Below are 72,089 nucleotides of genomic sequence, written 5' to 3'. Positions count from 1 at the left end.
CTAAATGGTTTCCCTGAATCAGATTTTTCCCATATTTTACTGTGCTTAGTTAGATATAGCATCACAAAATGAACATGGGTGATAAATGGAATCCAGAACAGATAGAGAAATGGTTGTCCTGGGGCTGGAGAGATGGCTCAGAGTTTAAGAGCACTGACTGTTCTTCTACACGTCCTGAGTTCAATTCCCAGAAACCACATGTTGGCTCATAACCATCTATGAGACCTGGTGCCCTCTTCTGGCAGGCAGGCATACATGCAGACAGAACATTGTATACATAATACATAATTGAAAAAAAGAGAAATGGTTGTCCAAAACCACAGAAACTCAATGTGTTTTTCTTCATGTTTAAAAGAAACTCCTGGTATATGCAGTACTTAACAATGAAACATATTATCATGCTAATATATGCTTGAACATGGTTTCCTTCTTTTGTGTCTCATTAAAATACAACAAATATCCTAACCTTACAGCAAATCATAGAGTATTCCAAACAATTATTCTGATAAAATGATAATATTGTTGACATATTATTTAATTATCTGCTGTAATTCAAAGTCTCCATACGTTTCTAAACTGCTGATTTATCATAACACTCCATCTTTCTGGACACAATATTATGTTCTTCAAAATTTGGGAATGCAATTAAATTCAGTTATTTTGGTGACAGGCTATTAAAATGCATAATACCAAGAGTCTTATGAATTATTTAAATGTACAGATCACACTTTTCCAACATTAAGTAAAATATGCTCTAACCAAACATTTGAAATTCTTTTTATTGCATTAGGTACTACAATATTCTATGATGTCACATTTACCTCTTTTTCCTCTACTATATAAAATCATATTCTTTCCCTTATTTTTCATCATCCTTGACATAGATTCTCATAACACTGCTCTATTTGGCATTTGTGACAGGCACATTAATCATTATCAATTGTAATTAATATAATGTGATTCTATACTGAAATATGTGATAGGGCACTACTTAAGCTACTTCAAATACCCTTGAGTAACACACATTACTTCATGTAAAACTGAGAAAGAAACACTATTATGAAGGTAACATCAAGAAATTCAATAATGCATAAAAAAAGATAAAAGAAATTCAATAACACTATTTATTCATATGTTTCAATATAAGGAAGTCATTAAATGTGAGTAAACAGAGAAAGATAGAATGCAAATAAAAGGAGTACAGACCTAAACAGAGAACTCTCAACAGAGGAATCTAAAATGTCTGAAAGACACTTAAGGAAATGTTCAACATCCTTAGTCATCAGAGAAATGCAAATCAAAACAACTCTGAGATTCCATCTTACACCTGTAAGAATGGCCAAGATCAAAAACACTCATGATAACTTATGCTGGAGAGGTTGTGGGGTAAAGGGAACACTTCTGCATTGGTGGTAGGAACGCAAGCTGGACAGCCCCTTTGGATGTCAGTGTGGTGATTTCTCAGAAAATTAGGAAACAACCTTTCTCAAGACCCAGTAATACCATTTTGGGGTATATATCCAAAGGATGCTCAATCGTTCCACAAGGACAAGTGCTCAACTATGTTCATAGCAGCTTTGTTTGTCATAGCCAGAACTTGGAAACAACCTAAATGCCCCTCAACTGAAGAATGGAGTACGACACAGCAGAAAAAAATAACAACAGCTTGAATTTTGCAGGAAAATGGATGGAGCTAGAAAACATTATTTTGAGTGAGGTAACCCAGACACAGAAAGACAATTATCACATGCACTCACTCATAGGTGGTTTTTAAACTTAAAGCAAAGAAAACCAACCTACAAACCAAAATCCCGCAGAACTTAGACAACAATGTAGACACTAAGAGAAACTTCTATAGATATAATATACATGGAAAGTAGACAGTAGAAGAAGACAAGATGTCCTGAGTAAATTGGAAACATGTGGACCTTGGGGGAGAAATGAAGAAGAGAGGGGAGAGGTAGGGAGGGGAGCAGAGAAAAATATAGAGCTCAATAAATATCAATAAAATAAAATAAAAAAGAATGCGAAGAAATAGAAAATTACAAGCAGAGTAGGCCCAAGGATTTCCTGCTCCATTATGAACAAAGAGTTTTTCCAAATTTTCTACTTTAATCCTGAATGACTCTGGAGCTACTTTAATTTTTTTTATTTTATATTAAGATGGTATCTTAATGATTATGAATACTTTAGCATTTATATACCCATCCTATGTCCCAAGTACTTAGGTAATTAATCTTTAAAACACCCTTGTGAGAAGAGGAAGTGTTATTATGCCTACTTGAAACATTAAAATGCAGATTCACACAGAGAGGTTTGGAATTACGGAAACCATCTTGCACACAATGAAATGACATTTTGAGGATGAGAAATTACAAATACAAATTAAAAAGCCAAAATTATACTTATATGACTTCGATAGCAGCAATTTATTTTCTGTCATGCCAATCAACACTACCCATCCTGTATTAATTAGTAAACAAAATAGGCACTGATAGCAGAAAGCCACAGCTAATGCTAGCTTGAGAGAGTAAATGAGTGAAGATGGCTTAACAATAGCACTGACTTATCTTCTGCCTAGCAAATTCAGCTGGATTTTTTTTATAAGCTTAAACTTTCTATTTCTCTGTGATCTAATACTTTTATTCCTATATTTTGATTAATTGGCTATTTCGTCTATTACAGAACTTATTTTTTAAATTAACCATGTTTACATGCATAGGTTACAGAGACTCTGCTAATCAATGCATTTACAGTACACTTATAAACTGATCAGTATGAACTCATTGTCATTTTATTTCTATCTTCAAACCTTGAAACTGTTTTAGTTTAAAATGTAGAGCTCTTTTTCTAAGAAAATAAAAATAAGGATTCCCTAAAATAAGGAGTATAAAAATTTCCCATTGCCATTTATGTTTTCATTGTCTTAATACATTTTCTTATTTTGCTTCCTGAAAATTCCTTGCAAACAAATGCTATTATGAGAGAAATGCTTCAAAGAGTTAAGGGAAAATAAAGTTACCATATATGATTCTAAGAACCATGCTTCCTTGGGGATACAGTTTTCCTGTAACCTATTAAATCTACATAGTCAATACATTCTCTATTATCACAACTACCTGTACTATCACACTAACTGTAACACACACACACACACACACACACACACACACACACACACACAAATGCATCTGTTTAGTTTGTTATTTGATAAATAAAGATTGCCTGATGATCAAAGTGCTGAGTTATCCACAGAGGCCAGGCAGTGGTAGCACACACCTTTAATTATAGCACTCCTGTGGCAGAAGCAGATGGATCTCTGTGCATTTAAGGTTACCTTGAACTATACAAGATTGATCCAGTTTACAAGAGAAACAGCCAGGACGTCATGGTTCATACCTTTAATCTCAGTATTTTGGAGTCACATGCCTTTAATCCCAACACTAGGAAGGTGGAAGAAGGAAGGGATATGGCTGGGCAGAGAGAGGAATATATAAGGCAGAGGAGACAGGAGCTCAAGGCATTCAGTCTGAGGATTCACAGAGATAGGATCTTACCCTGCTTCAGTCTGAGGATTCCATAGAGGTAAGAAGTCTCTCTAGCGATGGTCTTCTTTACTTCTCTGATCCTTCAGGTTTCACCCCTAATATCTGACTCCAGATTTTTAATATTAAGTCCAATTAGAATTTTCACTGCACATACACACTTATACTTTATTATCACATAACTGTACAAACTACTTTTAATCAACTAGCTAGCTATGAAAGAAATGCTGTTGCTCCCTTTTTTGGAATATTTTGAGATTTTTGCAACCTACCTGTGTGTTACTTAAAACAAATCTCAGACTATAAGATGGCAACTTTAACCCCAAATCAACAATTCCCTTATTCACTTATTCATTTGCTAATCAAATTCCCCACAGCTTTTGGTGTTGCCTGTTTCTCACTAGAACTCGATTTTCTTTTTCTTATAAACAACAGCAGCAAAACTGTATAAATATTTTCTTGATGATTTCAAGTTTTCTACCTAGCTTCTAATACCTATTTCTCCTGACTTATCTCTTTAATTATTTTTTTTCTCACTGATCTAAACACAGTCAAATTTGCCACTATTGTAACTTTTTGGCACACCAATGGAGAATTACTTAATGGCTAAAAAAGAAATCTGTGGTCTTTTTTTCTGATTTGGATACTGACTGCCTTACTAGTTTGGGGTTAAAATGTTCAAATTACTTAAAGTGTCCTTCCTTTAATTTTCTAAAGTGAAAAATTTATGCAGACATATGTCGTTATGATTGTCATGGTTGCCATATTTAGAAGTTAATAGATTACTATTTTATAATGTTACTCAGAGGTAATATTTCTTTGTTATTTATTTTTTTCTTATGTGTTACATCTTGAGTGCAGTTTTCCCTTCCTCTCCTCTATCCACCTCTTTATTTTTGCCTCATATCTACCCCTTCCACCTTGCCTCATATAAGAGCTGATCTCCCAGGAATGTCAACAAAGTACAACATAAAAAATACAATAAGACCTAGAACATAGTCTCACATCAAGGCTGGCTAAGGTAACCCATTAAGAGGACAAATGTCCCAAAGGCAGGCAAAAGCGTCAGAGACAAAACCACTCCTACTGTTATAAATCCTATAAGAATTCCAAGCTACACAATCATAACATATATTTAGAGGACTTAGATCAGACCCAAACAGGTTCTTTGTTCTCTATGAGCCCACTTGAGTTCCAGTCAGTCGAGTCTGAGAGGGTTCTTGTAGTGCTCTTGACAGAGATACAGAGCATGCATCAATGGCTAAAACAGGACTGTCATATCCTGCCAAAACAGGGTAAGATAGTTTTGAAAAGTTCCTTACCTTTAATAATGGTATGTCAGTTATGTTAGGCCTTAGCCAAAGTTGGTTGACTCAACATTGCAAACGAGACTTTGGGTGATTGCCCAGGTAGTCTGTTGTCTCTGTCAATTGTTGCACATTTGGGATATATCTCATTTGTTAAGTAATATTTATTCCCTTCTCAGATCTTTGACGGAGTTGAAGATTATATAATTGTAGTTACTCTCTACATTATTTAGACTCCTTGAGATAGAATGTTTAGCAAAACTTTTGATTCTCAATATTGTTTGTTATATTTATCATTTGCTATTATTGTATATAGTTGTATTTGATTTAGTTCTGTCTTATTTAGACACAAAGGGGAGATGTAGGGATAAGTCTCGCCCCTTAGGGGGCGTGTTCGCCTTGGGCTAATGTTTGCCTATAAATTTGGCACGAATGCTCCCAGCTGCTTCTGCTTTCGTGGAATGGTGGTTCTGTAAGTCTATTTCTCCATTAAAGCTGTATATAATTTTACAATCTGTCTGCATTCGTTTACGCCGTTACAGAGAAAGAAATGTAACATTTGCTTCTACCATGCATACTTATAAGTAAGAGGAGCTAAGGTTGTGGAAGTTTATTTGCAGGAATCCTGAAACAATTTAATTTAGCATTCATTAATATTATTTTATTTTTGTTTTCAATTCCCCATGTAGTTATTTCTCAGTTGGTTGTGGGAAAAAAATGAATAGTCACAATCATACCTGATTGAATTTAAGAAAAACAAATGAAGATGACATTAGACATTTAATTTTTTCAAATTACAGTTAAATAAAATATGAAGTAATTATAAATATAAAAACAAGCAATTTTGCATTACTCCAGAAAATACATTATTTATGCATATATAACTTTCCAAAAATTACTATTAGGAAGCTTTAATTCTAAGAAGTTATATGTATAATCCTGCTGGACTTTCTCTGTATTTTCTGTGCATTGGCATTCAGGGGTTTTCTAAATAAAAATGATTTTTATGTTGTTTGCCTTCACTGGATCTATAGGTAAGCAAAAATCATCTTCATCTTCGTCATGAAGTTCAATTTTAGCAGTTCTAACTTTAGATGTAAAAAAAATCACAAGGGTAATTCATCTAACTTAAAATCAGCTGGAAAAGACAAGCTTTATAATGCCCATTTCAAATGGCTGTTACAGAGATCATGAGGCCTTGGGAAAGCTATAAGTTGGCTACATTAAAAAGAGTCAGGAAGATATTTCCTGTATAAAGAGGAATTATATTTCTATTTATACTGGCACAGAACTTTGCTGGCTGTTCTTGCCTGGTTATAGTGCTTGATGCTGATGGTACAAACTAAATACACATCATTTTGTGAGAGTAATAAAAACAACTATTTGGAAAAATAATGTTCTGAAGTAAAGAAATCTAATTGTGTTTAGTGTTGTGAATTTCAACTTAACCTAAAGTTCCATGATAAAACCTGTGTCTCAACGAATTTTAACATTTATACTTTTAAAACCTTCTAATGCCAATAAGAACAATCATAATGATTAAAATCATAGTTTTAAGCTGTATATGAAAAATAAAGACAAATTATATTTTACTATTTTTCCACTTAAGTTGCAATAAAACATTTTATTTTGAATGCAACATTCTAAGATGTTTCCACTGTTGATTATAGGGTTTTCCAATAGATGTGGATAGATGTCCATGGGTTAAAGGTAATAAGTAGTATGTATGTGTATGATTCATATCTACATGTACATTTACAATGAAATTTAGCTACAACATGTTTTATGTACAAGAAGTTCATCTACAAAAAGATATGCATCATCAAATAGCATGAATCTCTTTGTATTTTAAAAGAATAAATGGTAAAATTTTCTAATTTACTCAATAGCTAATTACTTTAAATATTTTATATTTTAATAACACAAATGTTTCATTTATATTATATTTTCTAACACTCTAGAGTTGGTAAAATACAGTATCTCACAATATAGTGAATAAGATATTACATTCTTCCAGTTTGGTAGGATTTTAGCTGTCTTGCTTTTTCATGTATTGATTAATGTAATGATTTGTGTGTGTGTACGTGTGTGTGGGTGTGCATGTGTTTGTGTGTCTATGGTTGAATGTGCTTGGTTGTGGGAAGGTCAAATAACAGCATACCAACATAGGTTCTTAAATATTCCCCTTCTCTTCTATCTGTGAGACTAGGAGTTAACTCAGGAGCTCAATCATCTTGTTCCTATTTTGACTTTCAAGGTTGCTACAACAAGCATTTAGAAACTCGAAATGATAAACAAAGTATCTAAGAAAATCAACTAAAACACTTTCATATTTTAAAATTTAATATTATGAAAATGTGTTCTACCTTAAAATGTATGCTACAGAACGCATGTGGTATATTTTTATTTTTTATATATTTTATTTTTTGAATGTTTGTCCTTTAGCTTAGGCTTTCCCTATCTCTTATAACTCAAATTGACTACTTCTATTAATGTATCTCCTGACATTTGGCTTTTGCCTCTCTTCCATTCTGTATGTCTGAATTTTCTGCCTCTTCCCAGTGACTCTGTTTCTCCTCTTTCCAGAGTCCTCTTTCTGTCAGGAAGTCCCACTTGTACTCTCTTTCCTAGCTATTGGTCATTCAGCTCTATATTAAACCAATCACAGCAATACATCTTTACATAGTATACAAAAATCCCACAGCAGTACCCCTTTTGTCTAATTAAAAAGGAAAGATTTTAATTCTAACATAATAAAACTGTATGCAATAAGAAAAATTATCAGATAATTATTGCATTCAGAAAGTCCAGTCCATCAGTATTTGGCAAATTCAGAGAAAATACTCTATTATAATTTATTCTATCTTGATGGATCTAATGTTTTATACCTAAACCATTTTCTGTCATAATTTGTATTAACATCCAAAAATATTGTTTAACCCTTAAATATTTTATTATATAAACAAATTGTACTTTGTTGTCTCTCAACCTTATAAACTTTACATTTCTTCTGTAAGATTTTTTTTAGTTTATTTGAGAAAGTAGTGTTACCTAGCCTTCACCTTCAATCACAGACTCAAAAAAGATCAAATTTTCACTGTGTAAACAGTAAGTTCAGAGCAAGCAACTTCCAAAACTATAGAAATGACAGAAATCACTGACGCTGGACAGTCACACAAGTTTCCTCTGCATGTTGTATTATCAATCATGAGTCTATAGGTCTAGAATATCTGACACGCATTTTAATAAAGCAGAAATTTTAAAAGACTGTTCTACCTTGTCTTGGTAAATATGGTGTGTGTTCTACTTGTTCACTTTGGGCAACATACATTCAGCAGTCAAGGTAAGAAAAGCACCTTTGCCCAGTGTCTAACATTGTCATAAATGAAAGCAAATCCCTGCTAGAGGTTAATTAATGCCCATCATCCTTTGTTGACATTTATTGGTACTGTCAGGGGCAGGCATGTCTCACTGTCATGAAAACCTGATGCTATTAAAACATCTTGAATGCCATATTCTGTAGGTCTCTGAAGTGTTTAAAAACCAACTATCTATCCAAAATAGATCTCTGTTTTACCCTGAACATATACCTATATGACTGCAAGTTTGATTGTTACAGATGAGCAAGTGCTAACCTACATTTCTTAATTATCCTAACCAGTTTGTAATAATAGCCATTAAGGACTGAAACTTTATATTGTATTTTAAAATGAATAATGTCTTAAACAAGAGTAGAAAATATATACAGTATGTTAAAACACAAATAATTTTAAATTTGTATCAGTATAGAGAACTTCATATCAAAATAAAATATTTTAGTCAGTAGTTGCTTCTTTGTAGTTTAAAAGTTGATTTAATTATGTACTCTTTTATTCTATAATTACTAAATTTCCTTTTTTTCTTTTCAAAGGAGATTTCCTTTTTTCTTTTTTTTTAAATATTTATTTATTATGTATACAATATTCTGTCTGTGTGTATGCCTGCAGGCCAGAAGAGGGCACCAGACCTCATTATAGATGGTTGTGAGCCACCATGTGGTTGCTGGGAATTGAACTCAGGACCTTTGGAAGAGCAGCCAGTGCTCTTAACCTCTGAGCCATCTCTCAGGACCCTCCTTTTTTCGTTTTATTAAGAATTTCCACCACCTCCTGTTTCCCTCCCCCTCCCCCACTCCCCCTTACCCTCCTTCTCCAGTCCAAAGAGCAGTCAGTGTTCCCTGCCCTGTGGGAAGTCCAAGGTCCTCCCCCGTCTATCCAGGTCTAGGAAGGTGAGCATCCAAACAGACTAGGCTCCCAAAAAGCCAGTACATGCAGTAGAATCAAAGCCAGTGCCATTGTGCTTGGCTTCTCAGCAGCCCTCATTGTCAGCCACATTCAGAGGGTCCGGATTGATCACATGCTCCATCAGTCCCAGTCCAGCTGGCCTTGGTGGGCTCCCATTAGATCAGCCCCACCGTCTCAGTGGGTGGGCTCACCCCTTGCGGTCCTGACTTCCTTGCTCATATTCTCCCTCCTCCTGCTCCTCATTTGGAACTTGGGAGCTCAGTCCAGTGCTCCAATGTGGGCCTTTGTCTCTATTTCCATCCACCGCCAGATGAGAAGCTTCTGTAAAGCAAAAGATACTGTTATTAAGACAAAAAGGCAACCTACTGATTGGGAGAACTTCACCAACCCCGCATCAGACTAAGGTCTGATCTCCAAGATATAAGAACTCAAGAAACTAGAATTTAAAATGCTAATTAACCCAATTAAAAAAAATGGGGCACTGAACTGAACAGAGAATACTCTATAGAAGAAGTTCAAATGGCCAAAAGACACTTAAGGTCATGCTCAACCTCCTTAGTGATCAGGGAAAGGCAAATCAAAACAACTTTGAGATACCATCTTACATCTGTCAGAATGGCTAAAATCAAAAACACCAATGATAGCCTTTGCTGAGGAGGATGTGGAGTAAGGGGAACACTCATCCATTGCTGGTGGGAATGCAAATTTGTGGAACCACTTTTGGAAATCACTGTGTCAGTTTCTCAGAAAGTTTGGGATCAACCTACCCCAGGATCAAGAAATACCACTCTTAGGAATATACCCAAGAGATGCCCTATCATATTACAAAAGCATTTTTTCAACTATGCTCATAGCAGCATTATTTGTAATAGCCAGAACCTGGAAATAACCTACATGCCCCTCAATGGAAGAATGGATAAAGAAAGTGTGGAATATATACATATTAGAGTACTACTCAGCGGTAAAAACAGTGACGTCTTGAATTTTGCATGCAAATGGATGGAAATAGAAAACGCTATCCTGACTGAGGTAACACAGACCCAAAAAGATGAATATGGTATGTACTCACTCATAAGTGGATTCTATCCACAAATAAAGGACATGGAGCCTATAATTCGGGATCCTAGAGATACTAAATATGAAGGTGAACCCAAAGAAAAACATAGTTATCTTCCTGGATATTGGAAGCAGACAAGATTGCCAGGCAAAAGTTGGGAACTTGGGGTGGGTGGGGTTAAGAGGAGAGGGGGAGACAGAAGTGAGAAAGGGAAGATGGGGAGATCTTGGGCGAATGGGATGGTTGGGATGGAGGAAGGGTGGATATGGGAGCAGGGAAGTAGATATCTTAATTAAGGGAGCAATTTTAGGGTTGGCAAGAGACAGGTGTCCAAGGAGATATCCCCAGCTTGTTCCTTGGGCAGCTGGGGAGAGGATGCCTGAACTGGCCCTATCCTATAGCCACACTGAAGAATATCTTGCATATCACCATTGAACCTCCAAAGGAGATTTCTGAATCTAACCTGCTTTGTTTAGTTTTTCTCCATGACATAACTAGTAACAACTTTAACCAACCCCCTTACAAGATGACAGAGATTTATGACAACAAAATGATCAAAAGCCACCTACCAGTCTTAGGAATATAGGCATTATGTTCTCTACATTGATCCCTGATTTCTAGGGCTGATATCATCTTTAGAAGTCTCTAAGAAAATTTGAATAATAATAATTATGAAGTCTGTGAAGAACTAGCTGTATCATTTGTTGTTCAGTCTCTATGTGATATGAAAGTGCAAAGCTAATCTGACCTCCATACTGAAATAATATGTGAGAATGAACTAACTTAGATACCAGTTTTGAAGTTGTTCTAGATGGAAAGATTTATAGAAAATGCAATTAAGACATTCTGAGTGGGTAGATCACTTGGTATACTTGTATGCTTTTATTCATTTCTGTCTCTTTGGTTCTGAATATATACAAACTTATAAAGGAAACATAAATATCTGCATTAACATGAGTAAGGAATGCACAGTATATACAAGCCATCTAAGGATGATTTTCTATTCTTGGTTTGAGAAAGTTAAAATCATCTGTCAACTTTATAAATTCATTTGGACTGTATAATTAAACTGTAATATAAATCTCTTTTCATGTCATATAAAACAATAAGTCATGAGAACTCTGTATCCAAGTTGATTTATTATGTCTCCTTCTATATAATAACTGTTCTTATAGCCAGGATTCAGCTTATATATTATCGCTTTGTAGTTTTTTTTATGATTCTTCCTTCATTCTCATAGTAGAGATTTTCAGGCGGTCTACCTCAATCAATCCTGATCTTTATGGAATTTGATGAAACCCATAGCTTTTTGTTTTCTATGAAAACGATGGCACAACCTCTCCCCCAACGCAATGTATTTCCTGACTTCTATTATGAAGTTAAGACATTATTAAAATATATAGATTGGTTTAATTTAGCCGTTATTTTCAACAATTCAATGTCTCTTATCAGTGTTTGTCTTTAACTCAGGAGCATTTAAAAAATTTAACATCAACAAAACAACATACAGGATCCAGGTGCACTGTGTTTTTCCCATCCATAGGTGGCTTTTTTTTTTAAAAAAATACTCTTTCTTTAAAGACTTTATTATTAATTTTTAAACTATCTGCTTTATATGACTGTCCATATTCATTTTTTTTTCTTTCTTTGGCTTCTAAACACATTTTTAGGCTTTTTGTACCTGTTTAGATTTTTGTTGTTGTTGTTGTTGTGTTGTTTTGGTTTGGTCTGGGCCTGACTTTACTAAGTGTCATTAGGTAAACTTAACTGCTAGAAATGTGCTAAGCCCTTGGCTGCAGGACTAGCTTAGCAGATTGTGCTGGGCCTGGTTCTGCCCGTGCCCGCTCTGATAGATGTGAACCAGGCCTCATGCTTGTAGTCCCTGTAGTCTGGAGCCAAATCTATCTGACCCAGCTCTGAAAAGTTTCTAGGTGTACATTGACATAGGCATTTCTATCTAATCTCCTATCAGTAGAATAGCACCTAGATTGCTCATAGCAGGGCCTCTTAAACAAGTCACACCTCTGCAAGCATGGGGCCTTCCTGAAAGACTGTGGTGCCGTGAAGCCATATCTCACTCCTTGTTAAGATTTTTTTTTTCAGCTTTCTCAGACCCTATGTGGATTTATGTGAAAGACATTGGGTGCCAAATGTAGTCAGATTTTCTTTGGCTTACCAGCTCACAAATAACATAGAGACTTCTTATAAATTATAAAAGCTTGGTTCTTAGCTTAGGCCTTTTCCCAAATATCCCTTTATAAATCAAATTTACCTGTTACTAACCTTCATTCTGCCACATGGCTTTTACTTATCTTCCATTATGTATTTCTGACTTGCTCTGTGTCTCACTGGCATCTTTGCCTCTCTTCCCAGATTTCCCAGCATTCTTTCTCTCCCTATAAGCCCCACCCCTTTTCTTCTACCTAGATTTTGGACAGGTCAGCTCTTTATTAAATTGATCACAGTCATACATCTTCATACAGCATTCAAATATCACACAAAACTAAACCATAGAAACGGAAACAGTAATCTAAAATGATGTATACATATATGTATTTAGTATTTTATTATGTGTGAACTGTTTGTTGTACAATTTTATAAATTATGTGCATATACATGAAGGGGGAGGAAGAGAGAAGAGAGTCTAGTGAAGGAGAGTGAGCTAGTTGTCATCTCTAATTTCAGAGAGCAGCAGTGAAATCAGAAGCAGTGCAAGCAAACATTGATGAGAGAAAAATGTTTTGCATTTTATGGAGGATTATTTTCTAAATAGTGTATATAATATGAAAACATATCAAAATCATGTCTCAACATTTGTTTTAAAAAATATGTTATTGTTTAATCTCTATGCTCAAAGCTGAAGTTATAAGTTGTCACGTGATACAGTAAATGAGTAAACATATATTATCAGGTACTCAGCAAAAAGCTAGTCCTAAAGTAGCAAGAGATGTTCTAAAATAACCATATGAGTAGAAAAAATATTTGTATGATTTTTTGTCAAATTGCTGCATATTGTATGTGCTATTAGAAAATCACAGTTGAAAATTAAAATATGGGATTGTAACCAAATGCCCAGAAATTATTTCTCCAGAAAGTTATAGATTAAGTAGATACTTTATACAGACTGCTAGTAGAACAATAATAAAAGATGAATTTTCTAAAGACTACAGAGGCCAGTATTTATTGCTATTAGTGAAAAACAGCATAGCAGAGACCAACTTTCAGGAGCTACATTTATATAAGAAAACATAAAAACATACTGTACACTGCTGTCACAATATACAAGATTAATCTTTAAAGGATATATATAGAGAGAGATTATGTAATTTCTTCTCCCTGAAATGTGGATACATGTTCTTAATGCATAGATGTAACTTGTAAAATATAAATAAATACACCACAAGCAATGTAATCAATCAAAATGATTCAATACTGCATGTTCCTTTAGAACATTCATTAAGCCATACAGCACACAAGTTTGCAACAAAATGAACAAGAGGTAAGAACAAGTATTGGTTTGATAAAATGGTAGTTTGTGAGGAGGCCTCTAAATTTGACTAGTCAATGAAAGAAATATGAAAAAAATATTCAAAAAGTAAATTGACAATGATCATATGAAAAAAGGCTTATGTGTTAATAATCTAGATTAAGTAATGATACAGGGAGAATGGGAAAAAAGATATAAAATGAAAAACATGTGCAGGAGTTTGTGAGAAAACTTACAAAGAAGTCCACCCTGGCAACTACAGAATTTTTTCTTTAAATAATAAAATACAAATGATAAGATTGAATGACATGTTCTTTTTAAATATTCTTTGATTTTAAGACACAGATTTACAACATCGTATTTTCTTTTCTTTTTTTTTTTTGGCTTTTTGAGGCAGGGTTTCTCTGTGGCTTTGAAGCCTGTCCTGGAACTAGCTCTGTAGACCAGGCTGGTCTCGAACTCACAGAGATCCGCCTGCCTCTGCCTCCCGAGTGCTGGGATTAAAGGCATGCACCACCATCGCCCGGCTTCATATTTTCAATTTTTAATTCCTATGTGAACTTAAAAATTATAATAAAATTGATAGATATATGAAACCAAGCAGCAACTAACTAGAAAAGAAATTTTGAATATTTAATTGTTGCTTAATATCATTAAAACAGTATACTCAAAGCTATAAGGAATTCTACAGTAGATGATGTTATTGACTAAATGAGGAAGAAACACAGTAACAATCTTGAGAGACCTGAATCAGAGGATGTGAGAAAAGCTTAGAGTGAGATGCTGTTGGAATTTTACACACACAAAAAAAAAGAAGGAAGAGAAGACAAAACTGCTCTTGGTGAAGATATAATTCATTCATGTCAGCAAATGCAGGGCTATTTCTGTTTTTAAAGATCATCTATGCTCAAAGATGTAGACAAAATGATTTTTGTCGCACCACATTGTTAATGCACGCCTGTGATCTTGGTATTTTGTGAAACATTTTATTAACGAGAGAGCAACAATGCCTGAATGTTATTGCTAAGCTATCTTTTAGCTGAATCTGGTGATTAGTGAGGAAACAAGAAATTAATATTAATAAACAATAAAATTGCTACAAAAATTATGATAATTGTATCTATGAATCACCTCACTTAAAATACAGATGTGGATGATCAAATACCACAGAAGAAGAAAGGTAGCAGAATTTTAATTAGTTTATGAACCAAAACTTGGAATTAAGATGCTCTTAGTGAAAATTCACATTCCTTTCTTTACTTGCTGAATAAATTTTGGCTAGTTTTTTAACACTAGTATGCTCAGAAATGAGATGCACACAACATGGTTTCATAAAAAAACTTGAATAGGTCCTTTCGGGTACATGGTTCCCAATAAGCCAGGTGTAAAAGTTTTCTATTCTGACCAGTGAAGAAGTAAGAAGCCATAGTGAATTTTTTACCAAAGAACAAAAGTGTATGGTAAAGTACCAACAGTTCTTTAACTATTTAGTTACAATACATTTTCTGTGGCAGAGTTTTCAAACAAGTGAATTTGACTGAAGAATTTTGCAGTGAGAGTTCAACACCTTCTTCAGGGATCAACTCATCAGAGATGCAGGTCACGTGGAGGTCACACCTCCATTAGCAAGGTGATGAGGAATGTTGTCACCAGAGATGCACATCTCATCAACCTTATGACAGTAAGGAATGATGCCCTCTGAACCTGTGAAGCTGTCCCCATTGCAGACTTCCGTGAAGAGCTCTTTCTCTCACATTACAGCTATTGGTTGACTACCCCCAGTAGTGTGTGATTCTGGCCAGAAAGTAATTACAGTCAATGCCATTATTCCCTCAATAAGGTCTTTGTATAAACTTAGAGGTCTGCCCCCTTGTGATTATGTTCCTTAGCAGACAAATGATCAGTATTTAGTGTCCAGGCAAAGAGACCTCATTTGAAACACTCACAGATGCCCAAAAACACCAATTGCTGCATTTCTTAAGTTGTTAAGTCATAGATCTTAGAGAGATAGAGAAATGAATGTTCTGGATTCACTCTGCCAGCAGATAGGAAACTGCTGTAACCTCAAATTAACCTTTAAACACGCCCATTCTTTGCCTTCCATTCTACTACAATGGATCTGTGTCTCGAAGTTGTCATTGGGCACTGTGCCCCTCTGTTTGGTTGAGTTTTTTTTTTCTCCTATGGCCTAGAGCCTTTATGTTGTTTGTCATGGTGAGCAGCTCAGCTTTTTATCGCTTCAAGGCTCCTGTAGGAGAAGAGTTTGTAGGAGAGAAGAAGCAGCATGGAAAGGCTAGAAATAGAACGGGATTATTAGAGTAGAAATGGAACAATAAAGAGAATATGAAATCAATAACACGACCCTCAGATTGTGTGTGAAGCTACTATAGAAATCTTATACCCCCTCCTTCACTCTTGAGAAGCGTTTCACCTTTGGGCCCCTGGGTAGGGGCTGGAGTCAGTCTCTTAGCTACTACAAACAAGTATCCATTGACAGCATCCAGATAAGTGAAAACTACTCCAGACATAGGCTGCTAGTGGCTGCTGGGATCTCAGCAGTGTAGTGTGATGTCTGTTTGATATGGCTGTAATAAGAGCTGACTATTGGAAAATATGAATGTTAATACTATATTTTGTGAGAATAACTAGGAAAATATGCATAGCTACCCTGTTTAGAAACCATTTAAATTCCTATCAAAGGAGAGTTGACACTTTACATATTAAGTCATCATCAGGGCTATCAACCTGTGGGTTGATGTGGGTCATCAACCCTACCAGAGAAACTACTACCATTATTCTACTAAATGAAAAAAAAACTTCTAATGATTTATTTTTATACCCGTAGATTAGTGTATCACTCAAACTTGACCTGAGAAGTTTCTTCTTGCAGCATATGTAAATTAACACAAAGTACCACAACTTGTAAAGTAAGGGAATGAGATACTTCAGAATTTTCAATAGTAAGTAGGATTTCATTCTCCTACTCTCAAGTCTCAAGGCTTAACAGTCATTGCCAAAGAGTGGGCAGAGATATAAGATCCAAAGTTGATGGATGATTGGAAAGAAACAGTGTTTCTTGTACACAATGGGGAAGTTGGACCTATGAACGCAAAGGTGTCAAAGATATACACCAGCTTAAGAAAGACAAAATCTCAGCGAAAAGAATGTAAGTAGTCATGAAAACCCATTTCTAGCAAAGAAACTATTGGTAATTGAAAACTACTAGATGAGGGGTAGTCAATTTTTATTTTTTTTCTGTTTTCTTTAAGGGAGTGATAGTTAGATAGAATATTTATGTAGTCTTCATTTCAATACTGTTTCCTTCCCATTTTACAAACTCCGTGGTGTTTAGAGAAAAATATGTGTGTATGTGTGTATATACATATTTGTGCAAGTATGTGTATTTCATGTGTGTGTTTGTTGTGTGTATACTATGTATTTGTGTGTGTGTGTGTAACACTGTGCTTTACTAAGAACTTGTGGGGTTGAATGGTATAGTATTATTGTGACCCATTTTTTGTAAAGTATACTAAGTATACCAAGTACACTTCTGCTGAAAAGTTTTATTTTCTTATAGATATCCACTGCTACTTTGACCTCTTTTGACTTTCAGCCTGAATTAGAATTGACAAATTGAACTGTGGCTGCTATATTGAAACTGAAGAAAGAGGCAGGATAATTGCATGGACTATAACCCTACCATAATTGAACTGCTAAAATAATTCCAGCAACCACTTCCATTCAGACAAGTTCTTATTAACAAAATACTTCTAAATCAAAGCTACTTTGATTGTCTCTTTGAAGCTAAAATAACTCCTAACATGCATTATTTTAACTTCATTAAGACTTACTTGTTCATTAATACAATGGTAGTAACCTTGACTCTTGCCAGTGTTTCTAAAGATTGATAAATTAAGATTGTTACCTGTATTAGCTTAGTATGTATTTTCATAAGATGTCAAATGCTATGTTTTAAGACAAGGAGAATGACTTATAAATGGACTTTGGGAAGGGAAGAGTAAGCAAGTGAAATATATGTGCACATATGGTATCTACTAAATGTGCATTTTGCTCAGAAGCCAAAATAAAAAGTCTAGAAAACACAGGATGTACTAAGACAGTACTATTTGTGTCTCCTAATTTAGACTATATATTCTCTGTTTACAAAGTATACAGTTTGTTTGGCTTTCATAAATAATGCCTACAGTAGAGGAAATTTATAAAACATTTAGAAAATAAGTGCAGTTTCGTGATATCCGGTAAAGGAATATTATATATAATATGTGTGTGTATGCTATGTGTGTGCATAAGTTAGTTTGCAACAACAGTCATTCATTCATTCTCAATGAAGCTTAATGATTTAAAAAATAGTTTATTAATTACTTCAGATTTGTCCAACAGGCAATTATTTTTTCTATGAATAGGATAAAAAGCAAGAACTAACATTGTCATTCTTTTTGTTCATGCTAAGAAATGATTGGACAGAGTTTCAATATATATCAGAATATCTAGATTTTATCCAATTATTAGAAATTGGAGTGTAGTGCTAATGTCACTCTCTACTAATCCCCCCTGCTTTCAGAAATGCCCTTGGTCAAATTTATATAGAAATTACTATTTGAGTTTTCCTCCTTGTCAGTATAATCACTCATTGGAAAGATTCCTCCTATTGTCTAGTAAAGAATGCTTGCCGCTCCACAGAAGTCAAAGAGGGATGAAATTAGGTCACTGCCTATTCAGATACCAACATTCCTTTTCAGAAAGTAGAATTCAGAAGCCTTTGTAATATACCATTTCAAAGAGTTCATTTATCACTTGAGGACTGTACAAAACTTACAGAAGTATTTCTCTTTCATTCTACAAGCTTATTCACAAAGAAATACAAAATTCATACATACTATTCAAGTATATTGGTTCTTGGTTCAGCGTATCTACCAACTCTGAAAATTTAGAACCAAGTTAATGTCTTTTAAAAACAGTTTTTTAAAAATGTTTTACAACAAAGATTTAGAACTTAGATCTGGTTGTATGCATAAAATACTCCATAATAATTACAGGTGATTAGACCAAAATCTCAGTGGTAACTATAATTTTAGAATTTTGTCTAAATAATAGTTTTTAAAAGAAGCATATTTAAATTCAGTTCATTTCTATCATATGAGAAAATCATTTTAGTTAGTGAAAAACCTCAATAATTAACTGCAGGCAGTTAAGGAATGCTAAGATCAGAAAAACAGTTCTCCCTAGGAAAGAAAACACCAATGGCTTTTATAATACCACATGGTCATAACTAAAATCCTCTAAGTTACATTGCACAGAAGGTTTATTTGTGTTTTAATGTATACATACATAAAATACATATCTATTCATGTACATGAATATTCACAATTAATAAAATTGGTCACAGATTTGAATATGGAAAAGAAATGGTATATGGGTGGGTATAAAGTGAAGAAAGGGAAGGGGAACATAATGTAATAATTTATAATCTCAAGAAGTAAAGGAAATAATTTTAAATTATATAGAATAGATACATAAGTAGAAATTGCACAATATGTCTAATATGATCAACCATAAAAACATATAAGAAGTGATATATTTTTCAAGTTTTATTAACTCTGAAAATTAATCAAAAAGTTAAATCAACAGGATTTATGCCATTATAAAAAGGACTGAAGCTTGGTTACAGTTTCCCATATATGCTGCAATCTTGAAAATTAACTACTGCTATATGTGCTACTGGAGGAAAAATGGGGCTAGGGTTCTTTCATAGTCAGTTCTCTCAACTTTCATCATTTAAACTGTCATTCCACCCAAAATTTAATCTATATGGTTTGTATTTATTATCCACTGTTAGAAGTGTTTGTGAGAAAGAATGGCTGCTGTCAAATGTTCTAACATCACAGTCTGCGGAGGCAATGGAAAATTCAGAAAAAATGCTAGTATTATGAAGAACATAGGACATGTGGTGAAGAAACCCTTATGCTTATGGGTCTATGAAAGGTTCGGATATGTACTGTCAAATAAAGAATGTGAACATTTACTTTAACATGGTAAGAAAAGCACACTTACAATAGTACTTATAGTTAGATATATGAATAAAATTTATAATTGATAGTGGTGAAAATTATCAAATTGAAATTTTGTTTCTTAGGAAAAAATCAAAATATTGTAAACATTTGATTAGATTTTCAACACAAATGGAAAATTTAAATGAACAAAATCATGAATGACAGCAGATATTTTTCCTTTATTACAGAAAAAAATGGACTATTATAGAATATGAACAGTGGCATGACAATGAAGTAGATTTTGCTACATGATGTAAACAAAAGCCGAGAAGACAACAACTTTAAATAGTGACTGTAGAGCATATGGAAATATACAAGTGTACTTGGCTAACACAAAAAGACTTAGTGCCAGAAAACCTTATAAGAGAGAAAAGCTAAGAATCAAATGTCTTCAAATAGGATTTAACAATAATCTCTCACAAACTCTAGATACAATAGAAGATCAAATATCTCTTCATGTTTTTGATGAGGTTAGTGTTTCCAAAACCAAAAATGCCAGAGTAAAAAATAAAGTTCAGATATTTTTCCAGTATGAATATTGAATGAAATCAAATACATTTGATGAGAATACAAAAGTATTTTCTGATAATGAAAGGAAATACTCATCCTAGGAAGAAATTTGACTTAAAAACAAAATATTTTAGTATTAGGTCATTAATTAATAGACTATCGTATACATTATCATCTCGATAAATAAAAACAAGTTTGTAAACTATAGTTCATATTCTCAATTAAAATATTAAACTCCATAGAATGAAAACAAAGGATTAGCATTATTTGATCAGGGGGAACTGGAAAACAAACAAATGAAACATACTCAGAGATGAAAAAAGGAAACTTTTCCTCTAAGGGAAAAATTAAGAAAAATAAGTTTATTCCTGCTAGTTGTATAGCAATCTTTCACTATCATCCCTAGCTAGGACTTTTAGGAGGTGAGGGAAAGAACTGACACTCAAATCATAAAGAATTAAAATCACTTCACAAGCCGTGGTTTCACATATAAAGAACCATGAAAACTATGAGGAGGAGGAAAAGATACAGTAGAGATGTATAAAAGCTTGTATAGTTTGAGTTGAAGGCCCTAGGTAAAATTTACGAGTACAATAAAGAAATTATTTCCCTTCTTCTGCTCTTCATGTGGGCCTTGAGAGCTCAGTCCAGTGCTCCAATGTGGGTCTCTGTCTCTATCTCCATCCATCGCCAGATGAAGGTTCTATGGGTGATATGCAAGATATTCATCAGTGTGGCTATGGGAGAAGGCCAGTTCAGGCACCCTCTCTTCTGCTGCCCACGGACCTAGCTGGGGAAATCTCCTTGGTTACCTGGGAACCCCTCTAGAGACAAGTCTCTTGGCAACCCTAAAATGGCTCCCTTAGTTAAGGTATCTTCTTCCCTGCTCCCAAATTGACCCTTACTTTATTTATCTCAACCATCCCATTCCCCCAAGCTCTCCCCAATCCTCCCCTTCTCCCTTCTCTCTCCTCATCTTCCCTTCCCCCCAACCCACCCCTACCCCCTTGTTCCCAACTTTTGCCCTGCAATCTTGTCTACTTCCAATATCCAGGAGGATAAATATATATTTTTCTTTGCGTCCACCTTCCTATTTAGCTTCTCTAGGATCAGAACTATAGGCTCAATGTCCTTTCTTTTTTCTTTTTTTTGTGGTTCTTTCTTTATTTCATTTTTTATTATTAAAATTTTTTTAATTAAAAATTTCCACCTCCTCCCTGCCTCCCTTTTCCCTCCCCCTCCCCACACTCCCCACGCCCCCTCCCTTTCTAGTCCAAAGAGCAGTCAAGGTTCCCTGCTCTGTGGACAGTCTAAGGTTTTCCCCACTCCATCCAGGTCTAGAAAGGTGAGCATCCAAACAGGCTAGGCTCCTACAAAGCCAGTACATGCAGTAGGATCAAAACTCAGTGTCGTTGTCCTTGGCTTCCGGACTCTCAATGTCCTTTCTTTATGGCTAGAAACCACTTATGAGTGAGTAGATACCATAGTCATCGTTTTAGTCTGGGTTACCTCACTCAGTAAAGTATTTTGAGGGGTGCATCAAAGGGCACTGATCTAATGGGAGCTCACCAAGGCCAGCTGGACTGGAACTGAAGGAGCATATGATCATACTGTATTCTCTGAATGTAGCTGCCAGTGAGGGCAGACTGAGAAGCCAATGATAATGACACTGGGAGCCTAGTCTGTTTGGATGCACACCTTCCTAGACCTGGAAAGAGGGGGAAGGGCTTGGAATTCCCACAGGGCAGGGCCTGCTGATTTCTCTTAGGACTGGAGAGCAAGGGGGAGGGAGAGTGGAGGAGGGGAACAGGGATTGGTGTGAGGGGGAGGGAAATGGGAGGATGGGAGGAGGGGGAAATTTTTAATAAATAAATAAAATAAATAATTATTTCACTTAAAATATTATAAAGTAAAGAAAGTACTTTAAAATGCAATCTGCTGTAATAACCCCAATCTGTAATTAAATATATATATATATATATATATATATATATATATATATATATATATATATATATATATATATACAGCTGAAAGTGCTTTTAAAAGGCTCTGAATAGTGATTATGCTATATTCACGTATTAGATATTTGCTATTGGCAAGAAAACAACTTGTATTCCAATCAAATAAAATTCTGTATTTTCTTCACATCCTTCCTTCTTTCTTCATTTAAAAAATATACAGACAAGCTTACCTCAGATATATATGAGTTTTAAGAAATTAAAACCAGTCTAACAGCTGGATAAAATGACATATTTGATTTTTTCCCTAAAATCCAAACCTATTACAAAGCTTCAATAATCAAAGTATATGTTTCACTCATAGGCTGTTTATGCATCTATGTGGCAGAATTGAAAATCTAAGAAATTTCATGTATCTGCAGGCAACGTTGATATTCAGCAATGCTACCTAGACTATTCAGGGAAGCTATGAAAACACTGCTAATATAGAATATTTACTCTGGAATTAAGGTATGCTGTTATTCTCAACCCTGTTCAAAACTCAGACCAAAATCAAGCTGAAAATTAAGCATATTTTCTAATAATCTAAATGTTTTAACCAGAAGTCTTTGTCTCTAAATATGGTACAAGTGTTCTTGGGTACCAAATCAAAAGTACCAGCAACCAGAGAAAATTAGATACAATTATAAATTGTGTCTTATTGAAATTATAAACTTTTGTATTTCAAATGGCATCATTAAAAATAGAAAATGTACATAATAGTAATATGTTATAGATTATAAGTATGCTGAGCACCTGATAAGAAGAACATCTATTAAAATTCAAAATAAATGATAAAAAATTTAATTTAAATATAGGTAAATTATTGGACTTGTCATTTATCTAAAATGCATAAAAATACCCAACTACCATAGAAAAAAAAATCCTCATCATAGTTAAGCTAAGGAGAACCCAAATCTGTACTGCAATGAATCATTAGTTCCTGGAAGTAATTTTGTAATGAGGGTAATTTTACAAAAAGAAAATATTATGAAATTACATTATGGTAATAATTACACCTCACCCTCATGAGCTTAAAATACTACACTGAACATTTTAATAGTACAAATGGTAACGTGTTTGGCTGTATCTGAAATAATATAAAAATCTAAAATAAAGATGAAGAAAGTAAGTCATATATTCCAACCTTTATAAATCAGCATGTTTCCAAACTTTTACTTTGGTGGACTGCTTAAAGACCACAATAGTTAGAAAGATGTTTAAGTACAAGACTTTACTAAAAAGCAGGTGACACCACACATATATTTATCTCAAATGAACATTGATGTGTAATGAAAAAAAGAATTTTGCCCACAAGTTAGACAGGCAAATGAGACAGCTACAGGGTACATAAGAGTGTGGGCTCATCATTCTACAGTTATGAGGCCTATGAGTTGAGAAAAAGTAATTCAGAGTATCCATAAAATCTTCAGATACCTTAGCTTACTCATGTAAGGCTTATAGGACAAGTCCTTATCTTCTTAGATAACATGAATTATTTCATGTTATGCCTCAACAGCATTCCCCCTACTCCCTGTCTGCTTATGACCTGACCTGCAGTACCTGATGTTTATTACACTTATCTATAAGGCATCCAGTAACACTTCCCAATTCTTCCAGTTAGTGTTTTGGGGAAAATGAATATTTTACACCTATCTTATCTCTTTGTTGATTCTCTAGGTTTCTGTTCCCTAAATACCAAGTGTTTCTGACTTCCTAAAAGGGCAAACCTAAATAAAAATGCTCTTTTGAACATAATCTGATCAGAACTACATTTTTTTTCATGGTTTCTTTTTATTTATTTATTTATTTATTTATTTATTTATTTATTAAAGATTTCTGCCTCCCATTTCCCTCCCCCTCCCCCTCCCTCATCAGCTTGGAGAGCAATCAGAACTACATTTTCAAATCAATATTCAGTAAGAACCCATTCTTCAGTGAGTAATTGATAAGGTCTTCACATTTTATGGAACTTTGTATAGTAAATAATGCCATTTTCAGCACATTAAAAGAGCTAACCAAGGAGTCATCCAATTAACCATAACATTTATCATCCTGTAAAAATATAACGACAGCATGTGGCACATTTGATTCTTGCCATGAAATAATTAAGCAAACGCTCTTCAAAATATAAAATAAATGTCTTCCAGAGGTTTGTTTCACAATGGTATCTAGAAAGTGTCATGAATTTCTTCCATGGGTTGGAAGGACTTGGGTATTAGTACTATATCAAAAGCATTTCAATACTCAGAATTCTTTAATATCATCCTTACTTCTCTAGAGTACATAAAAGATAGAAATATATTTTCTGTGCAGGAGAAAATACAGAAAAAATTAAAATCCAAATGCAATAACATATCCATATATGCTTATATTAGACAAGGAATGATGTAACTTAACAGTATAGAAGCTAATGCTCAAAAAAAAAAATTTAATCAGATGTCTAAGAAAACGCTTCACTGGTTTTAAGCTAAAGTAATATCTGAGTGAGCATTTGACACTTTCTAATATTCTTAAATCATACAACATTCATGGAATAAAGAGACAGCAAAAAATATTTTTCTCTTACTGATTAACAAGTTCTTTTGTAAGAAACCAGAGTCTTGTGATAGAAGCCAGTGTGCACACGTTAAGAAGGTGTATATACATAGAGGCCTGCATAGCGTGGGGAAGTGTAGTTTGTGAAGATATCCAACTAAATTCTAAGTGAAATAATTGTATATTTATACGATTTAAGTACATCTCTTTTCTTGATTTTATTTATTTGTTTTATGTAAAAGTGAGTTGCAATATGACATTATCATACATGAATATAAAAAAAAATATTGTTTTTTTCCTTTTCCTCTGCCTTTTCTCTTTCCTTTGTTACTTTTATAAATAGGGTTTTTTTGTTCCATTTATCCCTCTATCCCACATGTAGTAAGAGAGCTATAGGTAATAATTGTTTGTCTGAACTTGTTTATTTTTTTCTTCCAAAAATGAATTTTTTTCTCATACAGACAGTGTTTATGGCAGAGTTACAAACTGCTTTGTAACAATTAAATAATGTTGGTTGGAGGGGTTCAGAAGTAACTGATAGAAGCAGATGAAGAGATCCACAATCAAGCACTGGCCTGAGTTCCTGGAGGCCAGTGGAAGAGAAGGAGGAGGGATTATATCTGCAAAAAGGGGTCAAGTTGGGGAAGGGGAAACACTCAGAGACAGCTGATGCAAGCTAGTGGGAGATCATTGTCTCTGACTGACATCTGGGGAGCCTGCATGAGACTGAATTAGGTCCTCTGAAAGTGGATGACAATTGTGTGACTTGGTCTTTTTGTGGGTCTCGGGGCAAGATTTTTCTCTGATGCATGAACTGGCTTTTTGGAGCTCATTCCCTATGATGGGATACCATGCCTAGCCTTGATACAGGGGAGAGGGACTTGATTCTGCCTCAACCTGTTATGCCAGGTTTTGTTGACTTCCTATGGGAGGCCTTACTCTTTCTGAGGAAAATCAATTAAGGCTTATTATCAAGTACTTCTCAGTATAAAACCCTCATGCACAAAATCTATTAATTTTAAATTATTTAAACAATACATTTCTTCACAGAGTGTTGTTGGAAATTTTGGTGAACAAATTCCTTCATGGTAAGCAATTCTACATTAGAAGTAAAGTTCTAGGATGAAATGAAGGCTACGGTGTTTTATTAGCTAATAGAACAATAAGAATGGTCACTGTGATTATACATTATTGTAAACTTTTAAAAACGTAACTACATACTAAATTTTGTCTGAATTTATTTTTCTTTTATATGGACTTTGCAATATGAGCAATTCAATGTTTACAACATTGAAAAATATATTGTATTTTCTCTTTTCACTAGTAGTCTGTTTATAAATTTTTGAGTTTAATCTTAAATGTAGTACATATAGGATTAATCCAGATACTGCTGTGCATCATATGCAATATAAAAAATTATATTTCTAAAGACCTTTAAAATAGTTTACAGTTATCACAGACTTTTGAGTTCTAAAGACTGAAGTCCACAGGATATTGAATTTAAAACATATTCAAACCAGTTTTTAATACCATTAAATATCTAAATTTTATTAATTATAAAGGATTACACTCACTTCTGACTCAAGATATGTATTGTCAGTATGGTTTATTATAAACACTATTAACCTCTGAACCATTTCTCTGGGCTCAAGTATCTGGACATTTTAACTGACGTTTAAATGCTCAAGGTTGACTTCAGGGACAAGAGACAGAATGTGGAGAGAAAAGAATGGCAGGTGCAGACAGCAGTAGCAGTGAGGATGAAGGTAGAGTGAGACCGGAAGAGTCAAATCTACATATTTGAGGATGAAGAAAGAGCTGCGCTGCATTTCACAGCAAATTTTATGAGTCAATGGTGCCCCAAAGTCTTAAAAGTTTCAGTAAAGCATTAAAGGCATCTACTACTTAAGGTAAATTCTCTAGTCTTTGAAGAGAGTGCTTAACTCAGTACTACAGTGACTCATTTAGAAATTAGAGACTGCAATCCTGAGAGAGAACAATTGGATTAAGTTAACTATTATGGAACAAATTGAAATACTAGGAACTTAAAATAACACACCTTTATTTTTTTCCTAGGTTCAATATCTTGACTAGTACAGAATTCAATTGCCAGATGATATTTACAAAATTAATGAAATAAAAGGTAAGAAATAGATGCTAAACAAAAATCAATAGATTTTGATTTTCTACTTTTAAAAAATGTTACTTGATGCTACAGTTATTTAAATTTAATATAAGTTTTCATACAATATTTTATATTAATTAGATTATTTCACTTTTATGCATGGCATCATAAACAAGTGTTACATTAATAATCAGATGAATTAAAAAAAATTTTCAAAATACTTTAAGGTACCATGTATTGACATAGAAAGTCTTTCATGGTCTAATTAGACACACAGAAAAATCAGCTACTAAATCTCATCATAGTTTTTAGAGGTTTTGACAAAGCAATGGAGCACTTTTACACTAATCATCTTTTGTAACAACTACATTTCATTCAGTGGAAGGCAAAAATATGTTATTCATTTTTAAAAAGCAGTGTGGAGATGTGAATGTTAAAGCTGAAATGGGCTCTTATTGCACCCATGCTGAAGCTATTAAGGTAAAGCTAAATTTATTTTTATGTATTCTTATATTATGCATGCTTAGGAGTCAATGGACAAGTTATGGTTGTTATTTCCCTCCTATCCCATGGTATATAAATTATATTTGTAATTTCTATATGATTTAAATTTATGTTTACTAAAATAAAATAATATAGGCCAATACATCAATGTTCAAATCATATTTTCATTTTCTATAAATTAATGCTTACACTTATATGTGTGTGTGTATGTGTGTGTGCATGTGCCTTGACAGCCATATCTTTCCTTTACCCACGTTCTAATCCTTCTCTGTAATTCCTTTAGCCATGCCATGATCTCCATGCTGTGGTAAACTAAATACTTTAAATCGTTATTCAATATAAATCCTTAAACCCTTAAGCTTTTCTCCAAGGTTGCTTTGTTGATGGAATGTAAAAGTATCTAGTACATGTCTTAATAGTTTTTCCTAGTCCTCCACATAAATCTGAAAATTTAATTCATCCAACTTAAAAATTTTAGCCAAAAATGTTTTTATTATATTCTTTCTGCTCCCCAAACTCCTTCCAGGTCTTCCCCACCTGTATACATAATAAACTCCATGACTGTTAACTCCTTCTTAAAAAGTTAAATCAAACAAACAAAACAAAATAAGAAAGAGCTCCCTACACACACACACACACACACACACACACACACACACAAAATGAATTTTGCTTTAGTTTGATCAACTGCTAGTGGGCAATGGATCACACTTGAATATAGTTGATATACCCAATAATATTCAATTAAAGAAAAGTAACTTTCACTTTGTCAGAAGGTACCAATTATAGATAACTTCTTGGTTAAAGGTGGAGCATTATATCTAATGGCTTTTCTCAATGCTTAGATTAGATTTTATTTGGTTTTAACGTGAACAGATTCATGTGTATTGTCACAATCTCTGTGCATTCATATGGATATCAGTCCTATTGTGTATGAATAATGTTATTGACTCAGAAAACTGCTCCATCTCAGACTCTTATACTCTATGGTCTTCTTCCACGTAGATCCATGAGCCTTGAGCTAAAGGTCTTTTAAAGACATCACTGTTAAATTTGAGTATCCAGTGTTCCTCATTCTCTGTACATTTTCCAAGAGTGTATCTCTATTCTAATTATCGTCTACTGCAAAAAGAAGCTTCTTTGATATATGCTGAGTTATGTACTGATATTTGACTATATCAATATGTCATCATGATTCATTTTATTTCTTTGTTCCTTAAGCAGCATAACTAGATATGGGTATTTGTTTTCAGTACAAAAAAGCTAGAGACTAGGAATATAATAAGGGACCAGGGAGTAAGCAGACATCTTTTATGGCAGAGGTAATCAAATAAATTGTTATAAAGTGGTATGTGGGAAATTAGAAAAGTGTAATTAAATGGGAAGTGTATTGAATAGCAGTGCAGGTAAAAGGAATAAGAGACAGAGAGAAAAATATTTAAAGGACTTTTTAAAAGTCACATAGAAACCTACTCCTGTAAAAGATTCTTATAACACATGAAAAGAGTTTAAAAGAAGTTGCCACATAAAGAGCAGATTATGACTCAACCACATATTTTACACCATCAAATAAAACATCCATGGCCAAAAGTGGATTTCAGTTGTTGAATCTTTGGCCAGTGAGTCCCATATAGCTCCCTCAAACTTTACAGACCATTAGTTGCTCTACAGATCCTGACTGAAAAGCATTATTGCTTAACTTAAATTTTGGTATCCTTTTAATGAAACTACATTATGTTGGCTCTTTCTCTTGCACTATCTCTGACCACCCTGCTCCTCACCCAAAGTAGCATGGTTAAAATAATCTTACTTTTCCAAATTGTGTGGATTTATCCATATCCATAATAGTAATTGAATATTCTGGACCAATAAAATTTTTGTAAGAAAAAAATGAATCATTTATTCTAGAAATTCTGTGAAAAAAAATCTATGTAAGTGCTAGTTCTGTAACTTTATAGTGTTGAAACTGTGTTGATAACTTCAGTTTTATACACACGTTCCTCCTTCTGTATCTTTATTCTGTCATTTAGCTCTCTACATGATGTGCTTTAAAAATTCTGTTCTTTGACTGCAATATATGAGGTCTATTTTCTGTCTCTATAGTCTGATAGTTACTCTTTCTGGAAGTATATGGTATATCACTGGTGAAGGGCAGCTTAAGTCACAAAAAAGTGGGAATTTAGAATATAAAGTTTGGTTAATTTAATTCCTTTTACAGTGAGCATGTATCTGTTCCATCTGCTATACAATATTATGCAAATAGTCTTAAATCTATCTCCCATTTTTACATTTTCATATGTTTTTTTCTAAGAATGGTATATTTTCTTTGATAATACAAGCCAGCTAACCTTTTAAGACTATTAGATAAAGGGACTCCTACTCAAAGATAGCCAGAGTCATATAAACATTTCCAAAAAATAATCACAAGCAAAACCAATAAGTCAGACTTTCACAGAATATCTAAACTCAAAAGAAAAAATGTTACCACATTTTAGACTTACACAATCTGATAAAATGCCCTTAAATAGAACATAAACTATTGTTAGCTGGAAGGAAGAAATAAGAAATACAGTTGAAATACTTTTCTAGTGAAGAAAATGTGAAATTTTTATATTGCTCTGACCTTATAGTTCACAGTGAAATACCTACATGGGACTGAATCAGGAACATTAGGTAAGATGTTTCAAAATTTGCAATGTGCAATGTACTTTATTTTTCTCCAAAGTCCCATTTCATAGACCATTATTGAAAGGAAAATAGTCTGCTTGATGGAGCAATGGACTGATTCAATATGTCAGATTTCATGTTCCTTTCTACTAGACTGACAAAAAGTCATAGGGATTTAATTTAAAATGAGGTAAATTGAGCATTGCCTTTATAAAGACCATTTATATGCCATGCAGAAGATCTTAAGCAAAAGTACTTTTGTGGTTATCCAAGCACATAAATACCTGGGCAACTTTGAATTGCTATACATTATTCTTCTCCCTTCAAAACTGTACTATGCAGAACCATCAAATGGGTTCTTCCACTCTTGTAAAACAGGCCTCAATAAGTGTACAACTAAGATAAAAGAACGCATCTTCTTATGATTATTGGCATCCTAGTTTACTTTCTGTTGTCATGATAAACAGCATGACTAAGAACAACATGGGGAAGAAAAGCTTTAATAAAACAAACTATAACTGAGATTAGTCAGTGTGGAAAATCAAGGCAGGAACCTGGAGGCAGGAAATAAAGCAGAGTCCACTGAGACTTTCTCTTCACAGTTATTTATTTTTTTTTAATGTTAGCTTGGATGCTTAACCTAACAAAGACAGTAGGCTTGCAATGCAAACTATATTTCTTTCTTTCTTTTTTTAATAAGTTGATGAAAGAGAGTCATAGGGTTCAATGATCACATAACACATAGCAGACAGAGAAAAGAGACCTGCAATGAAGGCAGGAGAGTCAAAAAGCTGAAAAGTGAGAGACTTCTCTATGGCTGGGGGAGGGGGGTTTCAAAGCAAATCAAAAGCCTTCATTCTCCTGCTGTTTATGGTCGGTCAGTGTGAAGAAAGATAGGAAGGTTAACTTGCCCGGACTGTTGTATAAGAACAATAGCCTGATCATGCCTTGATCTTGATGTTGGTGAGCTAGTCCACTTGTTAAGGACCTGCTGGTAAGAGACAGAAGTTTACAAGGCATTTGCAGTTACAAGTATTTAATCTCAAATCAGTAGGGAGACAAAGCAGGTAGCCAATTTGAAAATTTGCCATTTTTATTAATTAGTCTTTGCCCATCTCCCTGGTGTTCACTCACAGGGAGTCTAATTAATTCTTAGTGAATTTTTGCAAGTGTTGAGCAAGTAAATTCTTTTTAAAATTCAAACCAGAAAAAGTCTATTATTGCATTTACCCAATCTTTGACTTCTTGTCTGTAAAACTATGTGCATAAGTAAAGCATACATTTACAAAAAATTATAAGAAAAAAGAAGAGAAAATACAGAAAAAAGACAAACGAGAACAGAAACAAATAATTTAGAAAGGGCAGTGCATAGCAATGAGTAGAGTAGAAAACGGGGCAAGGTTATACATTCATGACATCTAAGTTACAGCGGGAGTTGAGAGTCAACTTGGGGTATATGAGAACCTGTGTCAAAAATAAAATGAAATTAATTAAAATGAAATGAAATAAAAAATTTAATCCTTGTATAAGATTTAATTACTTTAGATAGCATGAATTTTAATAGAATTATTGTGAAATAATTTTTAATCATTAGAAATCTTTAATGATATGAAAATATTATTTTATTAGAATAGATTTGAATTTTTTTATTATCCTACTGTTTCCCTACCACAATGCATCAATGGTTTTGTATATATGTAAAGGAACATTCATTGGTTAATAAAGAATTGCTTTGAGCCTATGGCAGGGAAGAAGAACAGAACTAGGTGGGGAAAGCTAGGCTGTATGCTAGGAAGAAAGGTGGAATCAGAGAGAAACGATGGATCAAAGGTCAGAGGTAGACTTGCAGAATCTTTGCTGGTAAAATATACAGATGACTAAAAATGGGTTAACTTAAAATATAGGAGTTAGCCAATAATAAGCTAGAATTAATGGGCCCAGCAGTGATTTATTTAATATAGTCTCTGAGTGATTATTTCAGTTGTGGGCAGCCAGGACGAACAAGTGTCTCCTTGCAACACACTAAGTATGGGTATTCAATATCATTAACTGAATCATAATTTACTATAAAAGTTGCATTTCAGCTGTATTTTAATGAAGGAAATGCATATAAATTCTAACATATTTTGTGGGTTTTTTTTAAAATATATACAAGGTAGGATACACAATTTGCTTTCTTGTTATCAATAACTCAATGCAAATTTTGGAAAATAAACATCAACACTAACAGATGGAGAAACTTCCTCCTGCTATTTTTGTATTAGTGCTATGAATTTTCATCGGTATTTGAAAAAGACATTTGGAAAATTATAGAATATAAATCAATTAAAAATTTTACAGTTTACAGAAATGGTTCTGATGATTGGCTATAAAATAACTCTCATAAAAGACTTCTAATATGATCAATATGCTGATCTTACTGCTAAGCCCACACCACAGTTTTTATCTGTCAACCAGGACCTTGTTTCAATTAATTCTCCTTCCATTTATTTATACTGGAAATTTAGATTGTATTACTTTGCTATGTCTCATTCCCTTCAGATCCCAGTAAATGCAATGGTCAAAATGGTCAAAGAAAGTTTAAAAAGCCAATTGGAATATGAAAACTTCAAGCATGCTACTGTTTCCTTGTTTAAAAGAGGTAAAATCTGATATGAGGAGTAAAAAGTGATACAATAGAAAAAAATGAAGGTAAGTAATTTAGAAATTAAAGAGGAGGCAAGGTTCTTTACCCAGGAACAGTTCCTGCTTCTGCACTGAGGAGATCTAGCCAGAGGGCACTCCTTTCCATCTGCAGGGTCCATAGATACACCAGCATGGCTGGCTCCAGTGCTGAGGGGTCCTAAGAGAGGGCAGACCACGAAAATTCTCCAAGTACACAGTCAGTCACAGCAAAGATTGGACCAAGATGCTAATAATCTCCTGGATGTATTTGAAGGAAGAGATGGGCAGGTGCCAATGTAAGAATTCCTCCAACAACCTGAAAATCTACATGACAACACCAGAATCTAGTGAACATGCAACAAGAAAACTTGGACACCCTATTCCAGAAGAAGTACAAGAAATCAACTTTAAGCGGAACATTATGAAAATAATAGAGGCCCTTAAACAGGATGTGAAAAACTCCTTTAAAGAAATGGAGAAGACAATCAAAAAGAAGAAAGGAATAAATCTCTTAAAGATACCCAAGAAAACCAAGAAAAAGCAATCAAACAGGTAAGGGAAACAATTCAAGACTTGGACAATGAAATGGAGGTAATGAACAAAACACAAACTGAGGGATTGCTGGATATGGAAAATCTGGGTAAATGAACAGGAACTACAGAGAAAAGTATAACCAACAGAATACAAGAGATAGGAAAAAGAATCTCAGACACTGAAGATACTATAGAAGAAATAAACTCATTGATTAAAGAAAACAGTAAATCCAACAAATTCTTAACACAAGACATTCAGAAAATCTGGAACACCATGAAAAGGCCAAACCTAAGAATAATAGGGGTATAAGAAGGAGAAGAATTATAGCTCAAATGCCCAGAAAATATATTCAACAAAATTATAGAAGAAAACTTTACCAACCTGAAGAAGGATATTCCTATGAAGGTACAAGAAGCATACAGAACACCGAATAGACAGGATCAAAAAAAAAAAAAAAAAAGCAGATCATCCCATTGCCATATAATAATCAAAGCACAAAACATACAGAATAAAGAAAGAATATTAAGAGCTGCAAAGGAAAAAGGTCAAGTAACATACAAAGGGAAACCTATCAGTATTGCTCCTGACCTCTCGATGGAAACAATGAAAGCCATAAGGTCTTGGATAGATGTTCTGCAGACACTAAGAGACCATGGATGCAAGCCCAGACTACTATACCCAGCAAAGCTTGCATTCACCATCAATGGAGAAAACACAATATTTCAGGACAAAAACAGATTTAAACAATGTGTAGCCACAAACCCAGCCTTACAGAAAGTACTAGAAGGAAAACCACCACCCAAGAAAGCCAACAACATCTATAATAACACAGACATCTGACAATTCTCCACCAGCACAGCTCAAAGAAGGGAAACACCCAAACACTACCACCAAAAAAATAACCAGAGTTAACAACCACTGGTCATTAATATCAATTAATATCAATGGACTCAATCACCTATAAAACGGCACACATTAAGAGAATGGATATGGAAAAAGGATCCAATTTTCTGCTGTTTACAAGAAACACACCTCAACCACAAAGACAGATATATACTCAGAGTAAAGGGTTGGGAAAAGGTTTTCCAATCAAATGGGCCTAAGAAACAAGTGGATGTAACTATACTAATATCTAATAAAATCGATTTCAAACTAAAATCAATCAGATGAGATGGAGAAGGACACTTTATACTCGACAGGAACAATTCATCAGGTTGAAGGCTCAATCCTGAATATCTATGCCCCTAATATAAAAGCACATATGTAAAAGAAACATTACTAGAACTCAAAGCACACATCAAACCCCACACACTAATTGTAGGAGGTTTCAATACTCCACTCTCACCAATGGACAGGTCAACTAGACAGAAACTTAACAGAGAAATAAGGGAACTAACAGATGTAATGAATCAAATGAACTTAACAGACATCTACAAAACATTCCACCCAAACAGAAAAGAATATGCCTTCTTCTCAGCATTTCATGGAACCTTCTCAGAAAATCGAACACATAATCAGTAACAAAGCAAACATCCACAGATACAAAAAATGTAGTAACTTCTTCTGAACTAATGGATCACCATGGAATAAAGTTAGAATTCAACAATTCTACCCCCAGAAAGCCTACAAACTCATGGAAACTTAACAGTCAACTACTGAACCACACCTGGGTCAAGGAAGAAATAAAGAAAGAAACTAGCTTGTTTCTTGTGCCCATTTGTTTGGAAAATCTTTTTGCAACCTTTTACCCTGAGGTAATATCTGCTATTGATGTTGAAATGTGTTTCTTGTATGCCACAGAAATATGGGTCCCGTTTTCTTATTTATTCTGTTAGCCTTTGCCTAATAGGTGTGTTGAATTCAATGTTGTTATGGTATATTAATGACCATTGATTGTTAATTCCTGTCATTTTCTGGTTTTGCTGTTATTGGTGGTAGTCTGTTGTGTTTCCCTTGATTTTGTTAATTAATTTATTTATTTTTATTATTTAATTAAAGATTTCCACCTCCTCCCCCTCCTCCCATTTTCCTCTCGCTCCCCTCATCCCCCTTCCCCTCCCTCTCCAGTCCAAAGAGTAGTCAGGGTTCCCTGCCCTGTGGGAAGCCCAAGGTCCCCCCCTCCATCCAGGACTAGGAAGGTGAGCATCCAAACAGACTAGGCTCCCACAAAGTCATTACATGCAGTAGGATCAAAATCCAGTGCCAATTCTTGGCTTCTCAGTCAGCCCTTCTTGTAAGCCATGTTCAGGGAGTCCCGTTTGATCACATGATCCATCCATCCAGCTGGCCTTGGTGAGCTCCCATTAGATCAGTCCAACCGTCTCAGTGAGTGGGTGCACCCCTTGCAGTCCTAACTTCCTTGCTCATGTTCTCCCTCCTCCTGCTCCTCATTTGGACCTTAGGATCTCAGTCCAGTGCTCCAATGTGGGTCTCTGACTCTAGCTTCATCCATCGCCAGATGAACTTTCTATGGTGATATACAAGATATTCATCAGTATGGCTATAGGATAGAGCCATTTCAGGCTCCCTCTCCTCAGCTGCCCAAGGATCTAGCGGGGGACATCTCCATGGACACCTGGGAACACCTCTAGAGTCAAGTCTCTGGCCGACCCTAAAATGGCTCCCTTAATTAAGATATATACTTCCCTACTCCCATACCCACCCCGCCTCCATCCCAACCATCCCATTCCTCCAAGCTCTCCCCATCCTCCCCTTCTCACTTTTTTCTCCCCATTTCCCCTTACCTCCACCCCATTCCAACTCCCAACTTTCCAATTTTTGCCTGGCAATCTGGTCTACTTCCAATATCAGGAGGATAACTATATGTTTTTCTTTAGAATCACCTTCTTATTTAGCTTCTCTAGGATCATGAATTATAGGCTCAATGTCCTTTATTTATGGCTAGAATCTACTTATGAGTGAGTACATACCATATTCATCTTTTTGGGTCTGGGTTACCTCACTCAGGATAGTGTTTTCTATTTCCATCCATTTGCATGCAAAATTCAAGATGTCATTTTTTTTTTTTTTTACTGCTGAGTAGTAGTCCAATGCGTACATATTCCACACTTTCTTTATCCATTCTTCTGTTGAGGGGCATCTAGGTTGTTTCCAGGTTCTAGTTATTACAAATAATGCTGCTATGAACGTAGTTGAACAAACGCTTTTGTAATATGATAGAGCATCTCTTGGGTATATTCCCAAGAGTGGTATTGCTGGATCCTGGGGTAGGTTGATCCCGAATTTCCTGAGAAATTGCCACACTGATTTCCAAAGTGGTTGCACAAGTTGGCATTCCCACCAGCAATGGATGAGTGTTCCTCTTACTCCACATCCTCTCCAGCAAAGGCTATCATTGATGTTTTTGATTCTAGCCATTTTGACAGGTGTAAGATGGTATCTCAAAGTTGTTTTGATTTGCATTTCCCCGATCGCTAAGGAGGTTAAGCATGAACTTAGAATTTTCTGGTGTGAAAACCCTAAATCTGGTGATAGAGATTATCTATTGCCTGTGATTTCTTGGATTAGCTGACTTCCTTGGAGTTTTCCTTCTAATACTCTTTGTATGGATGGACTTGTGGTTGGGTATTGTTTAAATCTGATTATGTCATGATCTCTCTTGTTTCTCTGTCTATGGTGATTGTAAAATTTGCTGGATGTAGTAATAAGGGTTTGCATCTATGATCTCTTAGTGTTTACAAAACATCTCTCCAGGACTTTCTGGCCATCAGTGTCTACATTGAAAGTTTATGAATAGTTATGCTAGGTCTACCTTTATATGTTACATATTCTTTTACTTTTGCAGCTCTTAATCTTTTTTATTGTGTATGTTTAGTGTTTTGATTATTATATGGTGAGGGGATTTTTGTTTTTAGGTCCAGTTTATTTGGTGTTCTGTAATGTTCTTGTACCTTTATTGCCATGCCCTTCTTTAGGTTTGCAAAATTTTCCTCTATCATTTTGTTGAATGTATTTTCTGTGCCTTTGAGCTGGAGTTTTCCTGTTATTCTTAGGTTTTGTCTTTTCATGGTGCCCCAGATTCCTAGTTCCTTTGTGTTAAGGATTTGTTAGGTTTGCCATTTTCTTTGAAATTTGAAGCTTTTTCCTCTATTGTATTTTCAATGCCTAAGAGTCTTTCGTTCACTTCTTGTGTTCTGTTGGTTATGATTGAACCTGTGGTTCCTGTTCATTTACCCAGATTTTTCATTCCCAGTATTCCCTCAGTTTTTGTTTCTTTATGGCCTCCATTTCAATTTTCAAGTCGGGAGCTGTTTTCTTCACCTGTTTGATTATTTTTTTTCTTGTCTTTCCTTGATTTCTTTAAGATATTTATGGATTTCTTCCAATTTTTGCTCATGTTTTCCTCCATTTACTTAAGTGAATTTTTCATTTACTCTTAAATGGCCTCTATCATCTTCATAAAGCTATTTTTAATGACATTTTCTTCTGATTCATCATTTTTGATAAGTTTAGGTCTTGTTGAACCACTAGGTTCTGGTAGTACCATATTGTTTTTTTATGTTGTTGAATGTATTCTTACACTATTTTCTACCCATCTGGATTTGGGGTACAAATGCAAATTCTTCCTCCAATTGGTACAGGTGGTGTCTGTGCCCCTTGGGGTTGCTTTTTCTCTAATCTTTTCAGGTGGAGCCTGTGCTTTTGGGTGACCTCTGATACCACTGTGGCTTGTGGCAGAGTAGCCTTGCAGTGATAGTCTTGCCTGATGACTGCCTGTTGGAGATCTTCCTTTAATCAGTGCAGGTGGCAGCTTGTCTCCAGGGTCATCTGATGCAGCTGGGGATGTTGGTGGATGGGCCTGGCCTCAGGAAACTTGTGGGTGACTTACAGTTAGAGCTTAGATGGGTGGGAGAAGAGTACTAGAAGTCTTCCAAGCTAGGGCCTATAAAGACCATGGGTTTTCAACCTGAAGAATCACCACTCCTCTCTTCCTCCAGTCCCAGTTTTCATTCTTGTGGGGAAAAAAAAAGAAATTATTTCCTATTTAGAAGCTATGTACTTGATCTAAATGCTACCCTGACTAAGGTTAATCTCCTTGTGAGCCCTAGAAAATTACGGGGATTATATCCTTTCTAAGCTTCACTGTCTTCAACTATAAGTAGAGATTACAATGATGCCCAAATTACAGAGTTGTTGAGAGCTTTCTGTTTACCATGCCTGAGGGATAATGTTATAAATCACATTATCAGGGAGTAAATTTTTACTTTTCAGTCATTACTTTTTAGTATTTTATTATTTCATTATTCATGAATATGTTATTCATTAATTAGTAGTTATAAATAGACTGTAAGGAGAGGTAATTTTAATTAATTATTTGAAATATAAGTAAAAGAACAAAGAAAAGTAAACTTTTATGAGAGTATACATATGTTCCCCAATTTATTTCACTTATGGCAATGTGAAATTGTACAAAGTGAAAAATATGATATAGATAAGAGTAATTAACATCAAGAAAATTTATACCAACTCACCAAAAGTTTTGTGAAGGCAGATTTAAATTATCTAAATCCAAAACATTTTCATTTAGATTTTGATTGTAAACTCACAACTGTCAAATGAATTTCCATAGAAAGATTTGACTCTACCTAATCATATTTAAGATGTCTGTGAATCTCTAAAATTCTACTTTTTCTCAATCGGGCAGATATCTACATGTGCTCTGTACAATGTGAAAAATTATAGGTGCTGGGTTTTGTGTTTTGTGCATACTTTTTCCTTCAAACCTCATATTTATTGTATTTGTCTGGTAATTATATTTTCTCTGGAATGCTTCAAAGTCAAAATCAGTTAGGTTTTAAAAACAAGAAGTAAAGAAAGGGAAAAATGACAGAGGGTGGGAGACAAGAAAGAAATTAAAATTATTTCAATAAGATTTAAAATATTCTAAAGAACAGTCAAACATGGGAGAGTTTTCAGCTTCCAGAAGATATTTTGCAAAATTCCACTGATGTATCTTGTAAATTAATCTTAATACTTAATTACATGGACCAATCAAAAAGTGATACTACTAATATTTTCTAAAGTACTTTCTGTATAAATATTTAACAACATACCATTATGGATGCAGACAAATGCAGTGAACAATACCAATGCTAACAATGACTGGAAGGAGGAGTTAGAATTATTGTATCGTTAGCCATATGGACTCATTTTCAACCAATGATAGGCAATGCAGAGAAAAAGACATGACATATTTGTCAGTTACTTGGACTATACTGAGCAACAACTCAGGTGAAGGTTTCTCATGCTTGTCACTGGCATTTTTTTTCTCTTTTAACTTTTTATTGATTCTTTGTGAATTTCAAATTGTGCATCCTGATCTTACTCACCTCCCTGTGCCCTTACTTCTGCCCTCTGCCCTTGCAACCTCCTCCCAAAACAAAACGAATAAACAAATGAAAATTTCTCATCATGGTAGCTGTAAACATGGTAGCCCAGTTTGTCACACAATATATCCTTTATCCAATACATCTTTACTTGATTGCAATGACTCATTTGTTTGGTTCAAGGCTTCTGACTTCTGCCACATCATTGAAACTGGGCATTCACTAGGAACTCTCTGACATCTGATTGCTACCCTGAGTCATGAAGGTACTGTAGTTCTAGACCCATATATCACATTTGTTGGAGAAGATTATCATCTCAAGTAAATGCTTTCTTCTGTCTCTTTCTTGTAAGATTTTAAATTTTCACTTGTAGATGGCTTTTACAATCTTTGTAAGGTTTATTATAATATATTTTATTGCCTTTGATGTTATTCCAAATGGGAGTATAGCTATGACTTTTTTTCTCAGTGTGTTTGTCTTCGTGTTCAGAAGCAATCCTGATTTTTTTAAATATTGATTTTGTATCTTTTCATTTTGTCATAATTTGTAATTTCTAAAACTTTTCTGATGAAAGTTTTACATCCGTTATATATAAAATATCATACCATATAGAAATAGGGTATCTTGATTTATTTTCCTACATGTGTACTGTTAATTAAATTCTCTTGACTTATTGCTCCAACTAGTTCTTTGAGCAGTATATTGAAACAGAGTTTAAATAATTGACAACTCCTTTTGAAGTAGCTTTATTGCTAAAATATTCTAAGTATGTTACGTTCTTTGGTATTTTAAAGTCAATGGAAATGAGCTTCTATTGAACCGGAAGAATAAAAGGCCAATCATAGATGGGTAGGGACTACTGATAGATTCTGAGAATTGGGGACACATTGCAATTAGTCATATAACCAGTACAGAATCCATTATCCATTAGTCTAGAATGGTGAGCTACTAACTCACTGTCACACAGATGTCTCTAATAAATTCATTGGGATTCAAAATAAGCATGAATATGCAAGGTGGACTTGTATAGAGTAGAGGAAGTTGATATGATAGGGCTGGTAAGGAAATATGGAATCTAATCAGAATGCAGGCTATGCATTATGAAAACATAAAATAAGAATAAAGTAAAAATAAAAAATAAGAATAAAAATATTAATTTAAAAAACACCCCTTACCAAACAAAACAAAGAACAAAAAAGCAAAGCAAAAACAAAATGACAAAGCAAAAACAAACAAACAAAAAAAGAACTTAGCTCCTTTGTTATTTCCATTTCTTCATCTACTCTTCACTCCTCTTGGGGCCTTAGAAGTTGCAGTGTATCATGCATAATACCCTTTGTCCAAGGAAATTTACTTAATAATATTCAAATAAGATGATGGTCAAATCTCGAATTTTTTTCTCAATTTGTACACATATGAGACTGTAATTCAGAACTTTATTTTGTTTTTCTTTAACAGGTTTCTAAGGATGTTTAGACTGTCTTGTTTCAAATGTGAATTCTGAGAGCTTACTCTAAAAAAGTTAGGTTAATTAAAAAGCAGCCCAGCAACAATTGTACTCAATGTTCAGCAAAATCCATTACATTGTTATTATGATTATTACAGTTACCTGGGATCTTATTATAAACAAAGAATGCATTCCTCATGTTTTATAAAATTATTGTGATCTCATTGCAAGCTATTTCTTTGTAAGAAACACTATTTTATAGATGGGGAGGGATGGTTATGATCAAAATGAGAGTCATGAATTCTCAAAAGAATAATAAAAACATAAAAAATTAAAAAATAATTTTTAGATTACATTTAATTTAGAAGAGCAAGCAGAACTGAAAGTGAATGAAAGAAAGTCTTCCTGATTCCCATTATTCAATATGATGCCCACACCAAGATGACAGTAAAGTATGCAGAAGAATCAGAAGTCCCTTTGTTTCCTACAAGCTATCTTGGGTGGCTTCTCTTTTGCATGACAGTGCTTCTACATTACCAGAATCATTTTCCAGATATTATTTCAAATCTATTAAAATATTTAATGTTGAGTGTTGCTCAGTTAATAGAGTTACTTTAGCCTACATGAAGCCTTGTGTTTAGATTCCTTTTCCTCCCAGTCCTTCCTCCCAACTCTCCCATACATCTACTCTTCCTGATTTTCTTCAGAAAAGGGCAGGCATAGTAAGTACATCAACCAACCAATGCATATTAAACTGTATAAAGATTAGACACCTTTTTTTCCTATTGAAGGTACATTTAGCAAACCATTAGGCAAGAAGGATCCCCAAGCAGGTAACAGAGTCAGAGACATCCCTGGCCCCACTCTAAGAAATTATCAAAAGGAAAATTCTACACAACTCTATACCATATGTGTAGGGGGTAGTCATTCCCATGCAAACTCCCTGGTTGGGGTCTCAATTTCTGTGACCCCTGTGAGCACAGGTTATTTGAGTCTTTGCATTCACTGTGGTGTTCTTGTTTCCTCTGGCTTTCACAATCCTTTGTTGCATTCTTCCACAAGATTCCCCGAGATCTACTTAGCGTTTGGCTGTGGGTGTCTGCATCTTTTCCCATCAGTTGCTTGGTGAAGCCTCTCTGATGACAATTGGGCTAGGCAATGAGAAAGGACATTTTATCATGAGAGAAAATAATGCACAATTAGTCTATTTAAACCAGGAAAGGATAAACACAGGACATGTACAGTGTTATAGAATTTTTCTTGAATCTGTATTTGTTGCTTATATCATCAATATGATGTTAATAACCGCATAAATGGAAGGTACCTGAGAGTCCAAATTACCTCGATTATGTGATGATTGAGTGACTTGTGCCATGAGTATTGTTAGTGCAGCATGCAGAGGTGGATGAATGGATGGAATCATCTGTAGTATTCTTCAAGGGGACAAGGTAAAATAATAAATGACAACAACAATCATTTCCATGCCACGATTATGTAAATGCTCCCCAGGAGAATCTTTATTTTGAATACTGTCTTTGAAATCACCCTTCCTTCTGTTTACTGGAGCTGAATGCCTTTGAAGTCCTGATTACTAAGCACTTCATAAGATGGAGCATGTGATGTTCTCAGTCAGTCCTGTGGAAGAAATGTCACTGGGAAATTCCCTGGCTGTAAGCAATATTTTAAAGCAAATATTCAAACACATCCATAAGGTTCACTGAGCTCTCCCTGCATTGTAAGTAGTAATGACTCTGACAACAAATGCCAAACACATTACTGTTCTTTGCATCATGTGAATGGTTATCTAAAGGATTCCTCATGAAGTTATTTCAGTCAGTGATACAAATGGGTTTATAGGAGCATTTGTGTCATGCATGCAGGAAATATTTTCTCTCCCAACAATACTTTACATGATTTCAAATGGCAGGTTACATCAGACATTAGTTCCTTTTGAAGAAAGTGGTTTTCTATTGCAGAAGCATAATAACCATAAACACACACACACATGAAATACACACATGTATTTATATATAACATAAAAATATGTGATATATATATGTATATGTATATATATGTATATATATACATATATATATATATACACATATATTAGTTCATGAGACGCATGCAGTGTTGTAAATGTCAATTTTATACTCATTTTAGTCTCTGGAATTTTTCATAATATACCATTAGATATCAAGTAATCAAGAAAATACTGCTATAATTTAGTTCACATAGGTAACCATTCAGAGTAGATCACCAAAGCCAGATATTGCAACAGACATTCAAATAAAAACATTTTAAATCAATTTAATAATCTAGTCTATTTTTATTTGTTCTATATAGAACCCCACATATACACTGTGAAGAAAAGAAACAGAAGTAGAAAATATGACTAACCTCACCACTGCACTAACAGTCTTTGATGTTATATATAATAGCTTGTAAAGAGCTTAGAAGAGCCCTAAATAAACAGGCAACATGAAATAAAAGACAGGAGGAGAAATTATGTCAGAGAGAGATTGTGTAGCAGGTTGGTAGATTATAGTGGAAGATAATGATCTTTTGAGGAAGTCAGTATAAGCATAAAAGAATGGTTTTATCTGGCTAAAATTAGTGTTTACACTGAATATTAAAACTCAGCATTGACATCTGGAAGATCGGAGAAAGTCAGAATAGTTACATAGTGTATTTAAGAAAATGAGGTACGAGGATAAAAACATACAATTAAGATTTGCTCCAAATCCCATTAATGTTAAGAGTAAACATTTGTGTAGCAAATATTACTTGCCTAAAACTTTTCAAAGACATCTGCAAATAACTTGATTATTCAAACAAAATAAAATGTACAAACAGAATATATCCCAATTAAGTGCATTTGTTTTTGCTTTATTTTTATTTTTTTATTATTGATTTTTATTGAGCTCTACATTTTTCTATGCTCCCCTCCCTGTCTCTCCCCTCTTCCCTTCAACCTTCCCCCAAGGTCCTCATGCTCCCAGTTTACTCAAGAGTACTTGTCTTTTGCATGTTGTCTAAAATTTTAGTTATTAGATGGTAATGTATTAATTTAAAAGCAGATAATTTGCCACATAAATGTTATATATTTACAGATTACTAGACTACTTTTCTTTAATGGGCATACTTTGGAAGTCACCTAAAAGAATTTTTAATCATTGTAAATAATCTAGACTTAACAGTATCAGCCCATTTTAAATAAAATATGTCTGTAAACACTTAAATATATGGGACCCGAGTTTATAAGTTCTTTCAGTTTTGCTTGTAAAATGAATATAAAAATGCATGATAACCTTTAGTTACTATGAAATTTTGGGGGTCTTAATTATGTATTCATTTTCATTTTCATTGTCCTTTATAAACTGTTTGTTCATAAGCCAGTTGGGGGTTTGCAGAATTGTTCAAAGCATTCTATAAAACCCTCAGCTTGCTAAATAAGTTTGTTTCTCTCAGAGTAATTGCAAACTAGTGTCCCTATCTCTAACATCCTGTCCTCGGTGCCTCCAGTACCAAATGATATCACTGTATTGACTGTTTTCAAATGCTCTCCCAGAACAAAAGAAAGCAAACTAATGCCCAGGAATCCCAACAGTTTAGAGCTTCATTTTTCACAGTTAGTTTTGCTTCAAAGAAGGTTAAACATTTTAAAGTATGTCTCTAAGTTCAGGAATTACACAGTTTATGAAACACTTCATCATAAAATAAGCAAAGAAATTTGTTTATACATCCTGAAGAGTGACTGCTAATAAGTAATATTTTGTTTGTTTGTTTGAGTCTATATTTTATTTTGTTTTGTGTCAATATTTGGTATGGCTGTTTTGTCTTGGTTGTGCAAGTATGAATTGATCTTCATATTTATAACAAATCTACACAAGGGATTTTTTTATTGAAAAAAAAATTCTGCCTCCTCCCAGCCTCCCATTTCCCTCCCCTTCTTCCCCCTTCTCTTCCCTCCCCGCACTCCTCTCCCCCTCCCTCTCCAGTCCAAAGAGCAGTCAGGGTTCCCTGCCCTGTGGAAAGTCCAATGTCCTCCTCCCTCCATCCAGGTCTAGGAAGGTGAGCATTCAAACTGGCTAGGCTCCCACAAAGCCAGTACATGCAGTAGGATCAAAACCCAGTGCCATTGTCCTTGGCTTCTCGTCAGCCCTCAGTATGCTGAGTGAGAACCTTCATCTGACGATGGATGGAGACAGAGATAGAGACCCATATTGGAGTACTGGAATGAGCTCCCAAGGTCACAATGAGGAGCAGAAGGAGGGAGAACATGAGCAAGGAAGTCAGGACCGCGAGGGGTGCACCCACCCACTGAGACAGTGGGGCTGATCTATTGGGAGCTCACCAAGGCCAGCTGGACTGGGACTGAAAAAGCATGGGATAAAACCGGACTCTCTGAACATGGTAGATACAAGGGATTTTTTTTAAAGTAATTCTTTCTTAATTTATGGAAGAGAAGTAATAGTCGAATATAGAATACTCAATTGGTAGTTCATATAAATGCATATATACATTATGCTTTTTACTACTTAACAGAAAAATAAACATATTTAAAATGAGGTCTATATTTTTCAAAGAATCTTTTTGTTTTATTGATCCATATATGTTTCTTTTTGTTATTATTTCATAATTACATTTATAATCTTTATTCTTTTTCTCTTTTACTAATTTGAAGGTTGAGTTATTCTTATTTTCTCAGACATTTGGGGGCATCATTAGACTACAGTTTAATTTATCTGACTTTTGTAGTAGCCAATTGTAGCTATACATTTTTCTCTTAGAAGTGATGATAATGTATAGGTTCTGGTTAAGTTGTGTTTCCACTTGTATTTGACCCTGGGAATATTCACATATATCATTTGGGATCTTTAAACATCCTCTTTGACTTCTATAGTGACTCAATTTGAAAGAGTATTTTCCATATGTGCTCTTTGTAGATTTTGTATTTTCTTTTGCTATGGGTATAACATTTCATGCAGTTGTGAACTTATAAATTTTGAATAGTCATTTTAATTATCTTTATTTGTATTTATATATTAAATACACTTATGAAGTGTTTTTAGTATGTCATTAAGGTCCATACATTACCTAGAATGATTTGCATTCCTCAGCCACTATGAAGAATATTACATAGAAATTTATCAAACTCATTTTACATGCAAACAGTTGACTTGTATTTCTTTGTTGGTCTAAGTGTTGCTGAGAATAGATGTTTAGACTTGCCATAAAAATCACTTTGATGTTTCTTTGATCTTTTATAGACAATATTGATGCTTTATGGAACTGGGCTCACAAATGTTTATTGTGTGCATGTTCACTAACATTATTACCCCGTTACATGAGTATTGGTCATTTTTAATTCACAGAAAAAATTCTCTACTGATATTTTCTACTTTATATATTAGTTCATGGTTTCAATTCTGGTGAGACCTTTTAACTACTGCACCGTGGTCAGCATTTTCGGCCAGACTTTCCTGTAAAATATTGGTTAGATTTCAAACACCGATGTAATTTTTCTTTTAATCATCTCACCAAAGTATATATTAAGTTTTTTATTTCATTTTTTCTCAATTCTCAGTTTTATTCTTTCTTCAAATGCTCACTCATCAAAAATGGTTCTTGATTCTAACACTTGTGTACATGGGACTGAAAATCAAACTTATTATTTTCCTCTTGCTCATTTTATCCAAAACATTAAATAGAGTATCATATTACTTTTGCATTCAATTACCTTTTGGCCAGACTGTATGCATTTATAATGACTGTCATGAGAGAGACAGCTCAAGAGTAGCTGAGGTTCCATGATGAGTTTGGGTATAATTGACAACACAGTGAGACACTGTCCTGAAACTAACAAACAGAAATTCCAAACCAAAACCAATCAACTAACCAACCAACCAACCAAACAAATGAACAAACAACAAGAGACCCTGTTGCCTTCTCTTTGTATTGATTCAACACTGTAAATAAATGATCTTCATAGACCTCATGAACAGTTAATTTTTTTTCATTTATTAAAACTAAAGAAATTTAAAATTGACATGATGTAAGTTTCACATATATATTATGGCATGATCCATCTTTAAATGCTGTACACTCTGGTATGTGTGTAATAAGTCTAGGAAGGTTTTAGTATCTTTTGAGAATGAATTGTTATATTTTAAATATTTATATATACATATATATGCACACACACACACGTAAACCATAATTCATATTGCTTCTTTGATGCTTGCTTCATGCATTTTCTGTCACATATCCTTGATACATTTTAGGCTGTTTATCTATTTTACATGTAAATTGTAATCTGGATATGTATTTTACAAGTATTTTATTTCAGTTGGTGTCTTGCCCTTTCCATTTTGTAACAGTATGTGTTCAAAAAAGGCATTTTTTTAATTTTGATGAAGATTTTTATGTTTTATTCTTTGTGTTTATATTTTATTTATCTTGTATCAATAATTACTTATTCTCCATAGACAACTTGTTTCATAATTCCACCTTTCACATATAGACAGATATATCATAACTTTTTTGCATTTCTGCTTTTAGTAACATTTCCTTATGCTTCATGAACTGCATACATTCTTTTCTACTTCCTTGGGCATAATTTTGAGAACTATATGAACCTCATTCCTACAAATGTAGATAAATGTTAATATATTTGTGGCTATACTTCCAAAGACTTTTACTGTATTGGTTTACTTGAATCTGTGGATTTTCAGTTAGTTTGCAGATGTTGTAAAACTTGTATATTTGATTGGTAGAACAGTTTGCAAACCACCATGTTTTTTTTTTTGTGTGTGTGTGTGTGTGCTATAATTAAACTCAGTTATAGTCTTTTGAAAGCTACTTCAAAGTTTTTCAGCATAACCAGAAAAGACATATTACCTGGTAGATTTTTTGACTTCTTTCCCACAATTGCAGGCTTTTGAGGAATAAGCTTTATACTCGATCAAGAGGAAAAGATAGCTGGTAGAATATTTAATCAGTGTGGATCTATGTTCTTTTCAGAAATTAGGCCATGATGCTTCAATTGTGTTAAATATACTCTAATAAAATTTAATGTTGAAATGTATTCAAAGGTCTATTTGTCTGTGGGTATTAAAAGAAATTAATATGTTGTTGAAAGTATAGCTGATCTATTTCCAATTAACAATCATTGATATCAACAAAAACCACAAACAAGCTTTTGTTAAATGCTTTATTTTCACAATACTGCCGTTTGTAAGAAATTCTATAAGGTCTTCTCAAAATAATGGGTCCTATCAATATCTCAAAGGCATAATAAGTCCAAGAGTGTCAATATATAAAAGTGACTATATCATCAAATAAATCTTCAATGTAAACTACCTGTAGATAAAATTGTCATAACTATGGTATCTTAATTTTACGTGTGTGCACCCCTATGCCACCTACTCACACATATAAATTTCTTAAATCTACTGAGTTGATTTAGTATATTTGATTAGTGCTGGCTAACTGGAATTGATAATCTATTATAAACTGTTTCCCTGGAGAAAGCTAATCTTTAATAATCAAATTAATGGATTCTCTGCATTTTGAATAGTCATGGATTTCTGGAGCAGTCTCCATCTTCTTCAAAATGAAATTTGTTTGATGAGGAGTGAGTACTACACTGTGGATATAAGAATAAGTGTATAGAATAGAGTTATAAATTAAATTAGCTTAGAAAAATGACAATAATATTCTCTCCTCTGGGACATAAGACCTCTCAAAGAATGGATAGTTGGAGAGGTTTATATTTCTAGTCATGGCCTTCTGCATTAAGGCCATACCTACTCCAACAAGACCATACTTCCTAATCCTTCTCAAATAGTGCAATTTGCTGATAACTTAGTTTTCAAATATATTAGTCTTTGAGCAGCATTCTTATGCAAACCACCATGTTCCCCTCCCTTGTCACCAAAAGCTTGTAGTCGTATTGTAACGCAAAATGCATTCAGTGTAATTTCAAATGTACCCATATTGAATCATAGTCTTTGCCCTGGTTAAACATCCAAAGATCAAAGTTTCTGAACCTTTTGGACATCTTTTAATTGTAACTGCCTTCAAGTCAATATCAATGTTAAGATCACACACTTCCAACATATAATGGTACAGAATTTACATTTCCATTCTAAAAGGGAGGAAAGAGAGCATAGAGAGGAAATACTGGAACAAAGGAAGAATGAAAACATGCAGGGTAAACTCCAAACTCATCATATTCATGTCTGATATCAAAGAGATCTTCAGATCTCCAACTTTTTTCCCCTTGGTTTACTGTAACAAAGTTCTCTTTCCAGCCTTGCTCCACACCTTGACTGCAACTTTTCTCTGTAGTTATTCTATGACCCTGGCATCTCCAACATCTTGAAGTTTCTAATACATTCCAGGCTTGACTTTCAGAGCTTTACATAATGGCCTCTATGGTCCTCCTTGCAGAAACACCTGTGACATATACCTCCCCTCAAAGTCCGTTATTAGCCAAGGAGTGAGGTTTCAAGATAGTTAAGTGAATACATGAAGCATGAATATTTTATTTTTAAGATTAATGTATTCAATTTAGGACATAAACGTCTTTCACAAGGACATACCATGAAATGCTTTCCATGGGTGACAAACACTTCTTTCATGGAATAAAATGATGTACTAATTTTATCCAGCTGAATAGTCATGTGAACAAAGAAGTTTATTTTAAGGTTAAAGTGCTTGATAGGCATGTTGTGATTAAAAGTTAATTCCTACAAATGTAACATCAAGCATATTTTTGGCTTTGCATCTCATTGCTCTTTTATCTCAAAATTACATATAATTATGGTACAGGAAATCATTTTGAAATTATAGAACTATTACAAAGAATTACAGATATATTAAAGACTGTTTACACTTATAACATGATTTCTTTAAGATTTTTAAAATAGTGGAGAGGATGCCTGAATTGGCCTCCTGTAATCAGATCGGTGACTACACTAATTGTTAGCAGAGAGCTTAAGCCAGTAACTGATGGAAGCAGATGCAGAGATCCACAGTCAAGCCCTGGGCTGAGCTCCAGCAGTCCAGATGATTGTATGATCAAGGAGGGTCAAGATCATGAAAGAGAGAGGACATGATCTATTAGGATGCAGCTGACTTGAGGTAATGGGAGCTCAAGGACTGTACTGACAATTAGGGAGCATGCATGGGACTGACCTACTTTGCATGTGAAAGACAGTTGTGTAGCTTGGTCTGTTTGTGGGGTACCTAGCAGTAGAATCAGGGCATGTCCCTGGTGCATAAACTGACTTTTTGCAACCTATTCCTCCATGCAGGAATGCCTTACCCAGCCTTGATACAGGGGGAGGACCTTGGTCCTGTGTCAATGTGATATTGTAAGCAAGTGTTACAGCTTTGGAGCTGCAAAGGGACAGCTCTGGAGGGAAAGATATCCTGACTTACCTGGAAGTCCGGCAATGCCTGAAGCTGGGGTGTGGTGGGGGATGGTCTCCCCAGAGGATTTAGTAATCCTGCTCCCCGCCTAGAGACAGCCATTACAGCTAAGCTGTGTTCTCTTCCCCCAAAAGAAAGGCCGGGGGGCGATGGTGGCGCATGCCTTTAAGCCCAGCACTCGGGAGGCAGAGGTAGGCGGATCTCTGTGAGTTCGAGACCAGCCTGGTCTACAGAGCTAGTTCCAGGACAGGCTCCAAAGCCACAGAGAAACCCTGTCTCGAAAAAACAAAAAAATAAAAAAGAATGTCCTAGCAGAGCTATCCCCTTCTGCACATCTCAAGATGTTACTTCTGCTTCCCTCTGCTGAAAGGGAAACCTTTACTACAGAATTGTAGTAATCTCTGTTTCTGGCAAAAATTTACTTTTTTCTCCTCTACCACAACCTCCCTCCCCGCGGGGGAGTTTTCCAGCAGATGTAACTGCTTCTTCTGTTTTTTTTTTTTTTTTTTTTTTTTTCTGCTCAGCCTCATTAAGGGAATGTCTTAGCAAAGGTTATTCTTTTCTACTTCAGCAAAAGAAGAATCTTCACCCAAAAGTCTTTTAAGAAAGAGATTTATTTGGGAAATAGGAATCCAAGAGAGTTGCTGGCTTTGCCAGGGTAGTGAGGACAGTCTACAACTGAACTAGCAAGTGGGCAGGCTTCTTATGGGTGGAGTTTTCCCACAGAAAAGAATTTTGGCTCAGGGATTGGTTAGTTAAGTTGGTCCTGGATAGAGTAGGCTCTGAATTCAGATCAAACTGTTTCTTTCCCTGGTCCTTTTTATCCTTTTTTACTCTATTTTCAGGGATAAAGTGTATTTCTTTTACTGGTTCTGGTTCTAGGGCTGAAGTGTGTTTCTTTGACTCTGGTTTCAGATTCGTGGTGTTTTTCTTTGATTCTGGCTTCAGAGATAAAGTGTTTCTCTTGCTCAGGTTTCTGATCAAGGGCGTGTTTATTTCACAAGCTCTGGTTTCAGGGCCAGAGTGGGATTCTTTGGCTGACCCTTTTATTCTACAGATATAACATGTTTCATTGACTTCCATGGTAGACCTGCCTCTTTCTGAACTGTGAAGTGAATACAGGGGATAGATGAAAGGTAGGGAGAGGGAATAGGAAGAGAGGGGAGAACTGTGGTTGGTATGTAAAGTAAATGAAGAAATTAATTAAAAAATAAATAAATAATTTGTTATGAAATACATTTAGATCATATTATTTCCCCTCTCCCAACCTCTCTTCACATCCTCCTTACCCTGTTACTAACCCAACTTCATGTTCTCTCTATCTCTAAATAAAAGACAAAATAAAAACAAGTAAGAAAAATCAAAACAATGAACAAAACAGCTAATTATCCAAAGCCAATAAATATAACTTAGAAAAAATTTTAAAAAGACATTACAGAGGTGAAGCAAACATGTTTCCTACAAAAGTAAACTCAGTTAATATAATGTATTTGTCTAGAAAATGTCACCTTAAATCTCAGGTATTAAAAGCAAAACCTTTGATATTAATAAAATGTCATTTATACAAAACTCTTAAAGAAATACTATGTATTATGAAAAAATTACAAAGAAATGTGACAATATAAATAGATCAATTAACAGTTGTGAAAAATACTAGTTAAGTTTTAGAATTTAAAAGAAAATTAACTTAACATGTTTAATGATAAGACATTCCAAAGGATCAGCACAGATTTGGGTATAGAAATTGAGTTTTAGAGGAATATGAAAAAGAATATGAAAGAACAGAGTAAAATTCCAGAAGTAGTAAAATCTAAGAATTAACAATGTAAAGCATGTTTACTTATGTTATAAAATTAATATAGTTAGCCATGATCATTGTTAGAAATTTTAATTTATTGTGGTAGGCAAAGTAAATAGCTAAAAATATTAAGTTATCAAAGGAAAGTATTATTACTTACCGTTACTGAAATTTTATGTTTTTGGCTATTTATACATTAAATGAAATTATTTTAGATAGAAAAAATGTCATAAGAAAACCTGAGAATATATTGATTTCTATCCTTACTGTGGCTTATTTTTGATATTTTCTTGCAATTCTTCCCCTTGAGTTACTGTAAGTAATGGCTCTATTTATGTTTTCATCATAGGTGTTGATCACTCATGTATTCAAAAGAAAAATTATCCTTTGTGTTGTGGCAGTGCAGAATCATTTTGCTAGCTGAGATTTGAAGATCTAATCTTAAAGGAGAAAACACATTAAGTAATATTGATTTGATTTTTTCTCCTGTCTTTTTCAAAGAACTAACACATCTACCCCATAATTAAGCCAAACACATCCTTGAGGGGAAGACCGTGGCTACTTATTTAATTGGAAACAGACTACATTCTTTTCCCTGTGGTAAACACTTGGTGCGGGTTTAGGAGGTGTGAATGGAAGTTATGCTGCCAATGTGTTTAGAGAATGCCCAGGTCCATCTTAAAAACACAGCAAAACCTGGCACTGTCCTTCAAGTGGTGTTGACTTTAAAGACATAAAGAATGAAAGATTGAAGGGGTCTTGGGATCCTGCTCCTGGCTTTTACAGAGTGCCTGAGGCCTCATTGTCTGCAAAGGTGTAGGGATAAGTCCCGCCTCTTAGGGGGCGTGTTCGCCTCGGGCTAATGTTTACCTATAAATCTGGTGAGTGTGCTTGCAGAGCTTGCTCCTGCTTTCCTGGTCTCCACGGCAACGGTGGTTCTGTAAGTCTATTTCTCCATTAAAGCTGTATATATATTTTTACAATCTGTCTGCATTCATTTACGCTGTTACACAAAGGGAGTTCTATTACTCCCCATCCATTAAGTTCCCCAGAGTAGAATGCCATGAGAGAAAATTTTGTGAATCTCTGAAAATGAAGCATGGTTTGCCTTGGAGAAAACAAGATGTTGGAAATCCAAAGCTGTGAGATACTACCCAAAGAAATGATCAAATCTCTCCTTGACCATTTTTCGATATCTATTTTTCAATATCTGAGTAGAGATACTGTTATAATGAGAGTAGAGCCAGCACAAAAGAAAAGGGATGTAATGCAAATCACAAGGATGGAGGGCCAGATTCATCCAAGTCCTTTGATACTAGGAAAGAGGATTTGGTGTTTGCTCTGTTGGGTTCCATCTTGGTTTTAGTGTAGTATTTCCTCATTGTGGCTCCATTCCATCTATTTCAGACAGGAATGTAAACTTGTGTTTTTATGAATTGGAGTATGTAATTTATCTTTAGTTTTCAGGCTAAGGTTGCAATTAAGAGACTTTAGACTCTCTGCTTTTGAACATTTTTTGAAACCATAAAAAAACGACGGGAACTTTAAAGCTAAAGTAGTTGTCTAAAGGGGGCAGGGAGTAAAATGCATGTATTTGAATGAGACTGATGCTAGACTCAAATATTTAAATGACTAGTCACCTGTTGGTTGTACTGCCTCGTAGGCTTTGGAAGGTATGGCTTTGCTGAAGGAAGTATGTGGTGGTATTTGGTTTGTGATCTAACAAATAAAGCTTTCTCAAAGATCAGAGTGCAGAGCTAGCCACTAGTTAGCCATAGAGGTCAGGCAGTTGTGGCACACACCTTAAATCCCAGCACTTAGGAGGCAGAGACGAATGGATCTCTGTTAGTTCAAGACAATCCTTGGCTATACGAAAATGATCCGGTCTAAAAAAGAAACAGATCCAGGCAGTGGTGGCTCAGACCTTTAAACCCAGTACTTGAGAGTCACATGCCATTAATCCCAGCACCGGGGAGCTAGAGACAGGAAGGGCTAAGTCTGTGTCTAAAGAGGAATATAAGACTGGAGGAGACAGGTACTCAAGGCATTCAGTCTGGATTTTCTCAAAGACAAGATGTTGCCTCTTGCAGGCTGAGGATTCATTAGAGGTAAAAATTCTCTTGTGGCTGGCTCTTTCACTTCTCTGACTTTTTTTATTTACCCTAATATTTGACTCCAAGTTTTTCTTATTAAAACCAATCACAATTCTTGCTGCAGAGTATACACATCTGGGTTAGGGTATAGGTTAGTTATAGTCTTACCCAGAAGCCAGGTCATTCCTTCAGCTTTAAGCTTGCCATTTTGGATTTTAGCTCTAAGCTTTCCACTTGATCCTAATGTTTGTTGTTATGCCTCTCTATCATGATGGACTTTTACAAATCTGGAACTAAAGCCAAAATAAATTCTTCCTGCTGTAAATTGGATTGTTCGTGGTGTTTTATCATAGCAACAAAAAAGGAATAGGTATGTGACTCTCTTGGAGATGCCTTTAATTGCATTTTACAGTGAGATGGTCGAATGAATGGTTGTTTCTTTCTGTTTATTAATTTAAGCGCAATTACAAAATTATCATGTATATTTAACAGGTTCCTTAATCCAAAAGAAACATGGTAAGTTTGAAAAATATGATAAATTGTTAAATATTTTAAAATGTAACTCATTAAAAACCTGTTCAAATGGCTCCAGGTTATGTTTACTTTCATTAATTGTGAATTTAGTTTTCTTTAATTTCATAAATATTCCCTTTTAAAAAAGATGTATCTGCATACAAAATCCATGCCATCTATTGGGTATTTAAACACTATTCCTAGTTCCAATTTTAAAGTTTTCTTGTATTTGTAAAGTAAAATTTTATTCAAAAGAATGCTAAATGCAGTATATACTATTAGTTTTCCTATCTCATGTGGTTCAACATGATTTTCAGTAGACATCAAGACCCCTTCTAACGAATGTAAAGGTGAATCATTGTGTTAACTGTCTACTATGTGGCAGTAGTAGACAAACATTATATGGGGACAAAAACAATAATTGAAAACGAGTAAAATATCCAGATAATAACCCTGCACTTGTTATTGCACAATAGGCTCATAGCTGCTCACACATGGAGTAAGTGCTTGAGCCTTTCAACAATAGGCCAAATAGGTCTGCTACTAACAGAAACAATTGACACTGCTTGCCATGTGCTCCTGACTCACGGTGTTAAAGTGTACTGGCAAAAACTGGCAGAATGTATTCTCTTCTGTCAACACTCTGTCAAAAGTGTTTACAAAGAATAAGAAAAACTACTCCATTTCTTTACACTTAAATTACGTTGATTATACTAGAACAATAAATACGGAACTTAAATATAGAAATTAAATTTCAAAGAATCATTGTAAAAATGATAATTTCATTTCATCAATGCTATTCAAGATATAGGAATTCAAAATGACTTGATTATGTGTTCTATTCCTGAATTTAATCTCTTCCCCCATTTAAAAATTGAGTATGCTTTTGCATGAATAACATTTCACAGAAAAAATAATCACCAGCTGTTACAGAGGGCTGATGAAAATATTAAATGTTGGTATTGAAAGAAAATACTGACTTCCAAAATTACCAACATACTTAGGAAATGCTTGTGTTTAGTATAATTACGAAAAGCAAGAATATTGAAAACTTAATCTTCAAATGTTGAAATAAAAACAGAATCTCAAAGTACATAGTCTCTACACCCCCAAAATCACACTTTGAAATAGTCACAATTTTGAATATTAAAAATATTAAAAAGTAAAAATAACAAAGATGGATCACTACCATAATCACCATGAAACTACAGTTTTCATGAAAAGAAGGATGAGGAGAAGAACAACATAGCAACTTAAAAAAACAAATAAGCAAACAAAACAATAGAAGTTAAAATGGAGGGACATAAGCCAAATACTGAGTAAAGAACTGGTCATTCAACACTTTAATAAGGAAGACCTCAGTTTAACATAGGATTATTTGGGTATATTGGCATTCCCTACAGCTGATGAAACCCTGGGAAATACAATGAATTAAAGTTCCCACATTTCTAGACACTCGTGAGATTGCTCCCATTGAAGAGGAAAGTGAAATAACTGAAGGGATGCCTCAGTAGTGAACAACACTTCTGTTCTCTTCCAGAGAATAGATCTATCCTATTCTGAACATCCATACAGGGCCTCACAACCATCTGTAATTCTGGTTACAGGGGATCCAATGCCACTTCTGTCCTCCAGGGATATAAAGCAACATATGATATACAGACAATTATACAGACCAAAAATCCATATACATTAAAAACCATGAAAATAATGTACATGAAAGGATAAGAAGATAATTAAATAAAGGATTGATTGTTGTTTGATCACTAAACACATTTTCATATGGTCTGTGCATGAGTGGGTGAAGAATGAATTACAGCAGAAAGAAAATAGAAACTTTTGGACATTTGTAGAGATAATGCCCTTGTTGTTCTGTATTAAATCACATACAGATTTCAAAAGTGAAACTTCACAGTGATTTTATTCCCTGATGGAGGCAGATTATGTTACCCACAGCAGCACAAACAAAAAAAAAGTAACACAAACTACTCAGCATGATGCACCAATTTAAAATAAAGCTAATGATCATTAAAGCCACCCAGCTCCTGTTCACTGCCTCTGCAAAACTGCCCATAATAATCTTCATAGTGTGCTTGTCACATGTCAGTTTTTGTTTTTATTCTGTCACTTTCATTTCATTTAAATCTTCGGTATTGTATTTGGCAATTCATCATACTTTAGATTTCTTCTTGATATTGTTTAATACTAGAGTTCTAAATTGTTTAAAGACTTTTAGGAAATTATTCTTATGCCTCTTTTTGAAAGTTTAATTTTATATAAATTCATCATAATACTGATATAGCAAGAATTTGTGTATGTGAAAAAGCATTGAGATTAGTAAATATAAAGATAATTTTTCTTCATACAATTGGTTGACCATTGTGTGATACTTACATGTTATTATTTTTTATTATCTTCTGAAAAACTTATATTTTATTTTGTTATATGAGCCCTTGAAAGCTGGTTTACTTTCTAATTAAAGACAGAAAGGGATCCAGTTGGAAGGGGAGGTGGGAAGAGCTGGGAGGAACAGAAGGAGGGGGAAATGTACTTATGATATATTATGTGAGAGAAATAAATATTTATTTTTAATGAAAGTTTAAAAATCTTCAAAAGTTGGTGATAAATGAAGAAATAGAGAAAGAAGAAGTGAATGGAGTAAAATGGAATGAAGAAAATAAGCAAGGGGAGAAGGAAGGGATAGACGGCTAGAGGGCAGGCCAGAGGGAAAGAGAGATGGAATTATACAGATGAAGTGGACTTACCTCGTCCTGAGGCACTGAGAAGATGGTAAATTCCCTTAACTGTGTCTTGTCACTATTTGTATAAATGATAAATTCCTTAAATTTATATTGTTAGAATTCCTGGTGTTCATTGTTCAGTTAAAAGGAAACAATGTTAGAAGATGGGGCAATTTGACTGGCTAATTATCCCTTGTACTGTCCCTCTTTGCCCAGGCTACCTTGAGCATATTTGCATCAGTCAGCTAGGCTTCTCTAATGCTAGTGGCAGCTGGGGCACACTTCTCTGATGCCTAGATGATATCATGATGATCAAAGTTGACTATTCCAGCTCCTGAAGGTAGTATTATCTAGGGATGTTTTAAAGGGTTTGTTCAGATTGTTTTGCTATCGCAAGCCTAGATGAGCTCTAGATGACCCTGCTGTTATTTATACTTACTCCTGATAGACCAGCTGAGGGATGGCTCTGGATGGTGCTGAGAAATGGTGCCATTTGTCTAGAATAGTGGTTCTAAACCAGTGTGTAGCATGAGGAGCCTGCTTGTTGGGGTTTCTGTCCTACCCTGTTCCCACAGCCTGCAAGGTCCCAAAGAAAATACACAGAAGTCTACATTACTTATAAACTGATTGGCCCATTAACTCAGGCTTCGTATTAGCTCTTATAATGTATATAGCCCATTATTCCTATCTATATTAGCCCCATGGCTCGATACCTTTTTCAGCAGGGCAGGTCACATTTTGCTTCTTCCATGGTCTGGGGAGGACTGGGGGAGGAATGGGCTTCCTTCTTCCCAGAATACTCCCGTTCTCATTGTCCCCACCTCTACTACCTGTCTTTCTGTCTAGTTTTCCCGCCTATACTTCCTGCCTAGCTGTCAGTGTTTATTTAAAACATGATTGACAGAATACAGACAAGTCTCCTGCACCACCAGTGGGTTGTGTACCCTTTGGGTGTCAAATGACCTTTTCATAGGGGTCATCTAAGACCATGGGAAAACACAGACATTTACATTACAATAACAGTAGAAAAACTACAGTTATGAAGTAGCAACAAATATAGCTTAATGGTTGAAAGTCACTACAATATGACGAACTATATAAATGGCCACAGCATTAGAAAGATTGAGAATGACTATCGTAGAACCTAAGTCTATTAATGTTGAGTCTACGCTATGATTTGCCCCCAAAAGAAATCCTACTATGTGTGATAATTTCATTCCTATTTAAAACATTTTACTGTATTTGGGGTCTCCTTAGGTAAGGAAGTAAGCAATTCAATAATCAGGACGTCCTTCAAAATAACAAGATTTTTTTAGACTCCTCCCTACCAAAAATAAACACAAAGATGCTATGAGTTCATCGGACAAGACAGGCTACAAAGAAGATGGACTCAGACAGAACGAGCAGCCTAAAATAGGCAGAGACCACCAAAGCTGCCTGGAAAAAAAAGAAACAAAGGCAAGGTGCCTCGAAGAGGTACAGACCAACTGAGGATACTCTCCAGCACATACGCTATTTAGTATGCTCCAGGTTTCCAGTGCGTGTTACCTACAGTTGTTGTGCTTAGGTAATGCACCTATCTTTGAGTTATTAATCCTCCTAAAAGTAACCCTTCTCCCATAGTCCTACAAGTAATCCCAATAATTATCTTGCTTTGCCAAGGTAGAATTCAGCGTCATTTGGTCTTTGGCAAATGCTGGCCTCCCTCTCTGTTGTGAGCATACATGTGTGTTCCATCTCTATAAGAAAAGTCTTGTGGCACAAAAACAGGCCCAAAACAAATAACTTTGGTCCAAAACCAAATGCTGTTATGGGACAAAATGCAAATCTCAAAAGGTATGATTAAATTAACATTCAAGGCTGTATTCAGGCTAAAATGCAGATGTCAATGGCGATGATTGGTGCTAAGATATCTGGCTGTAATTGCACCCCACAAATTTGGCAGTAATTTATCTGAGCACTCCTTGGACTTTCTAATCAGCCTGTTCCATCTTAATTAGTGAGTTGCCTGACGGCATTGTACAACATTGCCAACCCTGGTTTTGTGTGAGACTCAATAAAATGATATATTGAGTGATCTTGAATACTTCTTTTAGTTGTGTCAGCTGATTTGGCAACATGAAGAAGGAAGCAACAGGCACAGCAACAGCAATATCAGAATGACGCATTGGCAGTGAAGGGGAAGTAGCAATGACAACTGTGGCAAGGTCAACCCGAAACAATGTGAGTCCAAGAGCTCATTGATAGCTGGACAAAAGGCAGCACATTGGAAGCATGATGAGGAGAGGAAGAATAAAGATGGCAAGAGATGAGAAAGGATAGAATCCCAAGGCTGAGGAATGATTAAAACAGCTGTGAAACACCAGAGAAGAGGAAACCCAGGCCTGAACTCAGAAAAGCTCTACTGTCAAGGCCATATCTCCAAAAGTGTCAGGCCACAGGCAGAGAGGTCTAACAGAAGCCAGTGTTGAGAGCTAATAGATGTACTTTCCAGCTCTACTAAAGAGCTGTGACAGAGTCTATTGCTAAGGGTCCAAGTGTCTGATACCTAGTTTAAGCTGGAGGCTTCGAAATTACACACAGCAAAAGGCTGAGGACTCTGATGTACTACACACACACAAGAGCTATAACGCTTGTTAACAATGGATTTCAGGACATGAAGCCTGTGTGAGTACTCTAAGAACAGATAGAGACTGTTTTTTGTCCCCACTTAACTGCTCAAGCTATTTGTTCACTGCTCCCAAGCACTAAGAGAAACTAAAGCTGGCAGTGACATGCATTTAAATATGATCTTTTATGTTTCTATGTTGTCAAACAAAAGAAACCCTAGATGTCTGTTTTGTAATGAGAGCAAGAATTGAATGAAGGTGGAGGGGGCAGAAGGGAGGGAGGTACAAAAGAAGGAGACAAGAATAAAGTTAGGGTGAGTGGAAGTAAATAGGAATTATTCTAGAAACTTGACCACCAATACCCTTTGTTCTGCTGTGTGTAACATTGTAATATCATTGTGAGTCTGGAAGATCTTAGGGTTTGTTTTGTTTATCATTCAGTTTTTTTTTCTTTCTTGAGCAGTCTTGGACTCAGCAATACAGAGTGACAGCTCTGAAACTTTCTTATATGTCTCTTGTCTTCTTATGCGTACAGATTCCTTGAGTTTCAAAATCTCTCAATAAACTGCTACCTTCTTTATCATTTATCACATTACTTGCAATCAAAATAAACATAGCATGGCTCAATTGTGATAATGTACTTCTGTGTATTTTGTAAAAATTCATTCAATCAGTAAAACATTCTCATACTCTGAGATTATTTCTGCAGGATATTTTTCAGGTGTAAACATGAATATCTATGAACAGAAAATTTTCATCAAACATGGCATAATTTTTTCCATAAATTGTGCCCTTTTGACTATATCTAAAATGTTATCAATAAGTCAATAATATTTTAGTTAGAAAATTTTATGATTTTGCTTTTGTATTTTGATCAGTGTTCCATTTTTATATGTTGTGCACAATGAAGCATTTGTATCTAATTTTGTAGTACTTTGAAATATGATTCATGTACTATTTTACTTCAAATCATGTTACTTTCTATCTTTAGGTATAAAACGCAACACATTAATTAATTTGTTTTAATATTTATATCCAGAATATGCGTGGGCATAAAGTTAAGTAACTAACTACTACTAACTCTTGGAAAGCATTAGAGTTGTCCTTTTTTATTATTTTTATGTTTATTTATTTATTTAATTAAAAATTTCCACCTCCTCCCAGCCTCCCATTTCCCTCCCCCTCCCTCCACTCCCCTCCCCCTCCCTCTCCTGTCCAAAGAGCAGTTAGAAATGTTTAATATGCTAGTAGGGTGGGTGCACACATAGTAGTATTAGAATATCTGGATAAAAAGCAGTCAGGGTTCCCTGTCCTGTGGAAAGTCCAAGGTCCTCCCCCCTCCATCCAGGTCCAGGAAGGTGAGCATCCAAACAGGTTAGGCTCCCATAAAGCCAGTACATGCAGTAGGATCATAACTCAGTGCCATTGTCCTTGGCTTCTCAGCAACCTTCATTGTCTGCCATGTTCAGAGAGTCCGTTTTTATCCCATGCTTTTTCAGTCCCAGTCCAGCAGGCCTTGGTGAGCTCCCATTAGATCAACCCCACTGTCTCAGTGGGTGGGTGCACCCCTCGTGATTCTGACTTCTTTGCTCATGTTCTCCCTCCTTCTGCTCCTCATTTGGACCTTGGGAGCTTAGTCCAGTGCTCCAATGTGGGTCTCTGTCTCTATCTCCATCCATCTCCAGATGAAGGTTCTATGGTGATATGCAAGATATTCATCAGTATGGCTATAGGATCGGGCCATTTCAGGCTCCCTCTCCTCAGCTGCCCAAGGAACTAGCTGGGGACATCTCCCTGGACACCTGGGAACCCCTCTATAGTGAAGTCTCGTGCCAACACTTATGTTCTTATATGTTACAGCTAGTTGACCTCAGTATTCTTATGACATACTTAATTTTAGTGCTTGGAAGCAGAGACTGCATGTTTGTTTCCCAGACACCCTGACCCAAATAATCACAAAGGAACTACATTAATTACAACACTGTTTGGCCAATAGTTCAGGCTTTTTCCTATCTAGCTTTTATATCTTTAATTAACCCATTTCTATTCATCTGTGTATTGCCACAAGGCTGTGGTTTACTGGGTAATATTCTGTTCTGTAGTTTTTCTCCTTTGGCAGCTACATAGCATCTATTTGACTCTCTCTACTCTCCATCCCTTCCAGCCTGGCTCTATTCTGCCCTGCCATAGGCCAAAGGAGCTTCTTTATTAACCAATAATATAAAACATATTCATAGTACACAGAGGGGAATCCCACATTACCTGTTATTTCTGTATATAGAGTATGTCAACAATTTTATTCATTTAAAAGCATATAACAAACTAGGGATGGAGGTCATGTTCTTAGATGGCTCCATAGGATTGAGGGAGAGAACTAACCCTTGAGGATTGTGTTCTGGCCTCCATATAGACAAACACACACACACACACACACACACACACACACACACACACCATACACTCATGCAGACACACACACACATGCAGTAAAATAAAATAAAAATAATTATAGACACATGTCATAACTGCATATTTCTATAAATCTGCATTTGAATGAATGTAAACAGTGTTTTAAATTAAATATACAAAACACACTTCAATGTTAGAAAATTCTGCATAAAGCCAATTGCTTTGTTCAGCTTGTAATATAACTACCTACAATGTTGATCTTTCTATCTTTATAGTATATATGGATCTGAAACTTTCCATGGGGATGGTATATACTAATGAAAATATTTGTTTCTAAGAACTTAACATTTAGCATGCCTTCAATAGTTTTATTTTATAAGTTTCAGCCCACTGGTCAGGAATAGGGACAAATAAGCATATAAATAAAAGTTGTTTTGTGTAGACGGATAACTACAAATAGTCAAAGGATTAAAGAAGTAAAAAATAGACAATTTTTGTACTTATAAATGGAATAATGAAGGAAGCATCTAATTTGAGTCAATGACAAAACTTTAAGAATTCCTTCATGTGAACAATGGAGCAACATGTCTTTTTGGTTTGAAACCCTTATTAGGGTATCGACTTAATGTAAAATTATGAATATTTTTAAAATTAGTTAAGGATATCTATGGTATACCTATGGGTATAAAAGAAAATACCAAAGATTATTAGTGGAAATGATTTTTGGAACATTAGGTATCTTTTATTCAGTCTCAGTAGAAAGAGCATTTAAGTCTATGTATTTTGTTATAAACACTATTATTGGAAAGTATAAGCAGTAAATGCTTTGCATTGTCATCTCAATATATTTTTGTGAGAGGATTTTGCCACTATAGAAAATAATACTCTTTTGGCTGAAACAGAAGTTATAATGTTCTCAGATATGACATCTCAATGTCCTGTGGCTCCAGACCACCTCCAAGCTAAGAAGTTGTGGCAGAAATAAAAATGACTGTCTGATTACACAACAATGGTCACTCATACAAAGTAATATCTATAGTAGAAATAATTACCATATAACAAGTAATGCTTTGCTATCCAGAGTAATTGAAAAGACAAAAGACTAGAGGAAGTAAAACTAAAAATTTTTATTTAAGTATCTTTCAATCCAAGGTTGATTTGCGGAGGAATCATGTTTTTAGTGTGGTCTCCAATGTTTACCAAGGTTTCTGTCCCACACAGTCCCAACATCATTCAGTCCCAAAGAACTGCACAGTGGTCTACATTAATCATAAACTGGTTGGCCTAGTAGCTCAGGCTTCTTCTTAATTAATTCTTACATCTTACATTAACCCATTATTCTTCTGTGTGTACCATGTGCCTTAGTACTTTTTTGGCAAGGCAGTCACATCTTGTGTCCTCTGCGTCTAGGTGATGACTGCACACTGAGTCTTTTCCCTTTCCCAGAATTCTGCTGTTCTCATTGCTCTGTCTGTGCTTCCTGCCTGGTTGCCCCACCTATACTTCCTGCCTGGCTACTGGCCAATCATCATTTTATTAAAAACAACTGAGAGGGGACAGACCATTGTCCCACAGCACTCCAAGGTACACTTTAGAATAAATTGCAGCCATAGAAACATACAGAAACCAATACGCCACATTTCATACATAACATGTAGTGTTATTCTACATTTTCCTCTGATATGCAGCACCCTTGCTGACAGAGATTCCAGAAAAACATCTCTGTTCAAAACTCAGGGGTATTTTTTGCTAGTTTTTGAGAGTGTTACTAAACAAATCTTTTAAATTTCCCACACTTTAGTTCTCCTATCTATAGAATTAAGGCTGAAGTGTTCACTAGAAATATGTTTATACAGCATTTGAATTCCACCTTGTACTTACAATACACTATTTATGCTTATTAATAAATGACTGCCTGAGAAAGATTTAAACAACCCTTTATCTTGTAACCAAGTTCACATTTAATAAGTAATGTAAAAAATCACTAATTTATTCATCTGAGAATGCATAGATCTACTCCCTTTAACATGTCTTAGATTTCAGAACATTTACTTATTATAAATCATACAGTGATGAGATTTTGATGGATATTCAAGTTGTTAATAATGTGGTTTGTCATAACATCATATGCTTTTGCTGTGAGAACCCCTCTTCAAACATCTTGTTGTAGATTGAGAATATTTCTGTAATTATATTTACATAGAGTCTTCTACTTTTGAGAAACTACCAACTTGTCATTGAATTATAAGGGAGAATTTCACACTATTAGAGGGTAAATAAAACTTCCCATTTCCCCAACTGTTCTGAAATCAGAAAAAAAGAAGTTTGCTCTCTTCGAAATTGTGCAGTGATCCCTTGGCTCAGCAGCAATATCTTCAGTGCACAGAGCAGCAGACACTCTTTGCAGTGGAGTTCAGGGACTTCTCTTTCATCTAAAGTAATAAAACCTTTTCTGGTGTATATGTATTTTCCTATCCAATACATAATTCTGTTAAGTGACAAATGTCACATTGAAAGCAGAACACAGAAATGTTATGAGTTCTGATACAGTAAAGGGTGAATGAGTGAGACTGAAAGCAATCTTCTTTTATGGGCTCGACAACTTCAATTGCCACTCAATTCAAAGACAGCACCACTCCTGAACAAAAATCTCATGGGATTTCCCACTTATATTCTTGTAAAGATTGTAAAAAGTGGGCTTTTCAAATTTAGTTCAGTATCCAAAAAGGAAAAAAAGTCTGGTAAATTGTGAGTGATTTGTGCATCTGTATTAAATGATGACTACATAATATTAATGTAACTGAGGAAACCACAGTAAAGATATTTTGGTAGTACTCTTAGAAATCTGTACAATTAATCACTAATCATCATGATTTAATAAAGAGCATTGTTCTGATGGAATTGTGGTCATTCTCCAAAATGAACTATCAAAAATTTTAGATTTGTTAGATCCAAGAAGATCCATTTGCTACCAGCCTGAAAAAAAACTAATTTTAAATAAAGTAGTTTTTATTTTATTTATTTATTTATTTTTGGTTTTTCGGTTTTTCGAGACAGGGTTTCTCTGTAGCTTTGGTGCCTGTCCCGGAACTAGCTCTTGTAGACCAGGCTGGCCTCGAACTCCTAGAGATCCGCCTGCCTCTGCCTCCCAAGTGCTGGGATTAAAGGCGTGTGCCACTACCGCCCGGCCAATAAAGTAGTTTTTAAAAGAAAAAAATAAGCACTTTAGTCAGCTACTAAAATAAACTAGTCATTTTTTCAGAAAGAGTAACCTTAATATACGTGCTTAAAGGGAGCATTGATCAAGGTAAGAATCTAGGTCTATTTCTTGAGTCCAAATTGTTTATAATATATTCAAGTTTATTTTCATTCCAGGGTAGCAGGGAAAGGGAAGAGGTCTACTAGCATCAATGAATTTAGTAATCAAAATGACAGAGACCATCCCTGCCCTCCTAGTGCCTGGTAGGTTTTGACAAGAGAATTTCTGATACTTTGCTGCTGTCCTGAGAAACAACATCTGTAAACAGAAGCTTTTCTCTGTCTTGCCCTGTCCCACAGGTCCTACAACTGTTTCCAAATAGCATTCAAAGGCTTAATATTAATTATAAATGTTTTTTTGATGACTCAGACTTATTACTAGCTAGCTCTTACATTTAAATTAACTCATTTCTATTATTCAACTATTGTCACATGGCCATGGAGTTGCCAATCTTATGGGATGTTGCTTCATGGGTGGCTGGCTGGCAGACTCAGCACTTTTTCTCCTGTACCTCCATTAGGATTTCCCACCTTGCTCTATCCTGCCTTGCCATAAGCCAAAGCATATTTCTTTATCAACCAATGAGAGCAACACAAATTCACAGTGTACAGAAAGATATTCTACAGCCTTTCTCTTTTTTTGTCTAATCAAAAGTAAGGTTTTAGCTTTAAGGTAATAAAAATAAGTATGACAAAACAGTTATCAAGTAATAATTACAGTTATAATATCTAGTTTATTTATATTTGGCAAAATTAAAGAAAATATTCTATTATCTCTCCTGTCTTTGTGAGTACAAAGTTTCATATAATTTATCTCTTATCACAACTAAGGAAAACTATAATTATACATAACTAATTTTCAACTCCTTCAAAGATGCCAGAAGGATATACTATTACCCAAAAAAATAGCAAGTGCATTTTAAACAATTTTCAAAACTCTAAAAATGACAGTCATTACACTTCTTAGCAGCCAAAATTCTTCTGTAACCTTGCAGCATTAATCTTCAGCCTATAGGTTTAGAGTATCTGGCAGACTTTTAGTGAAGCAGGAAATTTGATGGACTATCCTGCCTATATAGGCAAATGTCATTAGTTGCTTTCCTCTGTGTCCTGCAGATTATCTGGCAGATTTTTTTCTGTGAAGCGGGAACCTAAAGGACCATCCCACCTTCTTTTTGTAAGTTCGTCACTTTACTCTTGGTTCTGTATGTCCAGTTTATACAGAACATTGTAAGCAGTCAAAATCAAGGGCAGTTTTTTTGCTCAGTGTCTAACCTTTCCACAAACAATGAAACCCCATAAGGAGTTTCTTTGATGCCTATCATACTCTTTGAAGTAATTGATGTTGCCAGGAACAGATGTGTCTCATAGCCTAGAAAAGTCTAAGTTCTTAAAGCATTTTAAATAACATATTCTGTATGTCTTTGAAGTGTTTGAAAATTACCTATTTAATTGAAATATATCTTTGCATGCCAAAAAGCCTAACTAATACGACTATGTTTTATTTTATAGATAAATAACTACTAATCTGTTTTTAATTAAATACTTTATTTTTAAATAAGCTGTATAAACATAATACCTTAAACAAAAGTAGAAATATAAATGCAGTATAAAAATGTTGGCCTTAGATTTGCATCAATAAAACAAAATCCATACCAATGTAAAATATTTTAAGATTAATAGTTGTTTTTTTTGGATTAAAGTAGAATCAATATTATATTCCTTTTTAAAAAGCATAATAATCGACCTTTTCCACTTCATTTCTACATCATATCCCTCTTTCTTCTTTAGAAAGAAATTGACTATGACCATTAAGCATTTATAACCAACCACCCTCAGATGAAAACAAACATACATAAACAATATTTTTGAGAATCTGGGCATACTTCTCTAGACTACTTCTTTCTGATTGGGGTGCAGGTAATATTACTGGAACCCTGAGAAAATCTGAGATAATGGTGAAGACCTGGGAAGACCAGTTGAAGTTTGACTAATAGAAACTCAGTGATAGAACCTGGGTTCAACCTGAAGGTCAGAGAAGCAAAACAGCCAGCCACTGACTCTTACTTTGACTTCTGCCTCCAGGAATCTCAGAATGAGACTGAAACTTTTGTTGATAGATATAACCTGTCAAGGTACAGGAGGTCTCCTTTCATCAAGCAGGGTCTATCTTGACCTAGGATGAATACATAGTCTCTTATTTCCTGTGGAAACAAAAGCAAAACTACTTCTCCAAAGCAATTCACCATTTTATTCATATATATATATATATATATATATATATATATATATATATATAGAGAGAGAGAGAGAGAGAGAGAGAGAGACTTGACTTTTGTTTAAGTTAAGGCATTTAAAAACAATTAGGTTGGTGTATTTTATCAACCTCTTTTTCAGCCTGTTTTCTCCCAGCAGCTGTCTCTTGACTATCAGCCATCAAAAATTTCAAAAGCAACACAATAACAGACAGGATACAAATACTCTGTATATTTTTCATATCTACCTGGCTTATATTTTCTTATTTTATTTCTCTCTTTAAAGACTTTATCACAATATGTTTGAAGTTTTTCTTTTTTCTTTTTTTTTTTTTCTATAATTGTCAATACCCTTTTATTTCTTTCTTAGGCCTACATACACTACAAAGTTCATTGAGACCTGTTTAAAGGTTTTTCTGTCTGTATCTCTTTTTACGATGTATCTTTTAGCTCTTTTGTCTGTCTGAGCAAAAGCTACATCCAGTACACAACATGTGGTTAATTAGTCTTTCTGTATTGAGGCCTGTGTGAGACTACAGAAACTGCCATGCTGCTTAGCTCCTGATGGCAGCTGGCCCCCTCTTGCAGGCAGCTGTTGGGAGACCCATCTCTATGCTGCTACTAACAAAGACTGTGAGATGAGGAAGTCTAGTGTGGCACCATTCTCTCTCTCTCTCTCTCTCTCTCTCTCTCTCTCTCTCTCTCTCTCTCTGTGTGTGTGTGTGTGTGTGTGTGTGTGTGTGTGTGTGTGTGTAGATATGACACTCCCACATCATGTGTGTGTTCAAAACCTTTTTTAAGCTTTTCTAGGTTTTATGAGGATCAATGCCAGACAAGTGTCATATGTAAACCAAAGCATTTCTCTGCCCAAATCAATTTCTCAGGTCCTTAAGCTGATTCCAAATCACTATTCAGAGGCTTAATACTCATTATAAAAGCCCAACCAATGACTTAGCTTATTACTAGCTAACTCTTAACATTTAAAATTTTCCCATTTTCTATTAATCTAAGTACTGCCATGTGGCCTTGGATTTATCAGTCTGCTGGTGTGTTGCTTCTTGGGTCCCTGGCTGGTGTCTTCAAGACACCAGCCATCTTCTCCTGTATCTCTGCTTGGATTTCCCATCAGACTCTATCCTGCCTTACCATAGGTCAAATAAACTTTATCAACCAATGAGAACCATATTCACAGTGTACAGAAAAACATCCCACAGAAAACATGCGCTCTCAAAATTTAAATAAAACAATTAAAATATGAATTAAAATATTTTTTAGCTTAATCAGAAAATTTAGCTTGAAATGTATTATAAATTGAGAACACCTAAGAGTCTTACATATCAAAGAATTTAAAAATCAAAAAAGTGTCCAACATAATGATATGAATCCTTCATAAAAACATTTGTAATAAAATGTATACATCAGGCAAAATAATTAAAATTATTTTCTTCATTTCTGAAATTATGTATTTATATAATTTTCTCCCTCCAAACTTCTCTTTTTTCTTTCTTAAATTATTGACCTGTTTTCTCTTTAATAATGTAGGTATGTATGTATTACAAAATAAGTTAGTAGACTCTCCTCATTCTATCTAATATTTAATGTCTGTTCATTTTCAAGGTTGATCATTTGAATGGACAGGCACTCACTGTGCTCTTCCCAGGAAAGAATATTTCTCCTATTCCTGGCATTGCTTAACTGAATATAATTCTTTATGCACCATTTTGGACTACAGTGGAGGTGAGGAAATGTCTTAGATGAGGAACTATAACTAATCAAGGGTGCTGAGAAAAAAAATGAAGGCATGTATTTGAGATAGAGTGAAAGGAAGGACACAGGAGTTTGGATGGAGGGCAAGGAGAGGGAGTGATATAAATACAGTAGTCACATATGAAATTAAGTGAACAAAAATTGCTTTTAGATACATAGCATGTTAAGTTTGTAAATTCAGTGAAAATTAGAGAGTGAGTGTATATAGTAATATATTTACATAAAACAATTATTTCAATATGACTTGAAGAATGCAAATTTTGTGAAATCACCATTGCTATTATTTTGTATCACATAATTTTTTGTATGTGCTCTAATTGCAACATATATAGATATGAGAAAGTTAGTTTTTGTGGAAAAGAGATGTGCATTTTCAAATTAAAAATGAACTTTATTAATTTAATTTGTAATCAGATTTAATATAATAAATATAACTCTGTCCTTTGGAAAAGCCAAATGCATATTGCAACCTAAAAATAAATTCATATCTGAATCTAGAATCTTATTTAATAGCCCAGTCTTGTTTGGGAATAAAACAATAAAGTTCCCTGAAAAGACTGTGCTTGAAATGATGGGATAGGGTTAAACAGGTAGAGTATGCACCTTGGGAAGCAGTCTTGATAAATATTCTAGACATGTGCGTACTAGTGACTAATATGTTCAAGTACTTATTGATTTCCTGTTGCCATGAATTAGGTAGGCAGCATCTTTTTTCCAGTGATATACTTAAACAAACCAATATTACCTTTTTAATTTAACCTAGCTCAATTCTGGTGAGGGAGGACCTTCTGTCTATGTGTTACTTTTATTGGTTAATGAATAAAGAGCTGCTTCAAGCCTCTGACAAGGGCAGTACAGAACTAGGCAGGAAAAACTAGGCTGTATGCTGGAAGAAAGAGGGCAGAGTCAGAGAGAAGCCATGGAACCACCAGAAGACAATGGGAAATTTACCCAGTAAGCTACAGCCATGTGGTGATACACAGATTAATAGAAATGGGTTGAATTAATATAAGAATTAGCCAGTAAGAAGCTAGAGCTTATGGGCCTATCAGTGATTTAATTAATACAGTTTCTGTGTGATTATTTTAGAACTAAGCAACTGGGGACTAACAAGCAGCCCTCCTCACAACAAATTGGTGCCTAACGTGGGGCTAAATCTATGTAAAACCTAAAAAAGCTTGAAAAGAAACTCTAGACACAGAAAAAAAATTTAGCCTCATTTTTTTTCCCACTGATTCCCTTAAGGGAGGTTTTCCTGATTCAACCATAACAGAAAAAAAAAGCTGCACAGTTTTAAAATGAAACTTCCTGGCCCATACTGCCAGCACAAACTCCATCTATGGGGCATTTGAATTGCATTTGTGGGCCTGGGTGTTTGTGTGCCCATTTGGGGTCAGAGGAAAGTAGCTGAAACCATGCCCATGGCTCATGGCACAGCACTCTCCACCTGGGCAGCCAACAGGACAAGGTCTACTAAGCTTACACAGGTAGAAGAGCTTGTTGAATTCCTACCACCATACACTGAGATATTTCCAGGCTGTGCAGTGCTTTGCATAGCAAATTTAGCTATTACGGCATTTAAAATGTTTAAGAAATTAGGACTTATCACAACAGTGTGGTGTGAGAGAATGATCTGTATTCTGTCAATTATACTTTAAATAAATGCTGATTGGTCAGGAGCCAGGCAGGAAGTTTAGGTGGGATAACCAGACAGGAAGTAGAGGTGGGTCAATAAAATCAGGAGAATTCTGGGAAGAAGAAAGCCCATTCCTCTGGAGTCCTGGCCCAGACACAGAAGAAGCAAGATGTGAATGCCTCGCTGAAAAAGGTACTGAGCCATGTGGCTAACATAGACAAGAATAATGGGCTAATATGTGTTATAAGAGTTAATAATAAGCCTAAGCTAATGGGCCAGTAAGTTTAGAACTAATGTAGAACTCTGTGTGATTTCTTTGGGACCTAACAACTGTGGGAATTGGGCAAGACAGAAACCTTAGTCAACAAATGGCACCAATGTGGACAACTGCATTCACATAATGCTTGACAGAGTTTGGGAAATAATTCTAGACAGAAAAGAATAGAGATAAGCCCAGCTTATTAACAGCAGCATTTTCTCAGG

This window comes from Microtus pennsylvanicus, chromosome 6 (assembly GCF_037038515.1).
Source record: "Microtus pennsylvanicus isolate mMicPen1 chromosome 6, mMicPen1.hap1, whole genome shotgun sequence".
NCBI lineage: Eukaryota > Metazoa > Chordata > Mammalia > Rodentia > Cricetidae > Microtus > Microtus pennsylvanicus.
This window is presented reverse-complemented; position numbering follows the sequence as displayed.